Raw genomic sequence first — 72,089 nt, forward strand, 5'->3', positions numbered from 1 at the left:
TGTACTTTTGATCAACCTTTTGCATCTCTTGCTTTCATTTGTCCACAGGACAATATATGGGGACGGTCCCCAAACCTTTATCTTGTGAAGATTCCTTTATGTCTGTGGTATTTCTTCCACAATATATATATAGTGTCTTTCACTTTTGTCTTTGGGATGGTGGGGGAATGGTGTATATCTCTATATTATATATTATATTAAATATTATATATGTATTATAAAACAAAATCTTGGAAGGAGACAAGACGTGATTTTCTCAGAGAGACACTTCTACATCCCGTGAGACACACCCGGGGCCGGAAATAAAGGACAAAGAGTAGATGGCAAAGTAGAACATCATAAAGAATTCAAGAATGTTAGTGCGGTACACATGCAGATCAGGTTAGAGATAATGGAAGTACGAAAAGTCAAAAGTCTCAAAAAATGGATAGCAAAGATTGCATTAGCGCAAACAAATGGAAAATGAAACTCAGTGAAATAGTCGGAAGAAGCAAAAAAAAGAGATTGAATATATTGTTCGGATTTAAACTTTAAGTTGGAGACTTGTAGATCATCTAATTCGTGTTGCCATCAGGGAATAAAAAAGTAATGTTTCTTCCCAATGAAGAGGCGTATCCACGAGAATTAAAACATTCCAAAAACGTTGGCGCGGTACACGTACAGAGCAGGTTAGAGATAATGGAAGTACGAAAAGTCAAAAGTCTCAAAAAAATGATAGTAAGGATCGCATTAGCGCAAACAAATGGAAAATGTTACTCAGTGAAATAACGGAGGAGCGAAAAGAGAAAGTATTGTGTCTGCCATTGTACAGCATACCTGGAGCAGGTTAAAAGGTTTTTTCAGGTTAAAAGCCCAATGGAGTAGAATCCCTTCTGGCAGTAATAGAACTTAAACTGGCAAACTTCCAGATACCAGCGCAGAGTCAACACTCCACCCTTTAAAAAATATTATTTTAATTAACTTGTTGGTCTAAATGGCCTTTTCTTGCCGTCATTGTTCTAATGGTTTAATATACAGTATGTCAGTGTTTTTGATTTAATATACATTGTTAATCCCCGAGTGGACATTGTCTTGTCACATGACCTTTGGGGATCAGGGAGGTTAGAGCTTGGGGTCAACTATTGTACAGCATCCCTGGAGCAATTTTCAGGTTAAGGGCCCAAAGGAATAGGATCCCTTCTGGCAGTAACAGGACTTGAACCCACAACCTGACAGATACCTGCATGGAGCCATCACTCCACCCTTTAATGAATATTATTTTAATCAACTTATTAATATTCTTCTTAGGGTAGGGTCTGTTGGGGGTGGTGGGATTTGGTTACCCTGGTCGCCCCCACCCTAAAAGACTGCCCTGTTGTAAGTCATGTAGTTCTTGTGAATAGGAATCAAGAACATGACATGCTGTAGATATCCACTATGCCGGCCAGGACCTTCTGTGTCAAGCCTCTGACCAGGCTGTACCCAACCATCACCTGCAGGCCACAATCTGACCAAACACAAAATGGAGGAAATTCAAAATGCTTTCTAAAGCCTTAACTTTTAAACTGCCACATACTTGGGGGGTTAATGCATCCCCGGGTGCCAAATACTTTATTGCTGCACTTTTTAAGAAAAAGTGAAATTTTATTGGAACACATTTTTTTCATACAAAGAGCATCGCAATTACTGTGACACTGATCATTTTACACACTGCCAATGAACTGTAAAAACTATAAAATAAACTACTGCAACAATTTATTATTTTATTATTTTATTCAGTACGAGCCAACTGCGCTTGAACTGGCTGCACACAGAGGCCAATGATGTTGGCAGGCCAGAAAGCGCAGCGCTGAATCAGCAAATCACCGCTAGAGGCGCCCAAGCTGCACCGCTGATCACTGCTAGCACACACTGTTTGCAAAGTGGACTATAGCGCTGCTTCTGGTGGTTTAAGGGTTAAAACATGACTCACAAGAGGGAGAAAAACATGGCTTGAAGAGGCCAGTCTTAATCAAAAAATATATATATGTCAGCAAAAAGCGTCCCTATTTTCAGGACTGTGTATTTCAACAATAATGAATCCCAGTGACGGTGGCAGTGAAGCAGTTAGGATTCCCTGCATGGAGTTTGCATGCCAGTGGTCAATGACAGCTGGCTGCTCGGTGGGTTGGCACCCTGCCCAGGATTGGTTCCTGCCCTGTGTTGGCTGGGATTGGCTCCAGCAGACCCCGTGACCTGATCAGCTCTGGTGTTTTCCATGCTGTTCAATTCACCATAATCAATTAATTAACATGCACCGACGTTAAGTAACAGCTTACAGAAAGTAGCCATTTAAGGTCACAGTCAGGACACTAAAGAGACTTGTCTACCGACTGTGAAAGATGCCCAGGGTCCCTGCTCATCTGCGTGAACGTGCATTAGGCCTGCTGCAGGGAGGCATGAGGACTGCTGATGTGGCCAGGACAATAAATTGCCATGTCCGCACTGTGAGACGCCTAAGACAGCGCTACAGGGAGACAGGAAGGACAGCTGATCATCCTCACAGTGGAAGACCACGTGTAACAACACCTGCACAGGATCAGTACATCCGAATATCACACCTGCGTGACAGGTACAGGATGGCCACAACAACTGCCCGAGTCACACCAGGAACACACAATCCCTCCATCGGTGCTCAGACTGTCCGCAATAGGCTGAGAGAGGCTGGACTGAGGGCTTGTAGGCCTGTTGTAAGGCAGGTCCTTACCAGACATCACCAGCAACAACGCCGCCTATGGGCACAAACCCACCTTCGCTGGACCAGACAGGAGTGGCAAAAAGTGCTCTTCACTGATGAGTCACGGTTTTGTCTCACCAGGGGTGATGGATGGATTTGTGTTTATCGTCGAAGGAATTGAGCACGTCTGGGACCTGTTGGATCGCAGGGTGAGGGCTAGGGCCATTCCCCCCAGAAATGTCCAGGAACTTGCAGGTGCCTTGGTGGAAGAGTGGGGTAACATCTCACAGCAAGAACTGACAAATCTGGTCCAGTCCATGAGGAGGAGATGCACTGCAGTACTTCAAGCAGCTGATGGCCACACCACATACTGACTGGTACTTTTGATTTTGAGCCTCCCTTCATTCAGGGACACATTGTGAAACATTTTTAGTTGATGTCTTATGGTGTTGACTCTTTTAGTGTTCATACAAATATTTACACATTAAGTTTACTGAAAGTAAAAACAGTTGAAAGTCAGAGGACGTGTCTTTTTTTGCTGAGTATATTACAAGAAAATGAAATAAAACACACACAGCAAGGGCACAAGGAGAAAACAGGAAGGAAATCCAAATCAAACAGCCCTCTCATTTCCATTGGTTTGCTGCCCCTGCTTTTTCTGCTGTGGGGTGAAAGGAATCCAGCAGCATAAAGTGACTCTGGACGAGATAGCAGGTCCATCAAAGGGCACATTATATTCATATTTGGACATTTTGGGCCAGTTTCGGGTCTACCTTTCTAATATTTGGAATGCTCTTCCTCTGAGCCTTTGTGAGGAAAAATGTATTATTCATTTCAAACTCCTGCTAAAAACACATCTTTTCAATGAGTATTATTCATTTTCTTGTATGTGACTTCTATTGTTTTATTAATGTATTTATTGAATTGTAAAGTGTCCTTGAGTGTATGAAAGGCGCTACATAAAGAAAACTTATTATTATTATTATTATTATTATTATTATTATGTCCAAGGAAACTGAAATGCCAGGTGAAAGCCCACCATAGGAAGACTCCACTCAGATGGAGACTCCACTGGGAACTGAATGCGAATGAGAGTTCCTGCATTTGTGATTCAGCCGACCTCTCATTTGCAGCCCCACACCACACCACTGGACCTTATATGTTGTAAGAGAATGACAAGACAAAGAAAAAGATTTGGGGTCCAACCCGACACCCCATATATATTTGGATCACAACAAAAAATCAAATAAAAGAGGTGAAAACCTCTTTTTAGACAAGAGTTCAGAATGGAACTGGCAAAGATGGCGGAGCTTCCGGTTTTCAGTCCTCTTGGCAGGAAGAGGCGGGTCCAGGTGGACAGACAACAGAAGTGACATCAGTGATATCCTAGCTGTCAATCATCCAGTCTGCAGGGAGAGGAAGACAGAAGGGGATTAAAATACAGCGCCACACAGTGGTGGGGAGGTATAACTACAGTCACTAGAGCTATTCAGTTGTTCCCTATGCACACAAATGTGATAATGTTCATGTTTGAAAAAAAAATATTTGTAGGATTTGTTTTCCTTTCAGTTATTTTACTTAGATTCTACTTTTGTTAATATTTTGAATTATAGACATTTTTCAACATTTATTTACCAGGGGTGCCAGTATTAGTAAACTGGCATAACCTCACAGCAGGCAGTCAGTAGGTCCTAATTCCAATGACACTCATTCCCACAGAACTTTTTTTCTTCACGTGTCTTATTTTGGTCATGACTCTGTGACAAGCTTGATGCTCCTGGATTGGCCATGTTAGTCTGTTGATGACCTTTTTGCGTGGTGATGGCTTGCCCTTTTGTTAAAGGCTGCCCGTGTGGCTCAGATTGCATTTTCTACTCCGAAGAAGGAGCCAATTAGCCAGATAAGTCTGGATGGCCGCCGCTGTCTTATTTTACTGACTCAAAAAAAAAATTATCAGGAGAGTCAAAACGTCAAAAGAAACTACAGGAGGTCAAACCTGAGAGTCACCAGCTCTATCAACGAAAAGAAAACGAGATCAAAATCAAATACACAGGCCTTGGAAATCTCAAACGAAGGTAGGTGATGTTAGGTGCCTTTGCCACAAATACTTCAAAAAGTATACTTTTTGGATATATATTTTTTTTTTTTGCTATTTTGTGTCTTATGATTCTTCTTTGCTGTATCTCGATGTGGTCATCAAACTTCATCAATGTAGTCTCACAAATGAATTGAACGTGAATGCCATTCAGCTCTATTGTCTTCATTCCCTAAAATAGCAGGGAGGCTCATACAGCTGTGAGCCCCCCAGACTAACTGAGATGGCACAGGTGGTATCCGGGGTGAACTTCTCCAGGCTGGTGGTAAGGCTGTCCTCCTGGCATTGCAAGCTTCCATTTGTTAGATTGGCATCATCCCAAGTGACAGGAAAACAGGACATGTCGTCCCTATCTGGAAAGGGAAGAGTGATCGCCTGGATTGGGGCATCTACAGTGGGATAACACTGCTCTCGGTGCCGGGTCAGGTCCTTGCTGGTGTCGTCCTCAATAGAATCCGTCATCACATGCTCACCTCCCAGCGACTGGAGCAGTCTGGTTTTATGCCTATGAAGTCGACCATCAACCGCTGGCACTGAGGGTTCTTAAGGAGCGCCAACACGAATATCGGCAGAGTTTCTTTCCAGTCTTTGTTGATTTTCCTAAAGCATTCGACTCCGTTGATCGAGCTGCCCTGTGGGACATCCTGAGGGTTCGCTGGATCCCCTCGAGGTTGCTGGGTATCATGGCCAGCCTGTTCACTGGTACTGTGAGTACTGTGCAGAGTGGAGGCGGACCCTCTGTGTTTTTCCCAGTTGATTCTGGGGTTCGTCAGTGGTGTGTTCTGCTCCTACTCTGGTCAATGCTTGTATGGACTGGGTGTTGGGTAGGGACGTGGAGTCCAGCAGCTGTGGGGCATCTGTTGGTGAAGAAAGATTCACTGATCTTGACTTTGCTGATGATGCTGTAATCTTCGCAGAGTTAATGGTGGCTCTGATCGGGGGTCTCGAGAGACTGAGTGAGGAGTCTGAGTGTCTGGGTTTGTGAGGGTCCTGATAAAAACCAAGATCCAGGCCTTTAATGACATCTTGAGCACGGCCATCAGCAGTGTGTCTGTCTGCAGAGAGAGTGTCGACCTCATCGAGTGGTTTACTAACATTGGCAGTGACATTCATGTCTCTGGTGACTCTTCCTATGAAGTCAGTAGACGGATTGGGAGAGCATGGGGGGTCATGATGTCGCTGGAAAGGGGTGTGTGGCACTCCTGATATCTCTGCAAAAGGACGAGGGTACAAGTCTTTAGAGTCCTGGTGCTCCCTGTTTGTGAGACATGGACGCTATCCAGTGACCTGAGATGAAGACTGGACTCCTTCATGTGTGTCTCTTCAGAGAGTCCTTGGGTCCCACTGGTTTGACTTTGTTGGTCGCTCATGGAGTCCCGAGTGAGGTACATGACTTGCATTGTGAGGAAGCGTCAGTTATGGCACTATGGCCATGTAGTGTGATTACCCGAGGGTGTTCTGGCTTGCAGGACCTTCATTGTTGAGGATCCGAGTGGCTGGACAAGGCCAAGGGGACACCCACGTAACACCTGGCTGCGGCCGATAGAGGGTCATTACTGGAGGGTGGGACTGGACTGTGTGTTTCATTGTGTGGTTGGTGCAGCAATGTGCTGTACCAGTGCAGGCTCCCCAATCTGTCCTGACCTGACCTGAGGCTCATACTGCCGTATCTTGCCAGCGCTGTTTGTCTTTGGCGTCCTCTACTGTTCTCTCCTCCAACACAGCCATGAAGTTCGACATTTGTGATCCATTCTGAGCACTCGGCTGAGCCAATGATGGCATCTTAGATGTACCAAAAGCACTGTTGTCTCCGTGTGGCTTAGATGCTTCCTGATCTCTGATCGCTTCTTGATCTTCTCTAGCAGAGACACACCAAGAATCTTCCTTTAGGCTACCATTTCAAAAGAGCTAGGAGTTTCTATCCCTCAACCTTAACATTCAGATTAAGCGTATAAAGTGATCGGTAGTATGTGTGATTTAAGCAGTCACATCTTCATCTCTACTTTGATGCTCTTGTTCTTGCAGAGGCCAACAGTGAAGCTCATAGCCTTTAGCACTACAGCTCTTCATGCTGATATGCTCTTTATGATGTTGCCACCCACTGTGTGCATCGATCCAGGGTACTTAAAGCTCTCGACGTGTTGGAGCTGTTTGTCCTTGCGTTGCGGACGCCTCTTGGTTCTTTCATCTCTGTTTCTTTTGTACTAATCGGCACCCACTCACTCTTCTGAGATTCAGCTTTTAAACCGAGCACCAATGAGGGCGTTGTAACCAGCTGCATCACTGTCGGTTTGGGAACTACATAAGGTCCTACACCGGATAGTGCACACTGTAATCTTAATCAGATTGCTAACACAGCATTTATTCACTTAAGAAATATAGCAAAAGTTATATATTTTATAACATTGCAAGATGTTGAGAAATTATCCAACCCTCTATATCCCAACTACAGGGTCATGGGGAGTCTGCCGGAGCCAATCCCAGCCAACATAGGGCGCAATGTAGGAAACAAACCCCGGCAGGGCACCAGACCACCACAAGGTACACACACACCAGGGACAATTTATAATCGCCAATGCACCTAACCAGCATGTCTTTGGACTGTGGGAGGAAACCGGAGTACCCGGAGGAAACCCACGCAGATACGGGGAGAACATGCAAACTCCATGCAGGGTGGACCCGAGAAGTGAACCCAGGTCTCTTAACTGCCGAGGCAGCAGCGCTACCACTGCACCAACATGCTGCCCACTGAAAAATTACCGTAGTTCACACTTTTGTTTTCAGTCGACTAGATTACCGTAACGCACTCCTCTCAGGACCGCCTAAAAAAGACATCAATCGATTACAACGAGTGCAGAATGGAGCTGTCAGAATCTTAACTAGGAAAAGAAAATCCGAGCACATCACCCCAGTCTTAGCGTCACTACACTGGTTACCGGTGCCCTTTAGAATGGACTTTAAAATCCTGCTGATGGTTTACGAAGCCTTCAATAATCTGCTCCATCCTGTATGGGGACAGCAGTCTAAAGGTCTGGAATCCCTACAGATTTTAGTTTTTTCTCCAGCCGTCTGGAGTTTTTGTTTTTGTTTTTTTCTGTCCACCCTGGCCATTGGACCTTACTCTTATTCTATGTTAATTAATGTTGACTTATTTTCTTTTCTTACTGTGTCTTTTATTTTTCTTTTCTTCATTATGTAAAGCACTTTGAGCTACTGTTTGTATGAAAATGTGCTATAGAAATAAATGTTGTTGTTATCTCTGAATACCTCCCACCTTACACTCCAAATCGTAACCTTAGATCTTCAAATGAGGGTCTGCTTAGACTTCAAAGAGCTAAACTTTAAAAAAAGTGGTGAGGCGGGCGGCCTTCTGCTGTTATGCACCTAAAATCTGGAATCCGAGTTTACTGATAGAAATTCAGCAGGTGAATACAGTAATCCCTCGCTATATCGCGCTTGAGGTTTGCCCAGTTGATTTCATACAATGGATGCTATTGGTGGATGGCTGAGAAGCTAACCAATCAGAGCATGCAGTTAAGTTCCTGTGTGCTGAATGGCTCAGCGACGGAGCTCTGAATTCGATTCCACGGCGTTAACCAGGAAGTCTCATCTCACTCATTCAGCACCAACGTGTTTCGCTGTGTAAAGAGTTAACTTTTGTGCTCTTTTGTGTTTATCTTTGTGCGTAGTCAAGCCCTTCATTACGGTTCCAAAACGATCTGCTCCTGCTACTACTTCAGGGGCCGTGCCCAAGTGCCAAAGGAAGATGTTAACGATTGCCGAAAAGGTAAACGTTTTGGATATGTTGAAGGAAGGGAAAAGCTACACCGCTGTAGGACGCCATTAGGGCATCAATGAAGCTACGATTCTTTTTATTTAAAAAGTAGGAAAGGAATATAAGATCTATAGCCGCAGTGTCCTTTTAACCAAAATGAGCAAAATGAGTTGTAAGTGGATGTAATAAGACGGTAGTCTGGATGGAATCTGCTTTAGGGATTTGGATTGAAGAAGAACAACGGCGGTGCTACACAATCACCTGAAGAGACTCCTTTAGAAGAGCTGTGACGCTCTCCTTTGTTGTGCAGTAAAACTAAACTCATTGTTATCGGACAAGTCATCGTGTCATCATTGTTGGTGAGTAACTATAATTAATTTTCTACTTACAGTACTTAGTACATGTACGTACGTTTAGTGTCACTGTACACACATTTTACTGTATAAAATTTTTCTTGCATTGTACGTATTTATTGCTGGTGGCCTGTCTATCGTAATGTCTGTAAAATATGTGATATCAGAGACGCTCGATATCTTTAAAATAATATTTAGGTTTTACTGTATATAAACAGTGTGTTTACTTACATAATTTCAATGAATCTTACCTAATATATAAGATAATACAAAGGGTTTAAGCTGTATAACTGTGCAGGGAATTCTGTATATGCATTTAATTATCATTATTATTCATGGGTGGCTCCAAAATCTGTAAGATTCTAGCAGTTGCATTCTGCACTTGTTGTAATCGATTGCTGTCTTTTTTGGGTGGTCCTAATTTCTCAGCATCTTGCAATGTTATAAGAGATTTAACTTTTGCTTTATCTCTTAAGTGAAAAAATGTCCTAGTAATCTGATTAATATGTGACTTAAAATTTAGGTCAGAGTTAATAATTACCGCTAAATTCTTTACCTCCATTTTTTTTGTAATATCCTCATTATATCCATTTTTTGTCAATGACTAAAATTTGCATTTTCTCCTTATTTAGTTTGAGAAAATTACTACTCATCCACTCAGAAACACAAGTAAGACATTGGGGGTCAGTGAACCAAGAGAGTCAGGGTCATCAGGCGCTATTGATTAATACAGTTATGATTCTACGGGTGCCAGTATGCCCAGCAGGTGTCCGTGAGGGAATCCCAACTCAGGGATGCTGCCATCTAGAGTACTGGATGAGGGGTGCTCATTTCCCAAGACCTTCCTTTGCACTGTCTCCACGGCCGGGTAAGGATCATTATTCAGTCTTGGCCGCAATGCCACTCCATGTGTGCCATCTATTACACTATCTATTTCAAATTATTATTATCTATTTCTTTACCTATTATTTATTTATTTCTAGTTCTTTACCTACCTTAGACTTCTCCTTTTCCTTTTGTGACACTGTATGCTGCCATGCAGTGTATGGATGGTATGGCAATAAAACCACTTGAGTCGACTTGGCATTGTTGATTTCCTGTCTGTACTTTGAGCTAATGCTGTTACTGTTAGTCACAAACAACTAGGCCAGTTCAGCAAAGTCAAACCTGTTGACAGTCTTGACTTTGACGACACATTCCTACATCTTCTCATTCATCAGATGTTTCCTTCATGATGCTGAGAAGATCCGGTGAGAGAATGCAGCCTTGTCTCACACCGATTGTTTGCCTGAACTGAACATCGCTGACCTGAGCTGTGCTCTTAGTGCATTTGTAGAGGGTTTCAATGAGGCCTCCTTAACACTAGAATTACCAGAGCCTACGAAAAAACTTGTGGATCCGTCCCACCTTAAAATGCTTCGCACCTCTCAGTCAGCATCTTTTGTCTTTTAAATTTATCGATAAGCAGCAAGAAGCTTGCGATCACATCCCCCCAACCCCGCACAGTTTTCTCAGCTCAAGTCTCTTTACCTGCGTGTTTAGAAACACTATATCGTTATTTGGAACACATGCATTTCATGTGTGTTCTGTGTCTACAACAATCTATGCACAGTAACTACATCGTTAAAACAGAAACATTTTTCATGTTTTAGTAATAATTGACAAAATGTAGACATGAATATTAAAGAAACACTTTCACAAAAGATACAAGTATAACACAACAAATGCTGCAGATGTTCTATCAGACGGTTGTGGCGAGCGTCCTCTTCTACGCTGTGGTGTACTGGAGAGGCAGCATAAAGAAGAAGGATGCCTCATGTCTGCACAAACTGGTGAGGAAGGCAGGTTCTATTGTAGGCACAGAGCTGGACAGTTTGTCGTCCATGGCAGAGCGACGGGTGCTGAGCAGACTCCTGTCAATCATGAAGAATCCACTGAACAGGATCATCTCCAGACAGAGGAGCAGCTTCAGCGACAGACTGCTGTCACCGTCCTGCGCCACTGACAGACTGAGGAGACCCCACACCATGTGACTCTTCAATTCCACCCGGGGGGGTAAACGTTAACATTATATAAAGTTATTGTCTGTTATACCTGCCGTGCACTCTCCACCTTGCACTGCACTTTTATCACTCTTCAATTAATATTGTTTTTATCAGTATGCTGCTGCTGGAGTATGTGAATTTCCCCTTGGGGATTAATAAAATATCTATCTATCTATCTATCTATCTATCTATCTATCTATCTATCTATCTATTATATAGTGCCTTTCATATCTATCTATCTATCTATCTATCTATCTATCTATCTATCTATCTATCTATCTATCTATTATACAGTGGTTATCTATCTATCGATCTATCTATCTATCTATCTTTTCTTACAGTACCATCTTATCTTTTCTTATCTTAGCTTAGCTTACCTTGGCTCATCTTTCCTTATCTTAACTTGTCTTTTTCCTTATCTACTCCTGCTTCATTTTATCTTATTACTCTTAATCTATAATTGCCTTATCTTGCCATGTCTTGCCTGCCTTTGTTTTATGTTGGCCTGCCTCTTTTTGCCTTGTCTTATATCTTCTTGTTTCTTCTTGTCTCATCTTACCTTTGTCCTGTCTTCTTCTGTATCTTATCTTATTTGACTTTATCCTTATCTTGCTTTACTCTTTCTTTCCTAGTCTTGCCTTAGCTTATATTGCCTTTCCTCTGGGTGTCACGTTGCCTGTGATTGATAGGTCATATAAGGCACAGAATTTCAAAGAGAGGTCCTGAGGGGAGAACTGACCCTTGACCTGCAGTTAAGAAAGTCTGGCAGCTGCCTCTTATGCAAAGGACTTGTGTGCCAAATCATACCATAATGTCTAAGGCCAGTCTGTCCAACACCATCAGCACCTCATACTTCTTTGTCCCATCAGTGTGCGTACATGAAATAATCTCTTGAGACCAACAGACACCCCCACAAATTACTGAAGAGAGATTCTGACTTATTATTACTTTGCATATCATCTAAATACCAAATTAACCAAAGAAACTTGAAGAAGGAACAAAAACTAAAGCAGGGAGCTATGAGAGCTCCACCTTGGACAAAGAGAGTGGAGATGAAAAGAGATTCACACATTAGGCTTCAGTGCCATCCAACGGTCTTCTCTCAAATGTTGAAAACTGCAGCATCACCAACAGCATGTTTACAGATTGAGAAAATGAAACAATAAAGGAAGCCCTTGACATGACGGCCCACATGGATTACCACTCCAAATTAATAGATGGAAATTTAAAGAGCTCTTGTGATTTAATTAGGACGAGCTCACCTGACAAATAATGAATCATATCTGTTAACCAAACAACAGAGGCAATTAGTGGACAACGTGTAGCTCTAGAAGCACTTCCAGTGCATTATGGGATACTTAGCATAAAGTATATGTGTCATTTAATATTTAGCAACAGACTGTTAACATACCATCTGCAGCTGCAGAAAGACGGCCCACGGACATTGAGAGAGGCCCGTGTTGAGGGAGTCTGGTGCTGGAAGCACTGTGTGTTGTGTGGGACGTTGGCATTACAGTTTTTCTCGATTGGTTTGGCTCATTTCTTGAAACCGAGATGACATTCTCAAAATAACATGGACAGATCTCCAAACCACCTTGCAAATGTTCACAACAGAATGGCATTTCTCATTGATTTCATCAAATTGCAAATGCCTTAGTACATGTCTCAAGTGTCTCAGTGCATCTTTGCAAATGGTTAAGTACAAGTAGCCTGCAGTTAGCACATTTTCCAAATAAATAGATCTTGCTGATCTAAACTGATTAGTTGATTCTCAGTCTAATGGTTGTTCTCTCCAAAACATGTCAGCATGATTTCATCGTGTAAGTCATCATATGCACAATAGTCTGTTCAATTGTCAAAATTAGTCAAGAACATAATACCATGAACACCATATATGAATTTCTTGGAACATTTGATAAATTCATGACAGTAATTGACAATCAGGTGAAATTAGAACTTGACCAACGAAGGAGGAGTTTCCCACATCTCAGATGACCAACCAAACAGTTTGTTTAGTTACCTGACAGGTGCTGTCTATTGTTGTGAATGCTGCCAAACGTGTATATATAGAGCTTGGCTAGGGCCAGTACCATTTGAACATGGAGGTACCTCACCAAGTAAATCAAGAAGGGCAACCTCCTGCTCGAGGAAGAAGAAGAGGAGGAGGAGGAGGAAGAAGAAGAAGAAGAAGAGGCGGAGGAGGAGGAGTGAGGATGCGTGGTGGTGGAATAGGGGGAAGAGGCCGAGGAGCACGAAGACACCATGCTGTCCCGGATGAGATTCGGGCCACAATTGTAGACCATGTGGTTAACCATCGCCTGACAATGGCAGAGGCTGGGCGCGAGTGCAGCCTAATGTGCCTCGCTCTACTGTCTCCTCCATCATCCAAACCTTCGCAGGGAAAACAGGTATGTACTCAGTCAATGATGGAGTCATTACAGTATACAGTACTGTGCATACTGTAAAGCAAGACATGTATAAACTCTTCATTCCGTGTGTGTGTGTGTAGGCCTACAGTACTGTAATATATTACCTCAATGTGATGTTGCAATATGATGTTACAGTACAGTAACTCATTCTGTAACAAATACGGCATACATTACGAATTGTCATACAGTGTTGTCCTTTGACTTCTACGTCTAGGATTGGACGACAACCTCACATGGGTGGCAGAAGAAAACTTCTCAATGAACAACAAGAACAAGAGATCTGTAACATGGTGATTGCAAATAATGCTCTCACTTTGAGACAGATCCGTGATGCAATCCTTCAAGACAATGCCATATTCCAAAATGTCAACTCTATCAGCATCTCCACAATAGACCGGGTATTGAAGAAGCATCAGATGACCATGAAGCAGATTTACAGGGTACCATTTGAGAGGAATTCTGACAGAGTGAAAGAGCTGCGGTACCAGTATGTGCATGTAAGTCAGTTATTGGTTGTCTATTATAGTAACATTACAGTAAGCAGTGGTTCCCAATTTGTTTGGTTTTCAGTATCCTCTTTACCTTTAGAATCCAGCTTTATCTGACTACAGCATTTTGCCTAAAAACTGCAACAGTGTTTCTCCCTCTTTGTGTCAAATACTCCCTGCAGTGCCTCTGCATAGGCCTGTACCCCAGGTTTGGAACCACTGGAGTAGTGGCCAGTAGCAGGCTATATTGAACTTGTGGAGGAGAACATAGAACAATCCCATGTAATTTTCTATTTCTGTTGTGTATGACTCCTCTATATGACTGATTTGATTTTTTACTCTATTGTAGAGAATAATGGCATTGGAAGGGAATGAAACATCTCACATCCTTGTATTTGTCGATGAGGCTGGTTTCAACCTGGCCAAGGGCCGCAGCGTGGCCGTAACATCATTGGTCAGCGGGCCACGGTGGATGTCCCAGGCCAGCGAGGGGGCAATTTAACAATGTGTGCTGCCATATCTGAGAATGGTGTGGCCACACACATCCCCAGTTTAGGCCCATATAACACTCAAAAGCTCCTCATTTTCTTGGACCGTCTTTATACACATCTGGTCCCAGAAAATGAGAGAGTCTCGAAGGGCCTCACCTACCACACTATGTGATCGTGTGGGACAATGTAAATTTCCACCGTGGGCGCTCATCAGGGCCTGGTTCACCACCCATCCAAGGATGCTCATGGAGCTACTACCACCATACTCTCCTTTCCTTAATCCCATTGAGGAATTTTTTTCCGCTTGGAGGTGGAAAGTCTATGAACATCAGGCTCAAGACCAGAGATCCCTGCTCCATGCAATGGATGCTGCATGTGAGGACATTACAGGGGATCAGTGTAGGGGATGGTTGAGACATTTGCGCCGTTTCTTCCCTCGCTGCATCGCAAGGGAAAATATCCGCTGCGATGTGGATGAGAATCTATGGCCAAACAGAGAGCAGCGTGGATGGCCAGGAGGATGAGGATGGTGGCCAGGAGAGGGACGGTGGCGACAACAACCAGTGAAAGTTACCTTAGTTGTGAAACTTTATTTACTGTAAGCCCTACTGTAGGCTAGATATAATTTTTCTTGTTTTTTGTTTGTGTTTATATTTCGTACATGTACAGAATACTGTATACATTTTTATGTACTCTAATGTATGGAAGTTACTTTATGTGTGTCAATAAAAATGATTACAATTTCCTTGGAAGTAGGAGTGCAGTGTGTCTGATGTCAAACTTTGGAGGCTGCTCTTACTGTAAAATCCTTTTTTTTTCAGTTTTATACATAATTGTATTCTGTTGGCTAGACCTCTGCCATAGTGACAAAACATCTAGGCATTTTGACTTGCAGTGCTTACACGATGCCAAAGGGACGATGCATTTTGGGGGCACTAACTATTTAAATGGGAAAGGAATTTAGTTTTGACACATGGGTAAACTATTTTGGGAGAGATACGAGCTTTTTGCAGGTGATCCATGGTGTTGTGCTAAACCATCCAGGTTATTTTGGAAAAACGCACTAAGTGAATGCAAATGAGCCAACGCAATTGAGAAAGATCTTTGACATTTTGATGGTACTGACTCTTTATATGGGAAAGGAATCTATTTTGAAGCATGTATGAACAGTTTTGGGAAAGATATGACCTTTTGCTAGTGAGCTGTAATGTTGCGCAGAACTGTAAGACTGTTTGGCCAAATGATCTTATAGTTTTAAGAATGTAATTTCTGTTTCAAGAAATGAGCCAAACCAATCGAGAAAAACTGTAATAAAACGTGTGTGTTTTATAAAGTGCTGGCATTTGTTTGATGGTGTTCGGACTAGTTCTCACAATAGATAGATAGATAGATAGATATGAGAAAAGTACCATATGATAGATAGATAGATAGATAGATAGATAGATAGATAGATAGATAGATAGATAGATAGATAGATTCACAATGACATATAAAGGGCTAAAGTGGTGTGAGACCTTTCAGATTTCAGCACAAAGTCCCAAAATGTCCCCAAAAGTGTTCAGAACGCCCACTGGAGGAGTTACAGGTCATTAAAATCCTTGCCTAGTCACAGAAGGGCAAACAACAGAATCTTTATAACTAAAAGTTTTATTATAAACAAAATGCTCCGTAACAAGAAGCTCAGAGGAGTACAAACAGCACCGAAGGTGATGCCTTTCAAATAATCAAACTTGATAGCAAACGCAGTCTCAATATGAAATCCAAGAGAGTCTTTGGAGAAACAAAGCAAACGCTGTGAAAAACTCCAGAAAAGCAGCTATAAACACAAGAGAACTCACTGACCACCTAGCACTTACAAATGTGCCGCACCTGACTGAAGGCTTTCCTCAGGTTTTATGGAGCTGGGGGTACCCAGATTTTGACTGGTGGGTGGTCCCGTTCCCCAGAGAACCACCCATATAATACATGTTAAAAGAAAGAACAAGCATTGAAACACAGAAACAAATTGTGCACAAAGGTGAAGGTACAACAGACTCACGATTGGACCGCCTCTTTCCTCAGTTGTTGACGCCCCTTTCTCCACCTTTTGATGCTGATTGGTCATTTCATCACATTTACTTTTTGCCATGTTTAAAGTGTGGTCAAAAATGCAACACACATGGATCTGCCGCTAAGCAAAATGCAGTACATCACTTTTGCATTTAGTTATAACATGTGACCTATGGACATGAATGAAAATGCAATGCGTGTTTGTATTGCATTTTAAACTGGTGTGCTGTAGTGAAAAGCAAACAGTCATTTGCTTGATATGTTTTTAGTTGTGACAGGATAAAACCGTGACAAAATCAAATGTCCCACTGGCATGCATATTACATTTTACCGATGTGTCACACAATGCGCCTCTGTGGATTATCCTCATCCCCTATCTGATGTATGTACTTCCACCTTGAGCCAACAGGGGGCACTGCAGCTAAACCCTATCCTCTGTTTCTCCCTCCACAGCTCTGAGAAGGCACCCAGTGAGGCCAACTGACTCTGCCCCTTCCCGTTTCCCAGCTGCATTACAAGGGTGGCGCTCCTTCCCGATGGGACTTTACAAGACCTGAAAACCAAGAGAAATGTCCCTCGGCAGGACGCTACTTTTGTTTGTCTGTTTAGCGCCATTGAGCACGTGTGTGGGACTTGCGTTTACTAAAAGAGGACGACAGGGTTGGCAACCCAATGTTTTCATTCTTCCAGTGACCACAGTAGTCAACACGCTGGATTGCATTCAATTTTGGCACAAATAACCTTCCAGAACTATCTACACAGCTAATATAATGAATTTATAACATTGTGTTTTACCTCCTATAAATACAAATACTGCATTTGGATCAATAACGCACTTTTATTTGATGTTTTAGAGGCTGAGGTGGGCCCGTGGAGTGCGGATCAGTCCCAGGAGCACCAGCTGATGGATATTCGCATAAAGCATTTGGCATGGCTGAATCCTGCCACCCTTCTTTTGTGCCCAGGTGACTGATTTGTCATTTTTGATTTACAGAATTCTAGCCAGGCTGGTGCTCCAACCTTCATTTTTGGTGCCGTCATTCACAACTGAAAATTCTCTGAAGGCACTGTGTATGTTCTGAGTAACATTAAAGTCTTAGGATGATACAATACAATACAATACAATACAATTTATTTTTATATAGCCCAAAATCACACAAGAAGTGTCGCAATGGGCTTTAATAGGCCCTGCCTTTTGACATCCCCCCAGCCTTGACACTCCAAGAAAACAATGAAAAACTCCCAAAAAAAAAAGGGAAAAAATGGAAGAAACCTCGGGAAAGGCAGTTCAAAGAGAGACCCCTTTCCAGATAGGTTGGGTGTGCAGTGGGTGTCAAAAAGAATGGGGGGTCAATACAATACAATACACAGAAGAGAACACAAGGAATCCTCAATACAATATAATAGTAAAATAGAAATATTACAAGAACGGAGCAGAATTCAGATGATATCCCATAATATGATTTGGATTTGTTCAGAGTCCCGGAGACCTCAGCCATCAAGCTGCCTCCCCCTATTGGCCATTCTACAGCTGAAACAGAGCTGTGCCAGCCAATTCGATGAAAGGACCCCTCTACTTGACGATTCCTGCGATCCTCCATTAGGGATGACTTTACCTTAGGCAGGCAAAACAACTTGGCAGGTGGGCCGTGGCACCAAGTGGCACATTTGAGTATCGAGAAGAGAAACAGAATAGGTGAGGGTTAGTAACAAATTCTAACTCTCATGTTACTTATGTTTTACTGCTAATGACTAACAGAGATGCAGTCTGCACAGTTTATCAGCAGCTCTAGTCAGGGTGTCCTAAACTGAAGGCTAGGATTTGAAAGCTGAGACCGAAGGGGCATCTCTTATAGTAGCAGGCAGACCAGTCCACAGTTTAGGGGGGTCCTGCAACTAAAAGTTTGACCTCCCACTGTTATTTTATTAATCCTTGGAATCATAAGCAGACCGGCATTTGAGATCTTAATGTGCACTCTGGTTTGTATCTTCTAGCATTGTTATACCATGGAAGACCCAAAGAGTGTCTGATTTAAAGAGAACATGCCGTAGAGCTGAGCGTAAATGGAGGAAGACTAAACTTACTATCCACCATGAAATATTAAAAGTTAAAATAACAGAATACAATAACACTGTCCGTCTTGAGAGGCTGCTATTTCTCTAAGATTATAAATAACAATGCTAGTAATCCCAGAGTCTTATTTTCTACAATTGATCGCCTACTAAACCAGGTAACTCAAAGGAATGCCTCCTAAGTGCTTCCAGTGAAACCTGTGAGGCTATCGCTGTATTTTTCAATCAAAAAATTAATGATATTAGAAATAACATAGCATATCTCCCCAACACTAAGGATCCTCCTAAACCCCAACATCCTGTTATAAACAAAGTAAACTCTTTCACTAGGATAGATTTACCTGATTTACAAAAAATATTATCTCAGTTAAAACCCTCCACCTGCGTTCTTGACCCGATACCAACAAATTATTTCAAAGATATCGGGCGTGCTAATTGACAATATTCTGGACATAGTAAATTTGTCATTAGATACTGGGGTCTTCCCAGACTGTCTTAAGACTGCTGTAGTTAAACCCCTACTTAAGAAACATAATCTTGACCCCTCGGCTCTTGAAAATTTTAGACCCATCTCTAACCTGCCTTTAAGTAAAGTTCTGGAGAAGGCAGTCATTATGCAGTTAAATGACCACCTCAATAAACCTGCTATTCTTGATAAGTTTCAGTCGGGTTTTAGAACAAATCACAGCACAGAAACTGCACTCGTTAAAGTAGTAAATGACTTGCGAGTGAATGCAGACAGAGGCCATTTATCTGTTCTCATCCTCTTAGATCTGAGTGCTGCATTTGACACCATTGATCACAACATTCTTAGAAATCGCCTTAGTCAATGGGTGGGCCTCTCTGGCAGGGTCTTAAATTGGTTTGAATCCTACCTGACAGGGAGAAAATTCTTTGTTAGTTGTGGGAATTATACTTCAAAGACACCTGATATCCAATATGGTGGTCCACAAGGCTCTATCCTGGGTCCGCTGCTCTTCTCAATCTACATGCTGCCGTTAGGTCAGATTATCTCAGGGCACAACGTGAGCTACCACAGCTATGCTGATGACACACAGCTGTACTTATCAATAGCACCTGATGACCCTGATTCTGTTGATTCACTAACACAATGTCTGACTTGTATCTCAGAATGGATGAATAGTAACTTTCTCAAGTTAAATAAAGAGAAAACTGAAATCTTAGTGATTAGCAATAATGGATACAATGAGGCTATTAGAAATAAACTGGATACATTAGGATTAAAAGTCAAGACGGAGGTAAAAAGCTTAGGGGTGATTGTTGACTGTAATCTGAATTTTAAATCACATATTAATCAGATCACTAGGACAGCATTTTTTCACTTAAGAAACATAAGTAAAGTTAGACCTCTTATATCACTGAAAGATGCTGAGAAATTAGTTCACACGTTTGTTTTCAGTCGACTAGATTACTGTAATGCACTCCTCTCAGGACTACCCAAAAAAGACATCAATCACTTGCAACGAGTGCAGAATGCAGCTGCTAGAATCCTAACTAGGAAAAGAAAATCCGTCCAGTTTTGATGTCACTACACTGGTTACCTGTGTCATTCAGGATTGACTTTAAAATACTACTTATAGTTTATAAAGCCTTAAATAATCTTCTTATATATCGGAATGTCTGACACGTTATATTCCAGCATCTTCAAATGAGGGTCTGCTTAGAATTCCAAGAGCTAAACTTAAAAGAAGTGGTGAGGCGGCCTTCTGCTGTTATGCACCTAAAATCTGGAATAGCCTGCCAATAGGAATTCACCAGGCTGATACAGTAGAGCACTTTAAAACACTGCTGAAAACACATTACTTTAACATGGCCTTTTTATAACTTCAATTTAACTTAATCCTGATACTCTGTATGTTCAATTCATCATAATAACTATTCATGGTGGCTCTAAAATCCGTACTGACCCCTACTCTCTTTTGTGTTTGTTTTTCCGGTTTCTTTGTGGTGGTGGCCTGCACCAACACCATCTACTCAAAGCACCGTGATGTTCCAACAATCCCTAACCCTAACCATCAACATCAAGTGACTCAATGAGAACCCTAACTACAAAGAGGACTGTTTCATTTATGTTAGGTAGAATGCCCAGAGGGGACTGGGTGGTCTCGTGGCCTGGAACCCCTGCAGATTTTATTTTTTCTCTCCAGCCGTCTGGAGATTTTTTTCTGTCCACCCTTGCCATCAGACCTATGTTTTCTATGTTAACTAATGTCGTCTTATTTTAATTTCTTATTTTGTCTTTTATTTTTCTATTCTTCACTATGTAAAGCACTTTGAGCTACTGTTTGTATGAAAATGTGCTATAGAAATAAATGTTGTTGTTGTTGTTGTTGCAAGCCGGACCTCGGCTATTTAAGGCTTTATATGTTAAAAGGAGGGTGGCATGGTGGCGCAGTGGGTAGTGCTGCTGCCTCGCATTTAGGAGACCCTGGGTTCACTTCCTGGGTCTTCCCTGCGTAGAGTTTGCATTTTTCTCCCCATGTCTGCGTGTGTTTCCTCTGGGTACTCCGGTTTCCTCCCACAGTCCAAAGACATGCAGGTTAGGTGCACTAGCGATTCTAAATTGTCCATAGTGTGTACTTGGTGTGTGGGTGTGTGTGTGTGCGCGCCCTGCGGTGGGCTGGTGCCCTGCCCAGGGTTTGTTTCTTGCCTTGCACCCTGTGTTGGCTGGGATTGGGCACCATGACCCTGTAGTTAGGATACAGCGGGATGCTAAAAGGAGGATTTTGAAATCTGCCCTAAACCTAACTGGGAGCCAGTGTAAGGATTTAAGAACTGGAGTTATGTGTTTGTAGTTTTCTTGTTCTTGTAATAATTCTTACAGCAGCGTTTTGGATTAACTGGAGGCTGAATAAAGAACAGTTTGAACAGCCAGTGAACAGCGCATGGCAGTAGTCAATCCTACTAGAAATTAATGGATGAATTAATTTCTCAGGATCCTGCTAATTTAGAAAGCACCTTAATTTCCCAGCATCTTTAAGATGGAAGGAACATGATTTATGATTATTTTTTTATTATTATGATTATGATTATTATTATTATTATTATTATTATTATTATTAACAAGCTCTTCCTCGGTCGTCCAAGACTTCCAAAGAACAACAAGGATGGCACAGCAAGCAGGAGTCCCGGTGTAGCCAACTTTCCAGTAATAAGAATGATAATTTATAGATGAAGAAGACCGCTGGGTGGCCGATAAGGCAAACGCTAAGAAGCTCTGAACAATTTAAGTTAATGGAAAAGTAAACATGTAAAGCAATTAGAGGAGAGGTGAAAATGTAAGCCAGCAAATACAAATGCCACAACGAAGGGCCCTTTTTGTTTCGAAAATGTCAAATTGTGTTGTCAGCTGGCAGCAGTAACAATATGCTACACGGGCCCCGTTTCGTTACGCCGCTTTTTTCCAATTGTTCCAGCGGAGAATGTCATCCGAGTTAATTGCTAGGCATAACCTTAGCCCTCGCTGACAGATTGGTATAAATTATATTACAGAAGTAATTACAGATTCCTCTTGCTATTTATGTGAGGAATAAACTTTGCACATCCTTGGCACGGAGGCCAGTTTCCATTTTGCTGAGCACTAAAGCAGAGTCCTTGACTCAAACAAACTTTAGGAAAAGCTACAGAAGCCGATTTACAAAATAAATCCAGGCAAATATGACCACGCAAGACTCCCAGGCTACATTCGGAAAGTCTTTAATGTTTCTTTTTTCAGATCATCTTCTGCATGACCAGTCGGGGGCCGACTCCGGCTTTTCCATTCATGCTGTGCTCCCCCACAATCCCATAGTTCATACTTTCTTAAATCTGGGGTTGCGGGTTATCACCTTTTGTGTTTCATGAGGTTTTCGACTCAGCATTGTGTTCAATGGGAAAGGGTCTCACGTGTCTCACCAACTGACCACCTTCCCGATCTGATGGTCGTCATGGACTGGGTAAATAAGACCCTAGCCTCTGCTGTAATGGAATAACCAGGCTTAGAATAATTTACGACAGGATGCATTTCATCTTTCTTTAAAAATGGAGGACGGCTGTGCCTTAGTGGACGTAATCATGCAGACCACTGGTTCCAAGGTGCACATTGTAGTAGCCGAGGCCTTGAACTTTACCCTCTTTAGCGTTACACCTGAGTGTTACTCGGGCTGTGAAAACAGTGCTAAAAGCATTAGGCCCGACTATCACTCGGGCAACAGTATAGATGTGTCTTGTGTAAGCGTTAGAACTGAGAATCACTCGGGCTGTAAAAGTGCTGCCGTTCATTGGGTTTTCACTAATTATGAAGTATCTGCACTTTACAGACAATGAAGACTTTGGTGAGAATACCCATCCAGCACCCGAAATGAAGAAAATCTGGCATATACAGTGGTGTGAAAAACTATTTGCCCCCTTCCTGATTTCTTATTCTTTTGCATGTTTGTCACACAAAATGTTTCTGATCATCAAACACATTTAACCATTAGTCAAATATAACACAAGTAAACACAAAATGCAGTTTTAAATGATGGTTTTATTATTTAGGGAGAAAAAAAAATCCAAACCTACATGGCCCTGTGTGAAAAAGTAATTGCCCCCTGAACCTAATAACTGGTTGTTCCACCCTTAGCAGCAATAACTGCAATCAAGCGTTTGTGATAACTTGCAGTGAGTCTTTTACGGCGCTCTGGAGGAATTTTGGCCCACTCATCTTTGCAGAATTGTTGTAATTCAGCTTTATTTGAGGGTTTTCTAGCATGAAGCGCCTTTTTAAGGTCATGCAGGTCATAGCATCTCAATTGAATTCAGGTCAGGACTTTGACTAGGCCACTCCAAAGTCTTCATTTGGTTTTTCTTCAGCCATTCAGAGGTGGATTTTCTGGTGTGTTTTGGGTCATTGTCCTGTTGCAGCACCCAAGATCGCTTCAGCTTGAGTTGATGAACAGATGGCCGGACATTCTCCTTCAGGATTTTTTGGTAGACAGTAGAATTCATGGTTCCATCTATCACAGCAAGCCTTCCAGGTCCTGAAGCAGCAAAACAACCCCAGACCATCACACTACCACCACCATATTTTACTGTTGGTATGATGTCCTTTTTCTGAAATGCTGTGTTCCTTTTCGCCAGATGTAACGGGACATTTGCCTTCCAAAAAGTTCAACTTTTGTCTCATCGGTCCACAAGGTATTTTCCCAAAAGTCTTGGCAATCATTGAGATGTTTCGTAGCAAAATTGAGACGAGCCCTAATGTTCTTTTTGCTTAACAGTGGTTTGCGTCTTGGAAATCTGCCATGCAGGCCGTTTTTGCCCAGTCTCTTTCTTTTGGTGGAGTCATCAACACTGACCTTAATTGAGGCAAGTGAGGCCTGCAGTTCTTTAGACGTTGTCCTGGGGTCTTTTGTGACCTCTCGGATGAGTCGTCTCTGCGCTCTTGGGGTAATTTTGGTTGGCCGGCCACTCCTGGGAAGGTTCACCACTGTTCCATGTTTTTGCCATTTGTGGATAATGGCTCTCACTGTGGTTCGCTGGAGTCCCAAAGCTTTAGAAATGGCTTTATAACCTTTACCAGACTGATAGATCTCAATTACTTCTGTTCTCATTTGTTCCTGAATTTCTTTAGATCTTGGCATGATGTCTAGCTTTTGAGGTGCTTGTGGTCTACTTCTCTGTGTCAGGCAGCTCCTATTGAAGTGATTTCTTGATTGAAACAGGTGTGGCAGTAATCAGGCCTGGGGGTGGCTGCAGAAATTGAACTCAGGGGGCAATTACTTTTTCACACAGAGCCATGTAGGTTTGGATTTTTTTCTCCCTAAATAATAAAAACCATCATTTAAAAACTGCATTTTGTGTTTACTTGTGTTATATTTGACTAATGGTTAAATGTGTTTGATGATCAGAAAAATTTTGTGTGACAAACATGCAAAAGAATAAGAAATCAGGAAGGGGGCAAATAGTTTTTCACACCACTGTATACCAGGCCATTGTAGTAAAATTTAGGACCGTTTACATTCCAGAACCGCGATCTCATTATGGCTTGGTGGAACACGGCGCCGGACACAGACAGGCAGACATGATTTTAAATCACCCAGCACACGTTTATTCACCATCACTATTTACAAGGTGCACACACAATCCCAAAACTCCCCCAAAGTCCAGGCCTCACAATGCCTTTGCCTCTTCAGGTCCGACTCCACTCCTCTCCACCAAGACCTCGTCTTCTGCACTCCCGACTCCAGCCTTCGAATGGAGGGAGGCGGCCACTTTTATACACACCCGGACGTGCTACAGGTGCTTCCCGATTAGCTTCTGCCAGCACTCCCAAGTGTGGCGGAAGTACCAGCTGCGCAGCCGGAAGCGCTCCGGTGTCCCTGGTCTTCTTCCCCCAGCACTAATCAATATAGAAGATTATAGAGATTAATATATAAGAAGGATGTATCCACAAAAGGTAATGTAGTACATCTTCTGGGGATAACATTAGACATCGAAGGAGATCGTGATATGCCATTCATATTAAAACGTTTATAGTTTCCTGTTAGAATAGCTTTTGCAAAGACAATTAACAAATCACAGGGACAAACATTTAAAAAAATTGTTTTGTTTAATAGAGCGAAAGAAATGAAATTTAATCACGGGCAGTTATATGTTGTGTTCATGCATATGTAAAAAATGAAAATATGAAAATAAAAATCTGTTTAAATTGTACATCTGCATCCCCAGGGGTTGGCGAAGCGAAGCAGTGAGCCCCTAGGGGGTGAAGCCCTAGTTATTATTATTATTATTATTATTATTATTATTATTATTATATTCACTAATCCTGGCACCGGAGACGTGTTGGATTTATATTAGCACATGAAAGAAAGAACTTCAGGGTACTCTGTATATAATGTGACAATAATGACTTTATAAACCTGTGAACAAACACTTAGAATAAAATCAAATCGCCCCCTGCAGCCCATTGGGAGACCCACTTGCACTCTTGTTTCTGTCCCACCATAGCAGCCCACTTAACGGCCTCAGCCGCCTCCTGGTCCATCTCCAATCCAGAGCTGACAGCCTGACAGCCAGAGATACGGCGTACAATGGTCACCCGTTCAGAGTGGACGCAATCCAAGCCGCCTGGACGGCCTGTCATCGTAAATAACACGCAAAAGATTTTAAGCAACTGCACAACAATAAATATGAGCAACAATTATTGATTAAACGCTGGTTCGGAATAATGAAACATATAAATCTCTCCTTCTAAAAAGACAAGGCATGAGATCTAATAAAAGAGCTACATGCAAAGTCCCTGAAGGGTGTTAAAAGCGAGCTGATTAGAGCGAAGGCTCCAAGGGAACGGGGAGCGGCGTGCGGCGTGTCCGCGGTGGAATCAGTAATGAGAAGCCAGACGGTGCCATTACTCAGCGCCCAGAGAACGACTTATTGATCTGAACGCGGCGCAGGGAAATGGCGCTCCTCTGTGTTATTGAAAGGCAGCTTAACCAGTTTAGGAATCGCACTGGGGCAGAAGCTTCGTAATGTCCTTTATTTTGATGTCGTTTTTAAATATTCTTCTGCAAATTAACGCTTGATTTAAACTCCAGAACTGGAGAGGCAACAAATTTTAATGCAGCGGCCCTGCCCTGTGAGGAATAATCAATCATTCATCGGAAATGTTTGTGTTTTTTATTTTATTTGCTGCGGACGCCTTTCCATATGATTGAACTCAGGAGGAGCATTAATTATGCAAATGGATGATTTAAAATACAAAGCCAATAAACATTTATTAAAAGAATGAAAGACATAAATCATTAGCTCAGAGATTTCAAGGGGGGAAGACGTGCAGCTCACGTCACCATGAGTTACAAAAGATGGAGTCCTGGGAGCCTAGTGACCGTGAACTGGACCAGGACAGAGCAGCAATGGATGGGCAAACAAATGAAAAGAGAGGCGGAAATGGAGGGCGCTATATAACAGGTGAATAAGAAGGGCAATAGATAGATAGATAGATAGATAGATAGATAGATAGATAGATAGATAGATTGATAGATTGATGTAAAAGGCACTATATGACAGATAGATGGTGTGACAGATAGGGGGTGCTGTCGCCCCCTTGAACCCTCAGACTAGATGCCAGACACCAGATAAAAGTCCAAATATAATTTTTATTCACACTGTACAGTGCACAAAGCACCCTCCTCTCCACAATACACATACACAATACCAATAATCAATAATCCTCCACTCTCCCAGATGCGTTGCCACCCTGCCACCCAACTCAGCTCAGCTACTGGGATCTCCCACAGTCCTTTTATATTCCCTGACCCGGAAGTGTTTCTGATCCCTCAGTCCACGTGACTTCCTATCACTTCCGGGTCAGATCAAAAGTCCTCTTCTTTATCCCGGAAGTACGTCATTTCCCCTGTTGCTGTGACTAAGATGTACTTCCAGGTTATAGGGCACGTAACAGTCCTTGGGCCTCCCTGGAACATACTCTAGGGATACCCCTGTGGTATCCAGCAGGTCTGTGGATGAAAACTCCAAGGTCCATAATTTTCTGCTGGCATTCAGGGCACCTCCATGCTGCAGGGAGGGCTCCACCTGGGGGTATTGGCCAGGATGACTGGCCGGCCACATTCCACAATAAATAGATAGATAGATAGATAGATAGATAGATAGATAGATAGATAGATATGAAAGGCACTATATAATAGATAGATAGATAGATAGATAGATAGATAGATAGATAGATAGATAGATAGACAGATAGATAGATATGAAAGGCACTATATGATAGATAGATAGATAGATAGATAGATAGATAGATAGATAGATATGAGAGTCATATTATAATAGATAGATAGATGTGAAAGGTCCTATATAATAAATAAATAGAGATATAGATAGATAGGTAGAGAGAGAGGTAGATAGAAAGATAAATAGATAGATATCAAATTTCTAGATGATTATAATACTTTCCCTACAAGGAAGTATATCAAACCCTGTGAGGACTAAATTGTTGACATTTGAGGTCGAGTTTTTGGATGATTATAATACTTTGCCTATACTTCATATATGAGAAAAGAAAAAAGAAAAAAAATTAAGAACTCATCTGGAAAGATTTTTTGCTATTGCTGTCCGCAAACTTGGACACAAAATGGCTGCAGAGATGACCGCTTATCCTCTTAGACTAATTGATCCCTTGAGTTGTGACCTTAGAAACAACAACCCCGGAAATGGGGACTTGTGTCGGAGTTACTGAATCCATAGAGAAATCATATTAAGGTTTGGAAATGTAAACATACAAGATCTACAGAAACCACGTGGTCCAAACTCCTACATAGTCACAAAAAGGGGTGAAAAACTTTAAATGTAACTTGTGATGCACTAAAAAATTAATATTTTTTCAGCAAGAACACAAAAAAACACGTAAATTATAAATTTATAAATACACAAAAATTCTTTAAATAAGAAGTACATGACAATAAAGGTTGAAAATATAAAGGGTCAAAGGTAGAGTTAGATATAGGGACATATATTTACACTCCCCGGCCACTTTATTTGGTACACCATCCTAATGCTAGGTTAGACCCCCTTTTACTGTCATAACTCTCCTAATTTGTCATGGCACACATTCAGCAGGGTGCTGGAGACATTCTTTAGGAATTGTGGTCCTTATTGACATGTTAGCATCACACAGCTGCTGCAGATTTGTCTCCCGTTCCACCACATCCCAAAGGTGCTCAATTGGATTGAAATCAGGTGACTGTGGTGGCCGTTGGAGTCCAGTGATCTCCTTGACATGTTAAAAAAACAGTTGGAGATGCTCTGAGCTTTGTGACATGGCACATTATCCTGCTGGAAGTATCCATCAGAGGATGGGGACACTAAGGACATAAAGGGATGGACATGGTCAGCAGCAACACTCAGGTAGACTGTGACATTTAAATGATACTTAGTTGGTACTAAGGGGCCCAAGGTATGCCAAGAAAATATCCCCACATCATCACACGACCAACACCACCAGCCTGAACCACTGATACAAGGCAGGATGGATCCACACTTTCATGTTGTTGACAACAAATTCTGATCCTATCATCCAAATGTCGCAGCAGAAATCGAGACTTGTCAGACCAGGCAACGTTTTTCCAGTCTTCTATAGTCCAGTTTTGGCGAGCTGATGTAAACTGTAGTCTCAGTTGCCTGTTCTTAACTGACGGGAGTGGCACCCGGTCTGGTCTCCTGCTGCTATAGCCCACCTGCTTCAAGGATTGACGTGTTTGGAGCTGGTCTTCTGCAGGTGAGTGAATAACCTGGTCTGCATTTGGTGTATTTTTGGAGGTCGTCTCCCCCTAATGGCTTCTATTTCATGACATTTCGGTTTATGGTTTCTCTTTTCTGGATTGCGGCCTTGGACGTGTTTGCTGCAGGTTGTCTTTATGGCATAGCTTTTTGCCTTTTTTTTGTTCTGCTTTGGCTTCTTTAAAGAAATCTTCATCTATACTAATAAAAGGCAAAGCCCTCACTCACTCACTCACTCACTCACTCACTCACTCACTCACTCACTCACTCACTCACTCACTCACTCACTCACTCACTCACTCATCACTAATTCTCCAACTTCCCGTGTAGGTAGAAGGCTGAAATTTGGCAGGCTCATTCCTTACAGCTTACTTACAAAAGTTGGGCAGGTTTCATTTCGAAATTCTACGCCTAATGGTCATAACTGGAAGGTATTTTTCTCCATTAACTGTAATGGAGTTGAGCTGGAATGCGTGGGGGGAGTTTCGTGTGACATCATCACGCCTCCCGTAATCCGTGAACTGACTGTCAGCGCGTGCGTAGAAAACCAGGAAGACCTCCAAAAGCCTTAAGAAAACATGCATTATATAATTGAGAAGGCAGCGAAACAATAAGAAGCGAGCGAGTGACATATACTACCATATTCATGACTGCTGCTACCTCGGAAAGAAAGCAAGGTGTAAACCTAAACTTTAAATTAAGTTCATAGACAGGCTACCGCTGGCGTTTCACATGCCCACAGGTAATGCGGGATACAAGTTTAATGAGAGGGCGAGGATATAAACGAGAGTTTTGATCACTTTATAACTAAGTTAAAATTGTAGGTGAAGGGCTGTGCTTATGCAAATTCCGAGAGACTGTGTTTGTGGGGATTGACAGTTAAGGCGGGTGGGGAGTCACGTCATCATCTCCCTCCCATTCATCTCATTTGGCTCTGAGCTGAGCTCTGCAGCTAACGCCGTCTTCGAAGCAACTTGTCAGACTGCCACCAAATACTCACAGAAAAATCCACAAGTTAATACACACGCTGTCTCTAGAGTTTCTCCACACTGAATCCTCCAGGCACTACTTACAAAAGGTTACATTGACAATCGTGTTACGTTATTTTTAAAATCTTTCCTTTTCTTAGCACAAGCACAGCTGAGAAGCTTGATGCATGTGCTCCATAACGTTAAAAATAATGCATTTAATCACACTTTGCATTACAAGCAAAGGGAGCTTTTGTCAATGCATGATTTCCTGGTACACGATTACTTTGATCAGCGCATCCCGATTCATTTTACCCTCGCACCACCTTAGTTTGAGAAGAAGTATGAAAAATATGAGGTTAACACAGAAAAACATCACCAATTCAAGCTTTATGAATAATCGATTAAGCCATCAATAATTGTTTTGGTAAAGCCATCCTCCTTCCATTTTATAATTTTTCCGCCACTAGCCGTGATTAAATGAGCGGTAAATAAAGTAAGAGCAAAGCGAGGGTGACTTATTTAGGCAGGCATATATATGACAGCAACACTCATGACAATGTCAATCATGTTACGTTATTATTAAAATGTTTCCTTTTCTTTTCATTACTTCTTTAACACACTACTTCTCCGCTGCGAGCGGGTATTTTGATATATATATATATATATACATATATATCATATAATATATGAATGACCTCCAAAGGCTGAGACTTTTGATATCATGAGCGTGTCTGCAAAACTGTGGTCTCCTGCCCTGCAAAAGTCGAGCAGCCAGCGCGTGCATAGCTGTGCCGGCCTTTGAGGCGCTGACTGCGCTTCTGCCTTAAGTCAAAGTGAGCACTTTTAATTTTTTCATCCTCCCCTGCGCTATAGCCCAGACAAGTGCAAACACGGGACCCCTTTTCTACACCACGGCAAAATAATATTAAGGCGATTCACACTTTCTTTTGCACGTATACGATTATGAGGTTCTCACCCGGATTATGAAGACACGCACACAGTAGAGGACTGACAGTGCCATCACAGCCGATTAATGGCGGGGCGTCTCACCAGTCTACACAAGACCCACGCGACTGTCGTCAAAAGGCGATCATAACGTCAGCGAACACATCTCTCTATACTATATAAAAGAAAAAGGCAACTTTCCTTTCTTTACACCTTTTTCCTTTTATCCCAAACCAAAGCCTTTCTCGCTTAACACTGCAGAGGACACAAAACTAATTTTCTTTAAATGCGGTAAGGCACATTACCAGAGGCACAAATTTGAGCGTTAACATAGAAAATGTAATTTCTATACCACAGCCGTCGTGTAGCGCCTTTCAAAAGGGATCTACTACCGAGAGATGATCCATATATATTTTAGCTGCTGTTAGTTACTTACCTGTTGTGTTACACAGTCTTTAAAATGTAGTTTACCAAACCACTCCAGTAGTGCTCAATGTACCTGTACTTCTTAAAACGTTAATGTTTTACTGTTTAATAACTTATAGACTATATTTTATTATTTCTCCCTTGCACTCAGTGACCAAAGCTATACACACACATATATAAAAGCTATACACACAAGTATATGTATGTGTATATATATGTATGTATGTGTATATATATATATATATATATATATATATATATATATATATACACACACACACATACATACATACATACATACATACATACATACATACACACATATATATAATTTGTGTGTGTGTATGTATGTATGTGTGTATATATGATGTAGATAGGTATATATATATATATATATATGTATATATATATATATATATATATATATATATATATGTGTGTGTATATGTAGATATGTATATAGATATGTAGATATGAAGATATGTATGTGTATATATGTGTATATGTATGTATGTATGTATGTATGTATGTGTGTGTGTGTGTGTGTGTGTGTGTGTGTGTGTGTATATATATATATATATATATGACAGCAACAATCAAGCTGTGAGAAAACAGTAAAAGGAGGCGTGTCAGGCGTTGTGGTACATTTTCTGATGCAGCTAGGCGAAAAAACTTTGTGACGCTGCGCCAAATACACAAAACAATTACTTTGACAATCATGTTATATTATTTTTAAAATGTTTCCTTTTCTTTTCATAACTTCTTTAACACACTACTTCTCCGCTGCCAAGTATATATATATATATATATATATATATATATATATATATATATATATATATATATATATATATATATAGATATATATATATATATATATATATATATATAGATAGAGAGATGAGAACAACACTCATATCAATGACAAAACAATTACATTAACAATCATGTTACGTTATTTTTAAAATTTTTCCTTTTCTTTTTCGTACCTTCTTTAACACACTACTTCTCCGCTGCGAAGCGCTGGGTATTCTGCTAGTTTATAAATATTTCTTGTTGGATTTGTTTTTCTAGTAAGAGGTTTACAGTTTCTTTTTCCTTAAAAGGAATTTTTTTATGCATTTTCAGGGAATTCATTTATCAACTTTTGAAGCCATATCCCCTATTTGGCCTAGGCCAAGGCCAACAGTAGAGTTTGGGGTCAGGCTGTCTGGGGTTTGGCCTCTTTTTTGGCAGGCTAAGGAAGGTGCTAGTCTGGTTTAGGAGCCTTTTTGAAGCCCTTTTCATGCCGCTTTGCCCTTTTGAGTGGAATTAACCCATTGACTGCTGGACCACTTATTACCTGGACTCTGCAGAGCTGCTCTTCTGCACACCAATGTTGTAACGAGTGCTTATTTGAGTTCCTGTTACCTTTCTATTGGCTCAAACCAGTCTGGCCATTCTCCTCTGACCTCTGACAATAACAAGTCCCAGAGTACTGCCGCTAACTAGATATTTCCCCTTTTTTAGACCTCTCTCTGTAAACCCTACCCTAGTGATGGTTGTGCGTAAAAATCCCAGGAGATCAGCAGTTTCTGAAATACTCTGACCAGTCCGTCTGGCACCAACAGCCATGCCATGTTCACAGTCACTTCAGTCACTTTTCTTCCCCTTTCTGATGCTCGGTTTGAACTTCAGTAGGTCTTCTTGATAAGGTCTACAGGTGAAAATGCATTGAATTGCTGCACTGTGATTGGCTGATTAGATATATAGTAAGTAGTTGGACAGGTGTACCTAATAAAGTGGCCGGTGAGGGTATAGTTAGACTGTTTTTGGTTTTGATATCTATTGTTAATCCATCCATTCATCCCCAAAGGGAAATTGTCTTGTCACATGATCTTTGGGGTTAGAGGACAGGGTCAGCCATTGTACAGCACCCCTTCATCAGGTGTCCAACTGAAAAGAAAAGAGCAGGTATAATGCAATGGAATGGAGGGAGGGAAGGAACAAAAGGGAGAAAAGGTGAAAGGAGATGAGAGTAAGCAGCCATTAGAGAAGATGAAGGGGGAAATTAAAAAAAAATTGTCAGCCATTAAGACCTGAAAAAACTTGGGATCTCAGGCTGAAAATGAGCTAAGCTTCTCCTGTTTTTCTTCAAAAAGTGTCTTTGAAGTCCTGTGAAAGAACACAAACTAAGAGATCAGTGTGGCTACAATCCAGGGATGTGAACTGTTCTACAGTAAGCTTTGTGAGATCTTTGATCTTGATGACTCAAACCTGCTCCTGAAACATTGGTTAACCGAAATGTTCTCCCTGAACTCCTCTTAGTGTGAAGGTTACAAGGTCTATTCCTGACTTAACTGAGGGTCCTGTCCATTAAATGAGAAGGGTATCCACACAGTGGGAGGTGTTTGAATACACAACAGGAGGTCTGAAAATTGAAAGTGTATCTAATGAGAAGGACTTAGGAGTTGTAGTGGACTTAACACGATCAACTTCTAGACAGTTTTCAGAAGCCATTAAGAAGGCTATCAGGATATCAGGTTATATAGCGCCTCGACGTGTGGACTACAAGTCACAGGAGGTTCTGCTCAGGTCTTTATAACACACTGATGAGGCCTTATCTGGAGTCCTGTGTGTTGTTTTGGTCTCCAGGCTATAAAAAGGACATAGCAGCACTGGAGAAGGTCCAGAGAAGAGCAACTAGGCGGATTGCAGGGCTACAGGGAATGAGTTATGAGGAACGATTGAAAGAGCTGAGCCTTTATAGAGATGAAGAGGAGACCTGACTGACTATGACTTTAAAATGAGTTAATCAAGAATACTGAGACACAGCTGGAAACTGAAGGATCCTTGTATTTCACACAAAAATTAGGAAGGTAATGGTGGGAAAGCCTTCTCCTGGCAGCTCCGTCTAATGGCACCCAAGGGTCCCAAAAGGGCTGCCTATTGGAACTACAACTCTTGTGCAGCACACAGGGTGTACAGATGGTAGCAACACCAGTTTAGCAGAAGTGCTATAGCTAATAAATCACCAACCAGTCTGACTCATCCCTGTAGGCACTTTGTAGACCCCAGTGAACTCACAAGATGTTTACGGTATGTGTGGAATAACGGAGGGGGTCGCCTGCTTTGATAGCCCTTCATGTCACCAGATGGGCGTCCTCAGTGGCCTTCATCCATTTCAAATCAATCTTTTTGCATTTCTGCGTCTTCTACTTTTCATAGATTAGGCATGCTTTGTCCCCTGGCTATCTTTTCAATTTTATCTCATTTTATATGCTATTATAGCCTGAAAATAGAGAGCCTGACTTTACATGGAAATTTATATAAATGACTGAATTCAGGGTCAAATTCCATGCAAGTTGTGCAGCAGATCAGATGATGTAAAAGGCAAAGACCTTGAAACTTGAATTCCTCTCTTGTTACATTTAATGTCATTTTTTGATCCTACAGCTTCAGTCCTCTTAGAATGTACTCTTATTTATATTCATTCTTCACATCTGCTTTTTTTACCTTTTGTACTCTCAGCCCACAATCCCTTACAAGGCTTTATACTATAAGAGTAAATGATGGCTCATCCTCTGACAAAACTCACATGTCAGCCATGTCTTCTGTGTCTATGGATGGTTTACATTGTATGTCTAATCCGTCTAGGCTGCCTGCTTCTGTTACTTTAATATGGCGATATTCATTTGATTGTGGAAATATTTACTCATTCATTTCATTATTATTATTGGGCTGACACCTTTGTGCAGGGTGACTTACACCATTTGATACACACTTGGCTGCATCTCTTTTTGTTCTATCTGATTCAAAAAAGTGAAGTGACTTGCTCAGGGTCACACAGTATCATCTATCTATCTATCTATCTATCTATCTATCTATCTATCTATCTATCTATCTATCTATCTATCTATCTATCTATCTATCTATCTATCATATAGTGCCTTTCCTATCTATCTATCTATCTATCTATCTATCTATCTATCTATCTATCTATCTATCTATCTATCTATCTATCTATCTATCTATCTATCTATCTATCTATCTATCTATCTATCTATCTATCATCACATAGTGCCTCTATCTATCTATCTATCTATCTATCTATCTATCTATCTATCTATCTATCTATCTATCTATCTATCTATCTATCTATCTATCTATCTATCTATCTATCTATCTATCTATCTATTATATAATGCCTTTCATATCTATCTATCTATCTATCTATCTAATTATATTGTGCCTTTCACATCTATCTATCTATCTATCTATCTATCTATCTATCTATCTATCTATCTTAGTCACTAGCCTCTTCCTCTTTCCTGCTTTCTTGTACTTCCTCATTTCACCCACCAAGTCTTTTTGCCTTCCTTCCTCTGTCCAGATGCCACAACAAGTACCTTCCTTGTTCCCTCCTTTGCCACTTCAGCTGTGGTGTTCCAAACTTATTACAACGTTTTACATAAATCTGAAAAGGTGATTTGATTGAGCAGAACACGTGGATTCTCATAGCGCATGCTTGATTATTTCAGTGTAGGCTTGAAGAAAGTCCCACACAAAGATTTTACCATGCGCTCCGCATGGCTAACATGTATGTATTGAAAAGGATAAGTGGACAGTTAAATAGACCTGTACGCATCTTTGAGAGTAGGAAAAAAAAATTACCGGCCCCTTGACATAACAAGCTGTTAGATGTGGCTTGGCGTCGGAGGAGTGAATGAATTACTAACGGTGGGAAGCAAAGCATTAAATTGGGCTCAGATCTCCTCGGAAAGCGACAGGGAGCCGCTAAGCCAGGCTAATGTTTATGCAGCTTTTTTTTTTTCTTCATGGGGCAGTATAAGTGCACAGGGGTGGTCTCAGTGGTCTCTGCTGCATTACACGGCACATTTCTCTGGGCCCCTTGGGTCGGCTTTCAAAGCACATAGATGGCACGGGTAGAGAGTGAGCCATGTAATGATATGATGAGGAGCTCGAGTCGCGCTCTACGGGTCAGCGTAGGAAGGAGCTGACATTTTAACTGGATTTTGGTGAGAAGGCTCAAGTGGAAGCAGTGGTCTGCCCAAATTGATGAATTGACGTGGAAGCAGAAATGCAAAGACTTCAGGTGGGAGCTTCCTCCGCCCGTAGGCCTAGAGCGGAAATTTTTACAATGGAGAATGTAGTCGAAGCCCCTCTCCTGTCCCACCCAACCACTGTCCTGATAAATCGACCCATGCGATGCTCACATGCAGACAAACTGCAGCTTTAAACCAGTTTATTGGTGTTGTGACCTGGAGGTATTCTTTGCTGGTCTCTAAAAATTATAATAGAGATATCAGGCCATGTTGATGGCTTCTCCATCATCTCCAGCACAGTACAGAGACTTGGGTGTCTCTTATTTTCCACTTGAAGCCCACATTAAGCCTTCAGAAGTTATTCCAAAGTTTTATGGACAGTTTGGTAGCATCAGAATATGCAGCTTTGCTTTTTGCAGATGAGGGGGTCCTGTAGGCTTCATCGAGCTGTGACCTCAGTCATGCATTGGGGTGGTTTGCAGCCAAGTGTGAAGTGGCTGATGACAATCAGTATCTCCTAGTCTGAGGTTATGGTACTCAGCCAAAAAAAAGGGGTGGAGCTGAAGTACTAAGTCAAGTGGAGGACTTTAAGCATCTCAGGGTCGCATTTATGAATCCGAAGTCATGCTTCTCAATCAGAAAATGGTGGAGTGCCCTCTCTGGGATTGGGATGAGTTGATAACTTGAGTGGAGGGGTTTAAGTACCTCAGGGTCTCATTTTAAATCTGAAGTATGGTTCTCAGCCAGAAAATGGTAGGCATGGAGATGAGTTTGGGGATGAGGTTCTATCTGAGGTAGAGGATTTTACGTTTCTCAGGGTGTTGTTCATGAAACTGGGGCCATGGCTCTCAATTAGAAAATGACGGAGTGCCCTCTGCAGGCTGGGGATGAGGTGCTGTGTCAAGTGGAGGGCTTTAAGATTCTCAGAGTCCTGTTCTCCTTTTCTGCTCTCTGCTGAAGTAGCTCTGATGCAGCTAACCATAGGAGGGCTGCTTGCATAAAGAAAGGGATGGGGAAAAACCCTCGGGAGTGTCATCCCTGGAAGAGTCGAAACCACAGGAGAGCCAATGGGGTCAGGCCTATTGGGGAATGGAACTGGTGTAGACCTGAGGCATCAACCACTGCAGGACAGCACTCGGGTCCCAATTTGAGGAAGTCCTTCTATTATATAGTGCCTTCACTGGGAGTGTCGTGAAGGATAGAATAATTAAACATGTACTACGAAGACATTTCAATGTTCTTTAATCGTTTTGAAGACTCGGCGCTAAGCTTACAGATGCCTTAACGTCTATTACAGAGCTGATTGTGTGGCGATCGATTACTTGGGGAAAGAAAAGCACTGAGTGCAGTGACGGCTACGCCAATATATATTGAATATAAAACAGAAAGATAAAATAACAACACAGCTGAAAACGCAGCGACAAATTTCGACAAAAGATAAATGCTTGTGTCATGAGCACGAGGCGGCTATGCAGTGTCCGCAACGGACGTAGCCATCCACCGTGCATAAGATACTTTACTGACATTGGCGGGTGAAGGAGCCACCGATTCTTCCTCTGCCCAGTGCCACCACAAGCCTAGAGCCGCCCCTGAGTACTGCTGCAATAAATTATTTCATCGAAGTGAAACCCATGTTTAATAACGTGCTTTAACTCCTATCATCATGAAAATGATATCACGTATATATCTCAGTATTTTAGTTATTCAGAGAGCTGTAATATCACAAATGTAATGGACTCTGTGTCCAGTTGGAGGTAGAGAGACGGTTTAAGAAGCAAGTAGTGATTCACACACACAGAGCACATACGAGTAGAAGATCAAATACAAAACAAAGCATTTAACGGCTACTTTAATTACGATGTGATTTGAGAAACTGGTTAATTAAACGATTTTAAGATGAAGTTTATGATGTTCTACTTTAATGACAAAATAAACTACGTGATTAAAGTGGAAATGTCGAGGTTGAAGTTGACATTTCATGCTTTTTCCCCACCGTGTGCCTTTTTTCTCTGTACCCTAATAAACTTTCATATGACACTCAGACAGTGGGCTTACAACTCAGCTTTTCACGGCGACTTTGATATGCGACTTCTTTTTTATTCCCGGCACTGTGCGATTTGTGAATGTGAGCTTTCAAGTTTCTCCAACACGCTATGTCACTCGATCAACTTCCTTTTGTTGATTATACCACGGCTTATTTGAACAAATAGTATGTTTTTCATTTGCTTCCACTTGGTATTCGCTGAAATTCTTATATTTCCCCCGTGCTTTTCCCATTGTCTTTTCACAGAAGGCTGCGCTTAAGGGCGATTTATATTGATTTGCATATTCAAATAGGCGTAATTCTGGGAGGATTTGGGGCGTTACATAAAGCGCGTGCCGCGCGTAGTTTTCACGCTGATCGGGATTTATGTAGCGGAAGAACGTGGAAGTTGGAGTACGCACAGATTCCTGCATCTGGATTTTTCTGTGCGTAAGCACATTTCGGCTTTTGTGCTTACGCCATGTTATAGTGCGAGTTCTACGCATGGCGTTATACATGAGGCCCCTAAACAGTCCCTGGTCTGCACACCTTAGAGAGGGCCGCCACTGAAATGTGGAGTTTAAGAAGCTCCTCCAACAGCACAGGAAGATAATCATCACAGCGGAGAAAGAAGACACTCTACTTGACGATAGATAGATAGATAGATAGATAGATAGATAGATAGATAGATAGATAGATAGATAGATAGATAGATAGATAGATAGATAGAGTGGAATATGGCTGGCAGCTTCTCTCGGCCAATACCCCCAAGCCGCCAGATGGAGCCCACCCTGCAATATGAAAGTGCCCCGAGATGCTGGATAACATGGGGACTGCCAGGGGATGCTGCAGGGATGCTCAGGGACTTCTATTTGCCCTATTTGCTCTATTTGAGTCGGACTCTGATTTTTCAGAATCAGATTTTATTGACAGTGATCAGAAGATCGAGCAAGAGAGTGAGAAGCCGGCATCAGCTGATCAAACACCAGCTGATGTCGCGCCAGCCGATGCATCTACGGCAAGGTTCGCGTGGGATAAATACACAGACATTGATCTGTTGAGAGCCGATCTGGCTACTGGACTTCACAAGACGGCATGGCTTGCTGTTGGACACGACAGATCACCAGCTGCTGTACTTCAGGCTGCTCTCTCCTGATGCTGCTTTTCAGCTACCGTCAGACGAGACAAACATGTAGGCAGAGAAATTTTTTGAATCGCGGGCTGCGTTTGCATCGCATTCTCGTTTTTCAAAGTGTAAACCCACAACAAAAGACGAGATGAAGCGTGCTGTGGTATTACAAATAGAGATGGGACAGAACTGGTGATATAACTTCAGGGAGCATTGGTCTAAACGTGCTTTGTCCCATGGTGGCTTTGGACAGGTTATGCAGCATGGTGATAGGTACGTGCTGCTGCAAAGTTTTATTCACTTCTGTAATAAACAAAATCCCATGGGGTGAGCCAGGCTATAATGCCATGCATAAAGTTCATAAAGTTTCAGAAGATGAAAAGAGGGGACAATACGGTTTTCATGCAGGCAGAAATTTGAGGTGTGGTGCTCACATGTGGAAGATTTTGCTGTGAACAGACAACATGCGGTCAAAGGAGCTCTCCATGCAGGTGAAAGACGCCATCCTTAAACTGCGAAAACAGAAAAAACCCATCTGAGAAATTGTTACAATATTACGAGTGGCAAAATCTCCAGTTTGAGAAAGAAAGCAAGCACTGGTGAACTCAGCAACTGTTATACTAAGGTTGTTATAATATTAAGAATTGTGTCACTGTATCTGTTTTAGATCTCTTTAAATGTATTTTTCATTCTTTTTCTGTATAACATGCCATTAAGAGCTGAGCCAGCTTTAGCACAGGGTGTCAACTTTCGGAAGTGCTGGGATAGGCAAAGCATAAAGATAGACAAGAACAGCTGTTGTCAGCCCTAAAAGGCCTAAGTGTTATATGATCTGACTGTCTGCTGCTTAGCCTAAGTTTGTCTACCTTGTTTGGCATTGTACTGGGGGATGTGGTCGTGTGGACACAATAGAAAAGAACGCTGAAACCTTGCCAAGACCTGTGGGAGTGAAAGCGATAGACTCCAACACCACCTCCGTTGTGACAGAAAAAAGCCATTTCTACACGACCAAATCCCCGTGGTTAGAAAAGAAATGTGACTGGTCTTCCCTGTCATTTTAAAGCAACGTAAGCCGCATTAAACAAGCTAAGTATATTCTGTCTTTTCTGTGACTTTGTGTAAGCTATCGCGAAAAGAGGGATATCGCCGTTATAATTTATACTTATTTAACTAAAGGGTTATTAAAACGCCGCAATATAAAAAAACATATTTCCACGGAGCTAACACTCCCATCGGAAACAGCAACGCAAAAAGACCTGGACATCCATGGAAGACAACAGTGGTGGATGATCGCAGAATCATTTGCATGGTGAAGAGAAACCACTTCACAACAGTCAGCCAAGTGAACAACACTCTCCAGGGCTTGGTCGGTGTATTGATATTCAAGTCTACCATAAAGAGAAGACTGCATTAAGTAAATATGGAGAGTGCACTACAAGGTTCAAGCCGCTGATAAGCCTCAAGAACAGAAAGGGTAGGTTGGACTTTGCTGAAGAACATCTAAAAAAGCCAGCACAGTTGTGGAAAAACATTCTTTGGAGAGATGAAACCAAGATCAACCTCTACCAGAATGATGATGGCAAGAAAAAAGTATGGAGAAGGCGTGGAACAGCTCATTATCCAAAGCATAGCACATCATCTGTAAAACACGGTGGAGTCAGGCAGTGTGATGACTTGGGCGTGCATGGCTGGCAGTGGCACTGGGACACGAGTGTTTATTGATGATGTGACACAGGACAGAATCAGCTGAATGAATTCTGAGGTGTTCAGAGACATACTGTCTGCTCAAATCCAGCTAAATGACGTCAAATTGATTGGGCGGCGGGCGTTTCATGATACAGATGGACAATGACCCAAAACATAGAGTCAAAGCAACCCAGGAGTTTATTAAAGCAAAGAAGTAGAAAATTCTTGAATGGCCAAGTCAGTCACCTGATCTTAACCCAACTGAGCAGGCATTTCACTTGTTGAAGACTAAACTTCGGACAGAAAGGCCCACAAACAAACAGCAACTGAAAGTAAAGGCCTGGCAGAGCATTAAAAAGGAGGAAGCCCAGCATCTGGTGATGCCCAGGAGTTCAAGACAAGACTTCAGGCTGGCATTGGTTTTCAACCATGTATTAGAAATGAACATTTTACTTCCAGTTATTTAATTTGTCCAATTACTTTTGAGCCCCTGAAATGAAGGGATTGTGTTAAAAATACTTTAGTTGCCTCCCATTTTTATGCAATCGTTTTGTTCAACCGACTGAATTAAAGCTGAAAGTCTGCACTTCAACTGCATCTGAGTTGTTTCATTTCAAATTCATTGTGGTGATGTACAGAACCAAAATGAGAAAAAAGTTGTCTCTGTCCAAATATTTATGGACCTAACTGTATGTCTGTTAAAAATTGTTGAGATTCTGGAGCCACAAAATCACAAAACAGGTGAGGATTTCAAAAAGACCCACAGAGCATATGGTAGAATTTAAAGTAGCCCACCCAGATACCAAACACTCTAAGGGCAGCCTACATTCGCACTTTACGGGTTGGCTTCGGCTAACTCTTCTATTTTCGGCTTATCCCATTAGAGGTTACCACAGCAGATCATCTTCTTCCATATTTTTCTGTCCTCGTCATCTTGCTCTGTCACCTCCATCACCTGCATGTCCTCTCTCACCACCTCCATAAACCTTCTCTTAGGCCTTCCTCTTCTTCTCTTCCCTTGCAGCTCTATCCTTAGCACCCTTCTCCCAATATACTCCTCATCTCTCCTCTCCACATGTCCACACCAATGTAATCTCGTCTCTCTGACTTTGTCTCCCAACCGTCCCACCTGAGCTGACCCTCTAATGTCCTCATTTCTAATCCTGTCCATCCTCGTCACACCCAATGCAAATCTGAACATCTTTAACTCTTCCACCTCCAGCTCTGTCTCCTGTGCCACCGTCTCCAGCCCATATAACATAGCTGGTCTCACTACCATTCTGTAGACCTTCCCTTTCACTCTTGCTGATATCCATCTGCCACAAATCATTCCTGACACTCTTCTCCACCCACTCCACCCTGCCTGCACTCTCTTCTTCCACACTCTTCATTACTCTGTACTGTTGATCCTAAGAATTTAAACTCATCCACCTTTGCCAACTCTACTCCCTCCATCCTCACCATTCCACTGACCTCCCTCTCATTCACACACATGTATTCTGTCTTGTTCCTACTGACCTTCATTCCTCTCCACCTCTCCAGGGTTTCCTCCACCGGCCCCCTACTCTCACTACAGATCACAATGTCATCAGCAAACATCACAGTCCACGGGGACTCCTGTCTAATCTCGTCTGTCAACCTGTCCATCACCATTACAAATAAGAAAGGGTTCAGAGCCGATCCCTGATGTAATCCCACCTCCGTCACTCCTACCACAGACCTCACCACAATCACACTTTCCTCGTACATATCCTGTACAACTCTTACGTACTTCTCTGTCACTCCTGACTTCCTCATACAATACCACAGCTCCTCTCAAGACACCCTGTCATATGCTTTCTCCTGGTCCACAAAGATGGAACTCCTTCTGGCCTCCTCTATACTTCTTCATCAACATTCTCAGAGCAAACATCACATCTGTGTTGTTCTTAACTGAGCTTCCACTACTCTTTCCCATAACTTCATGCTGTGGCTCATCAATTTTATCCCCCAGTAGTTATTACAGTCCTGCACATTCCCCTTATTCTTAAATATCAGCTCACCAGTCCACTTCTTCTCCACTCCTCATCATCCTCTCACTTTCCAAGATTCCGTTAAACAATCCTGTTAAAAACTCCACTGCTATCTCTCCTAAACACCTCCATGCTTCCTCAGGTATGTCATCTGGACCAACGGCTTTTCCATTTTTCATCCTCTTCATTGCTGTCCTTACTTCCTCCTTGCTAATCCGTTCCACTTCCTGATTCACTATCTCCACATCATCCAACCTCTTCTCTCTCTCGTTCTTTTCATTCATCAGCCTCTCAAAGTACTCTTTCCATCTGTTAACCCAGGACTAAATGTGCTGCAGCTTCAAAAGTTCAAGAGTATATACGAAAGGTCCCAAAATATAATCAAAAGGCCACCACTTAGGGCAAGGATTACCATAAACCCCTGGCTTGAAAGAAGATGGGCTGCAAACAAATATTTCAAAAAAGAGGATTTATTTAGTTTGACTCACTGTGTCTGTAAATTTATTTGCATTGCTCCTTTCATTGAGTGGAAGCCAGAGGATAAAATGCAACACTCATTCATTAAGATGGGCACTCCAGGCCTGACATGCCATGGTATCCTTCAGCTCTTCTGGATGTTCATTACATTTCCATTACTTTTCAGGCCATTTATACAAGGGTGGTCCTCTACCTTGACACTGTCACGCCAGAGTCTGGGCTTCCTCCCTCTTGCAGTAGCTGTGCAGATGAGCCTCATGTACCGAGGGGGCTCCACTCCATTGTTAAATGTCTTTAAAACCAATTCATCTCTTTTTACGCATGTATGGGTGGGTACTCACAGACCAGAAAAGGGGAACAAATAAAATGAAATGAAATTAAACACAACCCTTGGAAACTGCTGTCAAGTGGTAGTCATTTGTCGGGCTTGGTTTGCTCACAATTAAATGAAAGTGATGGGCTCTGTTAGCATATGGAACCCATGTGCATGTGGGTGTGTGTGTGTGTGTGTGTACAAACACTCAGAACTGAGTTGATAGAGACAGTGGGAAAGAATGGAGGGGTGGGGGGTTACTACTGAATACATCTGTGTGCCAGAGTGACACGAGGCAACTAAATCTTAATGAAAGTGACGTTAGCAATGCTGGCCTAGATGAAAGAAGCCATTAATGCCTGGTGCTACATCACAAGATAATTGACCAGAAGCAAAATAACAAAGTTAGAAGAAAGTCGGAGAAGTGCATTATCTAAAAGAGCCTATCAATATTCTGAGAAGTCCAGAGACAGCCTGAAGGCTTTCAACCAATTAGATAGATAGATAGATAGAAAGAGAAAGCTAAAAAGGCACTATATCATAGATAGATAGATACGCTTGAAAAGGCATTAAATCATAAAAAGACAGAAGAACAGTAAAGGCACTATAACTTAGATAGATAGATAGATAGATAGATAGATAGATAGATAGATAGATAGATAGATAGATAGTGTGACAGTTTGGGGCTTTGTCCCAAAACTAAAAGTAAAAGTCCAATAGTTGAATTTATTACAATAATAAAGTACACAAAGCACCCTCCTCTCCACAATATTCATATAAATAGATACAAAACACAATAATCAATAATCCTCCTCTCTCCCAGACACGTTGCCACCCTTCCACCCAGCTCAGCTCGTCGTCTGGACTTTCCCACAATCCTTTATAGTCCCTGACCCGGAAGTGTTTTGCTCCACTCAGTCCATGTGATTGGCAATACTTCCAGGTCAGATAAAAACTCTTCTTTTTCATCCCGGAAGTACGCCATTTCCTCTGTCCCTGTGACCAGGACGTACTTCCGGGTTATAGGGCAAATAGAAGTCTCTGAGCCTCCCTGCAGCGTCCCCTTGCGGCCCCCATGGTATCCAGCAGGGCTGTGAAGGAAAACTCCAATATCCATGATGCCCTGCTGGAATTCAGGGCACCTCCATGCTGCTGGAAGGGCTCCATCTAGCGGCGTGGGGGTATTGGCCGGGATGACCGGCCGGCCATAGTTCACAGTACTCCCCTCCCCAGCGAAGAACCAGGGTTCGAAGCGGCCTGCCCCGTGAGGGACGTCGTCCTCCAGGAGGAGCTATTGGCGAAGTCCAGAAAACTTCCGGGAGAACCTTGGGGGAATATTATATAAAGTATGAGTTGCATAGAGTAAACAACATCTAAAATGGCATCGACGTCAGGTGAGAGAATGAAGCAAATGCGCAAAGCTCAATACTCTGTGCTTGTTATCTATTTATTTACTTATTTATTGTTGAATCAGACCCCGTGCAGCTGCTGGTAAGTAAGGCAGGATCAAGCACAGGCTGAAAGAAATCTCAGTCCAAAAGTTCGTTTTAGAAGATTTAGTGACATTTCAATGCAAACAGCACACGCAAGAATACGTAAAGTAGAATAAAAGTTAAAAAAATTGGAAAAAAATGTCTCTTCTCTAAACTTAGCTTTTTTTTGTCAAAGTTCTGTTGTTTGTATACTTTAAGATGCTTTATTTCGCTTCGGACCACTCTAAACAAACTGCTCTGCAATTGCGTCGCGTTACATATTATTGGGCACGTTAAGGCCCGGTTTAAAACCGCGTTCCCTCCACGCCTTACACACGGCAAGGCAGGTCACTAACGGAAGCTAATCTGTAGTCAGAGAAGCTAGAAATCGTTAGAATATACCAACTCAATTCAGGTTGGGGGATTGTAAGAACCTCCCATAGACTATGCACTGATTTATAGGTAAACTTAAATAACTAGCAAATGGCTCTTATACTCCGACTTACTGAACTCCAATTTTGGTGCAAGTGATCTTGAGATCAAAAACAATAGCCAGGTACCTGCATCAGCTGATTTTATTGCTGAACGCGCTCGTGTCGCCGATGTGCCTATGGTAACGTTCGCCCTCAGGGGGACCACGCAGACAGAGATCCATGGGACGTGTTGAATCTTTGTTTCCCCCACTGTGAGTGGGCTGCCAGGTAATGCATGAATGGATGAAAGGATAAATGGATGTTATGTGAGAGTGCGCTTGGTCAGCATTAATGACGATGGATTGGCACACCCCATCCAAGTCTGACGCTGGCACACCCTATCAGTCGAATGACTCTGGCTGCCCTCTGCCTTTTCCTCAGACTATTTGAGGAAGTGAATTTCAAAACTGAAGGGATGAATGAATGGAGGAAACCAAAGATGGCAAAACCCGAGACTAGAAGACAACATAGTGAGCGAATCGAGAAAGTGCCATCACACACCACGTCGCACTCTCCCACGTAGACACCTCTTCTTCTCTACTGTCACGCTGTCTGCCTCTTTAAATCAAAAAAAAAAATGATCTCTGCTCGCCACATCAACTGCATGCATGGGCTTTAAGCTCTTTTGAGGTAGAAGAAGATCGATAGTGGCAGAAGAAATAAATGTATTTCATGCTTGGGAATGCACACAAATTGTTTTGTATTAGCAAATAAAAAAACCCCAAAGTGAAGGAAGTGAACCTTAAGTGGCTTCCACTCTGAATAAGAAAAATCCATCCATCCATCCATTATCCAACCCGCCATATCCTAACTACAGGGTCACAAGGCAGGAAACAAACCCCAGGCAGGGCACCAGCCCACCGCAGGGCACACACACACACACACTAGGGACAATTTAGAATCGCCAATGCATCTAACCTGCATGTCTTTGGACTGTGGGAGGAAACCCATGCAGACACGGGGAGAACATGCAAACTCCACACAGGGAGGACCCACGAAGCGAACCTGGGTTTCCTAACTGCGAGGCAGCAGCGCTACCCACTGCTCCACAGTGCCACCCCTAAATAAGAAAAATGCAGAATATAAATAAAAGATTTGGGGAAATGAGAGGAAGGAAAGACATATATATATATATATACAGTGGGGGGAAATAAATATTTGATCCCCTGTTGAATTTGTAAGTTTGCTCACTTACAAAGAAATGAACAATGAGTCTCTAATTTTTATGTTAATTTCTTTTTAACCGAGAAAAATGCAAAAATCCAGAAAAGACACATTAAACAAAAGTTCTAAATTGATTTGCATGTCATTGACTGAAATAAGGATTTGACCCCTACAACCCGGCCAGAATTCTGGCTCCCACAGATTGGCAGTGTGCCCATGTGCCAGACAGATGACAATCAATCAATCAATCAATCAATCAATGACAGATACTCCTGATCTCAACTCATGATGTGTATAAAGCACACCTGACCACAGAATCAATCACTGCCAGGAACTGCCCTCCACCCTATAAATTTGTAGGGTCTCCCACGGTTCCTGGTGGTTCACTTCAAACATGCTAGGGAGTTGGTGAGTTTACTTGTGTTTCCTGGATTTATTGGATTTCTTCATTTCTGGGTTACTGTATTGGACTTTTGCTTGCATTGGATTGCCTTCATGTTTTGGGGCAATTCCTTTGCCTCTTGTGCTCCACAGTGCTTTATTGCTATTGAAGAGCATTTTGTGAGAATTATACATATATATATATATTGTGAACGATAGGGGGCGCTCTCGCTCCCTTGAACCCCTGTCCACGACTTCAGACACCAGGTAAAAGTCCTCAAATTGACCTTATTTTTCTTCCACACTGCACAAAGCACACTCTCCACCACAATACTCATATAAATCACAATAATAACAAATAACCAATCCTCCAGCTCCCAGACGCGTTGCCACCCTTCCACCCAGCTCAGCTCATTGTCTGTGAGTTCCCATAGTCCTTTTATACCTCCTGACCCGGAAGTGTTTCTGCCCAATAGTCCACAAGTCCTTATTCCTTCCGGGTCAGGGTAAATAATCCCTTTCTTCAACCCGGAAGTCCGTCGCTCTTCCTGTGACGAACTTCCGGGTCACAGGGCACGAAGAAGCCCTCGGTCCTCCCTGCAGCTCCCTCCTGTGGCCCCCACGGCATCCAGCAGGGCTTTGCATAAAAACTCCAATGTCCATGATGCCCTGCTGGTCTTCTGGGGACCTCCACGCTGCAAGGAGGGCTCCACCTGGTGGCTTGGGGGTATTGGCCGGGATAAATGGCCGGCCATCCATCACAATATATATATATATATATAGTGACAGATAGGGTGCTGTCGTCCCCTTGAACCCTCGAATCAGACGCCAGACACCAGATAAAAGTCCAAAAATAATTTTTATTTCAACTATACAGTGCACAAAGCCCCTTCCACTCCACAATACTCATAAACACAATCAATACTCCAATAATAATCAATAATCCTCCACTCTCCCAGACGTGTTGCCACCCTTCCTGCCGACTCAGCTCGTTTGTCTTTTATAGTCCTTGACCCAGAAGTGTTTCGCTCTCTCTGTCCATGTGACTAGAACGCACTTCCGGGTTGTAGGCAAAACACTCGTTGCTTCTCCCTGAAGCGCCTTCTGTCCGCCCCTGTGTTATCCAGCAGGGCTGTGGAGGAAAACTCCATTGTCCATAATTCCCTGTTGGCATTCGGGGCATCTCCATGCTGTAGTGTGTTAAAGAAGTAATGACAAATTAAAGGAAACATTTTGAAAATAACGTAACATGATTGTCAATATAATTGTTTTGTCACTGTTTTGAGTGTTGCTGTCATATATATATATATATATATATATATACACACATACATACATATGTGTTGCCATACTCACAGTCCACAGTGTTTCGCTCTCTCTTCCATACTATAGGCAAAACACAGTTATCCAGCAGGGCTGTACTATATAATTCCCTGTTGGCATCTGGGGCATCCATGCTGTAGTGTGTTAAAGAAGTAATATAAAGGAAACATTTTATATAACATATTGTCTAATCACTGTTTTGAGTGTTGCTGTCAAGGGCCGGCTGCCGATAGGCAGGAACTCACCTCCCAGGTCCCGCCTAACCGAGGAAACGCCTCGGCGTGGCCTCTCTGGACGCCATGCCGCCCCGGCGCTTCCAGCAATATATATATATATATATATATATATATATATATATATATATATATATACACACACATACATACATATACACACACATTATATATACAGTATATATATATATATCTATATATATATATATATATATATATATATATATATATATATATATATATATACACACATACACACACACATTATATCTATATCTATTTATATATATATATAGCGGCGAAGTACTGCCTTAAAAGTTTTATTAAGAAGAAAATTAATTCATTTTAAATTAATTAAATTAATTTTTTAAACTGAGGGAAAATATACCAATAATTATTTGTTGTTATTTGTTCGGCCCTCCGGTTGTAATATGACCAAGCTGTGCGCTGAGCTTACTCTTGAGCATGTAACGTACAGTTGGCCGTGTGAACAGTAATCTTGTGTCAAATCTCACAGCTTGGATTGTTGCTGTCATAATCGGTTTGAATTTCGTGGTTTGTTTCAATTACGACAGTATTTGTAGGACTTGTTGTGTTGAAGTGACATTCGGCATCTGTCAAGCGTTGTAAGCACACAACCGGTTTCATCAATAACTTCACATCCAGCTTTTGAGAGTTTAAACATTCATAAACATCAAAGTGTCCACTACTGAAATTGTCACCTGTGAATCTAAGATGTTTAAGAGGCATTGGTGGTTGTCGAAAGGTGTAAAATATTTGGCCATTTCGGTACACTTGAAAGCGACAACCGAAAAATTCAGCGGCAGCCATCAACTCACATGCAGAACCACAGGTGAAGGGCTTAAGCATTTCACTCTTCTAGTGCTCCTGTGTAGTCTAATTATCTCCTGTACCGTCATCAGTCCACACCTTGAACCTGTCCCAGTCATAAGACACAATGGATATCAAGAGTGAGCCTGATATGGCCGTGCAATACGTAACACAGAGAATAGAAAAGGCAGGTGCCATCTCCGGGCATGGAAACCACTCAGTAAGTGACAGTTGTTTGATCGATGGTGATCACCTTGATAGACATGTTAATGGGGACCTGAACAATGTAAAGGAAGTCTAAAATACCTACACAATAACTATAATCGTAATAAATGAACAATAAAACAGCGGAGAAGCCGTGGATTAAATAAAAAGGCTGCAGTTATCAGCAGGGAGACGTGAATCCCGTGGCGAAGCAAGGAAGGGAATGAAGAGACTGGAGCGACAGACGGTCTTATATAGGCAGGCAGCCAACAACGTGGGAGGCGTTGGGATGGGGCACCCAACGCCGCCTCACACGGTGACTGAGCTGCAGGCTATGGACGTATATATGTACCTAAGTAGGATTCAGTTAGCGTTGGGAACCCGCGTACCAAATTTCTTGAAGATGGGCCCATAAGTAACAAAGACTGTTGAAAAGTTCAATATGGCGGCCAACAGTGGCATCATACCACCGAAATAAGCACCAAATTTTAGCCTTTTACCTACATGGGAATTTGGGGAATTAGTGACGTTAGAAAGTTCAATATGGCGGCCAACAGTGGTGTCATACCACCGAAATAAGTACGTACATTAGTTTCGGTTAGTGCAGGGAAGCCGCCTTTGTGAAGATGGGGCCATAAATAAGAAAGTTCAACATGGCGGACGTTGTTGACCGTTATGCGTAGAATTTCGAAATTAAACCTGCTTAACTTTTGTAAGTAAGCTGTAAGGAATGAGCCTTCCAAATTTCAGCCTTCTACCTACACAGGAAGTTGGAGAATTAGTGACATTTGGAAAATTCAATATGGCGGCAGACAGTGGCATCATAGTACCGAAATAAGTACGTTTATCGATTTTGGTTAGCGCAGGAAAGCCAACTACCAAATTTCGTGAAGATGGGGTCAGCCTTCTACCTACAGGGGAAGCTGGAAAATTAGTGACGTTGGAAAGTTCAATATGGCAGCTGACAGTGGCATCATACCACCAAAATAAGTACGTACATTGGTTTCGGTTAGCGCAGGGAAGCCGCCTACGAAATTTCGTGAAGATGGGGCCATAAATAAGAAAGTTCAATATGGCGGACGTTGTCGACCGTTATGACCGTTACGCGTAGAATTTCGAAATAAAACGTGCTTAACTTTTGTAAGTAAGTTGTAAGGAATAAGTCTGCCAAATTTCAGCCTTCTACCTACACGGGAAGTTGAAGAATTAGTGATGAGTCAGTGAGTGAGTTAGTCAGTAAGGGCTTTGCCTTTTATTAGTATAGATATAGTTTTTTTTTTTTTTAAGATTTGGTGCTTGCCCTTATTATTAGGTTTTTGACAGTGATATCCCCCTCTAGTGGACATTCTTTGGAAGTGCTTTTAGAACTTATTGGGACCTATTAAAGGACCACTTTGAAAACCCATCAGATCTTAATGGAGAAAACAAATCCTACTGGCTCTCCCTACTGCTATGGACTGATATGGTGATGTGTGAGGAACGAAAGGATGGACATGAAAATGATCAACCAACAGAGAGAGGGCGGAATTCAAAGACACCCCGAAAATCAAAGGGAGAAAAATGATGCAGCAGGCAGGCAGGCGAGTCCAATTGGCTGAAATTTCATTGCAGCAACTCCAAATCGTACTCAGCAGCTTGTATGCCCCCAAGCCTGACAACGTTCTAATGAGACGATGGATGGTGCCCTGGGGGCCATCGCCGTAGCTCTCCACTCTGTGCTGAGCCATCTAAAGCAGCAGCAGAGCGACATCCGGATGCTCTTTGTGGATTACAGCTCAGCTTTGAATACAATCATTCCTGACATTCTCATCACCAAACTGGTCACTCTTGGCCTCCCCCCTCCCACATGTGTCCGGCTCCAGACTGTGAGACTCGGCATCCACCACTCCTCCATTCGCACACTGAACACCAGTACCCCACAAGGCTGTGTGCTGAGCCCCCTTCTGAACTGTCTCTACACCCACGACTGCAGTCTGGCCCACAACAACAACCTCATTGTCAAGTTTGCTGACAACACCACAGTGGTCGGACTCATCTCAAAGGGAGACAAGGCAGCTTACAGAGAGGAGGTCCTGGCTCTGAACACCAGGAAAACCAAGGAGATCATTGTCGACTTCAGGAGGCACAGCAACAACTTAGCACCCCCTTTATATCAACGGCAAGTGTGTGGAGAGGGTCCATATCTTCTGGTTTCTCGGTGTCCTTATCTCCGCTGACATCTCCTGGACAGACAACATCACAGCAGTCATCAAGAAGGCTCAGCAGCGGTTACACTTCTTGAGGGTCCTCAGAAAGCGCAACCTGGACTCCAACCTGCTACTGACCTTCTACCGCTCGTCCATCGAGAACCTGCTGACGTATTGTATCACAGTAGGGTACGGCAGCAGCACCATGGCAGACAGGGAGAGGCTTCAGAGAGTAGTAAAGGCAGCACAGAAGATCATCGGCTGCTCTCTCCCCTCCCCGATGGACATTTAGATAGATAGATAGATAGATAGATAGATAGATAGATAGATAGATAGATAGATAGATAGATAGATAGATAGATAGATAGATAGATAGATAGATAGATAATTTATTAATCCCAAGGGGAAATTCACATAATCCAGCTGCAGTATACTGATACTGAAACAATATTAAATTATAGAGTAATAAAAATGCAAGTAAAAACAGACAATAACTTTGAATAATGTTAACGTTTACCCTCCTGGCTAGAATTGAAGAGTCGCATAGTGTGGAGTCTCCTCAGTCTGTCAGTGGAGCAGGACGGTGACAGCAGTCTGTCGCTAAAGCTGCTCCTCTGCCTGGAGATGATCCTGTTCAGTGGATGCAGTGGATTCTCCATGATTGACAGGAGTCTGCTCAGCGCCCGTCGCTCTGCCACGGATGTCAGACTGTCCAGTTCTGTGCCTACAATAGAGCCTGCCTTCCTCACCAGTTTGTCCAGGCGTGAGGCGTCCTTCATCTTTATGCTGCCTCCCCAGCATACCACTGCGTAGAAGTGGGCACTCGCCACAACCATCTGGTAGAACATCTACAGCATATTATTGCAGATGTTGAAGGAAGCCAACCTTCTAATGAAGTATAGTCAGCTCTGACCATTCTTACACAGAGCATCAGTATCGGCAGTCCAGTCCAATTTATCATCCAGCTGCACTCCCAGGTATTTATAGGTCTGTACCCTCTGCACAGTCACCTCTGATGATCACGGGGTCCATGAGGGGCCTGGACCTCCTAAAATCCACCACCAGCTCCTTGGTTTTCCTGGTGTTCAGGCGTAGGTGGTTTGAGTCGCACCATTTAACAAAGTCCTTGATTAGGTTCCTATACTCCACCTCCTGCCAACTCCTGATGTAGCCCATGATAGCAGTGTCGTCAGCGAACTTTTGCACGTGGCAGGACTCCGAGTTGTACAGGAAGTCCGATGTATGTTGGCTGAACAGGACCGGAGAAAGTCCAGTCCCCTGCGGCGCTCCTGTGTTGCTGACCACAATGTCAGACCTGCAGGTCCCGAGACTCACATACTGAGGTCTGTCTGTAAGATAGTCCACTATCCACAGATGTCACCAGGTATGTATCTACTCCCATCTCTGTCAGCTTGTCCAAAGGAGCAGAGGCTGGATGGTGTTGAAGGCGATAGAGAAGTCCAAAAACATAATTCTTACAGCATCACTGCCTCTGTCCAAGTGGGAGAGGGATCGGTGTAGCATGTAGATGATGGCATCCTCCGCTCCCACCTTCTCCTGGTATGCAAACTGCCGAGGGTCGAGGACGTGGCGGACCTGTGGCCTCAGGTGATGAAGCATCAGCCGATTTACACCTCCCGCTGCCTCAGCAGAGCAAAAAACATCATCATGGACAGCTCCCACCCTGGCTCTGATCTGTTTGACCTGCTGCCCTCAGAGAGGCACACTACAGGTGCACCACAACAAGGACAAACAGACTCAAGAACAGTTTTTTCCCAAAAGCCATAACCATTCTAAACTCACACATGCACTGACTACAAAGTCTAACCCCCAACGCCTGGACTTCCTTCTATCCATCAACTGTGCAATATCCATCCATCCATCCATTATCCAACCCTCTATATCCTAACTACAGGGTCACGGGGGTCTGCTGGAGCCAATCCCAGCCAACTCAGGGCACAAGGCAGGAAACAAACCCCGGGCAGGGTGCCAGCCCACTGCAGCAACTGTGCAATATCCAATATCTAAATGGTACTGATAATAACTGTGCAATATCTGTATAATGTACAATATCATTACCCTCAGGGTCCAACATCCACTACTCACTGCACATGATCATCATTATTGTACAATATTTAAACTGTGTGCAATAACCTAATAGTGCAATAGTTATTATTCTTTCCAGTAATTAAATAATGTGCAATAACCCAATAGTGCAATAGTTATTATTCTTTCCATATGTACAGTATCTCATAAAAGTGAGTACACCGCTCACATTTTTGTAAATATTTTATCTTTTTATGGGGCAACACTTTGATCCAATGTAAAGTAGTCCGTGTACAGCTTGTATTACAGTGTAAATTTGCTGCCCCCTCCAAATAACTCAACACACAGCCATTAATGTCTAAACCGCTGGCAACAAAAGTAAGTACACCCCTAAGTGAAAAATGTCCAAATTGTGCCCAGTTAGCCATTTTCCCTCCCCGGTGTCATGTGACTCGTTAGTGTTACAAAGTCTCAGGTGTGAATGGGCAGCAAGTGTGTTAAATTTGGTGTCATCGCTCTCACACTCTCTGGTCACTGGAAATTCATCATGGCACCTCATGGCAAAAAACTCTCTGAGGATCTGAAAAATAGAATTGTTGCTCTACATAAAGATGGCCGAGGCTATAAGAAGATTGCCAACACCCTGAAACTGAGCTGCAGCACGGTGGCCCAGACCATACAGCGACAGGTTTAACAGGACAGGTTCCACTCAGAACAGGCCTCGCCAGGGTCGACCAAAGAAGTTGAGTGCCACCTGCTCAGCGTCATATCCAGAGGTTGTCTTTTGAAAATAGACGTATGAGTGCTGCCAGCATTGCTGCACAGGTTGAAGGGGTGGGGGGTCAGCCTGGCAGTGCTCAGACCATACGCCCACCGCACACTACATCAAATTGGTCTGCATGGCTGTCGTCCCAGAAGATGATGCACAGGAAAGCCCGCAAACAGTTTACTGAAGACAAGCAGACTAAGGACATGGATTACTGGAACCACGTCCTGTGGTCTGATGAGACCAAGATCAACTTATTTAGTTCAGATGGTGCCAAGCATGTGTGGCGGTAACCAGGTGAGGAGTACAAAGACAAGTGTGTCTTGCCTGGTGGTGGGAGTGTCATGGCTTGGAGCTGCCTCAGTGCTGCCAGCACTGGGGAGCTACAGTTCATTGAGGGAACCATGAATGCCAACATGTACTGTGACATACTAAGCAGGATCCCCTTCCTTTGGATAACGACCCTAATCACAGTTCTAAGACGACCACTACCTTGCTAAAGAAACTGAGGGTAAAGGTGCTGGACTGGCCAAGCATATCTCCAGACCTAAACCCTATTGAGCATCTGTGGGGAAAGTGGAGGAGCGCAAGGTCTCTACCATCCACCAGCTCCGTGAGGAGTGGAAGAGGATTCCAGTGGCAACGTGTAAAGCTTGTGTGAACTCCATGCCCAAGAGTGCTGGAAAATAATGGTGGCCACACAAAATATTGACACATTGGGCACAATTTGGACATTTTTCACTTGGGGTGAAAGGGGTGTACTCACTTTTGTTGCCAGCGATTTAGAACGTTAATGGCTGTGTGTTGAGTTATTTTGAGGGGACAGCAAATTTACAATGTGATACAAGCTGTACACGGACTACTTTACATTGTACCAAAGTGTCATATCTTCAGTGTTGTCCCATGAAACGATAGAATAAAATATTCACAAAAATGTGAGGGGTGTACTCACTTTTGTGAAATACTGTATATAGTGGCACAGAACTTTTTTGCAACTTTTTGCACCATTTGTTTATTTGTTTATGTACTTGTTGTGTTCTACATATACAGTATGTCTGCACTGAAGGAGCTGCTTTTAATCTCATTGTACATGTGTATAGTGACAATAAAAGGCATTCTATTCTATTCTATTCTATTCTCCTCCCAGATCTGGACCAGGGCATCACTGAGCTCTTGGACAGTCTGAGGCGTCGGATGGACTGAAACATAATGTCCCACCTGAAGGTGTTCTATTGGATTGAGGTCAGGCGAGTGGGCGTGGTGGGGGGGTGGTCAATCAATGGTATCAATTACTTCATCCTCTTGCCACAAGGCCGGGCATTGTCATAGCACCAGGAGGAACCAGAATAGAGTCTGACAATGGGTCCAAAGATTTCATCCTGATACCTAATGGTAGTCAAGGTGCCGCTGTCTACCCTGTAGAGGTCTGTGTGTCCCTCTATGGATATGCCTCCCCAGACTGACCATCACTGACCCACCACCAAACCACTCATTCTGAACAATGTTACAGGCAGCTTAACTTTCTCCACAGCTTCTCCAGACCCTTTCACATCTGTCACACATGCTCTCATCTGTAAAAAGCACAGGGCGTCAGTGGTGGACCTGACAATTCTGGTATTCTATGGAAAATGGCAATTGAGCTCCACGGTGCCCACTAGAGGACGTCGGGCCCTCAGGCCATCCTCATGAAGTCTGTTTCTGATTGTCTGGTCAGAGACATTCACACCAGAGGCCTGCCTGCCTATTAGATGTCATTTTGTAGGCTCTGCCAGTGCTCATCCTGGTCCTCCTTGCCCAAAGAAGCAGATACCGTTGGGTCCTGCTGATGGGTTAAGTACCTTCTATGAGGGACCCTGTCCAGCTCTCCTCAAGTAACTGCCTGTTTCCTGGAATCTCCTGCATGCCCTTTAGACTGTGCTGGGAGAAACAGCAAACCTTTTGGCAATGGCACATGGTATTGATGTACCGTCCTGGAGAAGTTGGACTACCTGTGCCAGCTCTGTAGAGTCCAGGTATGGCCTCATGGCACCAGTAGTGACACTGACCATAGACAAATGCAAAACGAGTAACAAAACAGATGAGGAGGGAAAAATGTCAGTGGCCTCCTTCCACCTGTTAACCCATTCATTCCTGTTTTTGGGGTTGCCTCATTGTTGCCCCTCTAGTGCACCAAAGCAGCTAAAACTGATGAAGATGCCCCTCTGCTACTTCAGTGAGCAGATCAACAGCCCACAAGTGCCATTGACTTGATGCTATACTCTCATTAAAAAGGGTTCCTTTCATTATTTGAGCAGTATATAATGCTTTAAATAAAATACTCATCAAGATATACAGTGCCCTTCATCATGTGTGGGACAAAGGTCCATTTTTTTTTGATTTCCCCCTCAGCTCCACAGTTTAAAATAACAAAACAAACCATTCATCAGACTTCAGACTTTCATTTAAGGGGATTATCATACATTTTGGTCAACACTTTTTCAACACAGTTCAACTCAATTGCCCAATTGTTTTGTGATTCCTCAGGTGGGTTTCATGGCTTCATAAGGTACCTCAGCTTGTTTCTACCCTTTGGAGTGTGTAGCTGTGCCAGTGAAACTCAATGAAGCCATCATGAGGCAGAGAAACAAGAATCAAACCATTGAAGACATCAGTAAAGCCTTAGGATGACCAAAATTAACTGTCTGGAATATCATGAAGAAGAAAAGAACACACTGGTGAGCTCAGTGGGACTGGTAGGGCAGAAAAAATAAGCCCCCAAATGCCTGTCTGACAGATCAGAAACAGGGGGGCCGATGTGGACATGTCAGAGACGACTATCAGCAGAAGACTTTATGGACAGAAACACAGAGGAAGGCACACTGCAAGATGAAGACCACAAAAACAGGATGGCCAGATTACAATTTGTGACAAAGGACTTCAAAGAGCCTACAGAATTCTGGGAAAAGGTCTTGGGGGCAGACGAGACAAAGATGAACCTCATCTGAGTGATGGCAAAGAGCAAAGTGTGGAGTCCACAAGGAACTGTCCAAGATCCCAAGCAGACCACCTCATCTGTTAAATATGGCGGTGCTGGGGGTGTTATGGCTTGGGCATATATGGTTGGCACAGGTACTGGCACACTTCTATTCACTGACGATGTGACTGCTCACGGTATAATGAATTCTGAGGTGAACATCTGATCTGCTCGAGTTCCAGTAGATGCCTTCAAACTCAGTGGACAGCGCTTCCTCCTACAACAAGATGATGAGCTAAACAGACTGCTGAAACGACACAGAAACTAAAAAATGGAAAATTCTGGAATAGCCAGTTACCCAATTTCAATCCAACTGAGCAGGCCTTCCATATGCTGAAGAGAAAACTTAAAGGGACAAGGCCCCCAAAACAAGCAGGAGCTGAAGATGGCTGCGTGAGAGGCCTGGCAGAGCATCACCTGAGAAGACCCTCCGCACCTGCTGATGTTGGTGAACCGCAGACTTCAAGCAGTTGTTGCATGTGAGGGATGCCTAAATATGACGACTTTAACTCTTTTAGGGCGGATGTCGACTTTTGTCGACATCCAGGGGTCGAGGGCGACAAATCAGCTGTTAATGGCGACAAAACTCACAGTTACATCACAAGCATCCCCTCTCTGCTTGGAGGAATGTTAGACTCATTGACTCGCCATCTAATCCTTGCGTGTGCGTGAGTTACGAAATGTAAACAAATGTAATCAAAGGCAAGATGGCATCGACATCTCACGAGGGAGCGAAGCGAGCGCAGAAAAGAAAATACTCAGCAGACAAAGTTTTGCGTATTATCACTGAGTCGGACTCTGATTTTTCAGAATATGATTTTGTTGAGAGTGATCAGGAGATCGAGCAGGAGAGTCAGCTGATCGGACACCAGCCGATGCCACCCCAGCTGATCAGTTGCCAGCTTAGCGCATTCGCACAGCTGATGCACCTACAGCAAGGTTCGTGTGGCAGGAATACCCTGACATTGATCCGTGAGAGCCGAACTGGCTACAAGATGGCATGGCTTGCTGTTGGACACGACAGATTACCAGCCGCTGGACTACTTCAGGCTGCTCTCTCCTGATGCCACTTTTCAGCTACTGTCAGACGAGACAAACTGGTAGGCAGAGCAATTTTTTGAATCGCGGGCAGCGCTTGCACCACATTCTCGTTTTTCAAAGTGGAAAGACGAGATGAAGGGCGCGTTGTGGCCTTACAAATAGAGATGGGACTAGACTGGTGATATAACTTCAGGGAGCATTGGTTCAAATGTGCTTTGTCCCCTGGTGGCTTTGGACAGGGTGATGATAGGTACGAGCTTCTGCAAAGTTTTATTCACTTCTGTGATAACCAGAAGCAAATCCCAAGGGGTGAGTCAGGCTATAACCCCATGTATAAATTTCAGCCCCTGCTTGACATTGTGGAACCAACATAGAAACAATTTGATCAGCCTGGCCGTGATTTGTCTGTGCATGAATCTATGATAAAATACAAGGGACACCTTTTTCCTGCCAATTTATGCCAGGCAAGCCCACAAAGTATGGCATAAAGGATTTTGTACTGGCAGAAGCAAACACTGGTTTCTGCCTGAAAGTAATTACGTATACAGGAAAGTATTTCTTTTCAATGAGAGAACTGTCCCTTGATAAGTCAGGTTGTGCTGGAGCTGCTTCAGGGCAGCCATTTTGTCTACATGGACAATTTTTATACATGTGCCCAGAATTGTTCATTGAGCTACAGAGCAGGGTGGAAACCTTTGTGGCAGTGGCATGGCACGATGTCAAACGGTTGACTTGTCCCTCTGCAGTACACCCTAACAATATATGTGAGAAAGTGCAGCGACAGACAAATAAAAAGGAAAAACCAGTGCAAAACGTATTGTAAGCCGTGCAATGTGACAATGCATGCAAATGGCTGCTCTGAGAGAGATCAGACTTTGCTGTGTAACATGTATGTGATATGTATGTGAAATCATATACAGTAGTATGCAGGCTCATACAAAATGCAAGACAGTAACATTTGTCGAAGTAAATATTTTTTGTTGATTTGATATGTATAGGCCGGCACGGTGGTGTGGTGGGTAGCACTGCTGCCTTGCAGTTAGGAGACCCGGGTTCACTTCCCAGGTCCTCCCTGAGTGGAGTTTGCATGTTCTCCCCGTGTCTGAGTGGGTTTCCTCCCACAGTCCATAGACATGCAGGTTAGGTGCATTGGCGATCCTAAATTGTCCCTAGTGTGGACTGGCACCCTGCCCGGGGTTTGTTTCCTGCCTTGCGCCCTGTGTTGGCTGGGATTGGCTCTGGCAGACCCCTGTGACCCTGTAGTTAGGATATACTGGGTTGGATAATGGATTTGATATGTTAAGCAATTGCTTTGTGTTCTTTTTTATAAAGTTAGTTTTTGGAAAAATATTCAGCCCTGGGAGAAAAGAAACAAAAAAAAACCAATTCATCCTAAAAGAGTTAATGGACCTGCCATTGCTGTGCCCTGAAATGGGGGGACCGTATAGAAAAAGTGATGTGTGACAGAAATGTCTGCAAATCCCCTGCATTGTACACTTTAATCACAAGTCTGAATTGTTTGATTTGTAATTTTAAACTGTCGAGCAGAGTGGGAAATCAAATGAAATTGGGTTCTTCTTCCAAAACATTGTGAAGGGCACTGTAATCAATAACAACAAACACTAAAACATAATCCATAACAATATTTTTAAAATCTCCAATAGACAACTAAAAGATTAAATGAAAACATCAACACACTTAAGCCAGGGATGAGTTTATTACATAGCAGTGTGAGATCCAATATCCAGATTCTATTAATTAAAGAAAAAGATCAAAATCCTGAAAATTATAAAAAGAAGAAAAGTCCAAATCCAAATGGGAGCCAACAGACAGAAGAATTCCTGTTGTGGACTGTTGGCTGTTAAAATAACATTGTGGTGGTCCCTCGGCTTTGTCATCAGGTAGATCTGCTCCCTTTGTGTTGGGAAACGGAGACTTGCACGTCGGTGAAGGTGGAGTTTAGAGCCACCATATGCAGCCACAAAGCAGGCCAGACTGGCTTACTCACAACTACTAACAGCAGGCTTCGGCCTGATGAGGCCCAATAAAAGGGAGACTGGTTTTTAAAATTCAGAGAAACTGAGAAGAGATGATTTAAAGATGAAGAATTTTTATTAGATGAGAATATTTATTCAAAAAGGAAAGATATAATAAAAATATTAAAATGAGAAAAAGAGGAGTTGCCTAATAGGAAGGCCTAAGACAAGCAAGTCCCAATTCAAAAGCCAAAATCAGAATCTCAAAAACAAAAGGAATAAATCAAAAAACCAACAAAAAAAAAAATCGGGAGTGGTCTCACCTGGACCACTCAAATATGGGGATGGATGTCTGAGAAGTAAACAGTGATTATATTTTTAGATTTTGTACATTAAAGAACCATCAATACCAAATCAAATTAATAATATACTGAAATATTATTATTAAAGTAAAGGTGAATGAATCTGAGTCAGCAGTTGCATCAATGAAAATTCGACAGCAGTAAAAATAAATTGAAAAGTACTTACCAAATAGTTAAATCCTGTTCACATATAAAAGGTAAAGAAAAACAACAGTGTAATAAAGAATAACTTATTGCTGACTCACTAGCGTGAACTGACAAAATGACCGATAATCGCAAATATAGCTACTTAAAACACTGTTGAGTACACAGTTGAGTAGAAGAAGGGATACTTACCTACACGGAAACGTCTGCGCATCGACAACTGCGCACTGCAGTCGGTTTGGCTGGTTAAAATAATTACAGTTGTCAATAGAGGGTGCCACCGTTATAAGATTTTATAGATTTCTTTTGTCCGTGTTACCAATAGACTAATACCAATTTATCTCATTAGTCACTAGTACTATAAATGTTTTGTTCAAAGAGTGCAAGAATATAGAAAACAGGTATTTCCAGTAAAATGATAATAAGATGAAACTATAATTAAAATAAAATATTTGTTTGGGTGATGAGAACATATTACAGAGATCTGTAAGGCGTCAATTTGCCGTACCTATGCAATGTAGTAGGACCTACTACAGTAAACACCTGGGTCCTCATGCATAAATGTTGCGTATGCCCATTTCCACGCCCACATCACAATGTATAAAAACTAAACTTGGAGTAAACCCACGCACATTTTCACACCAGCTCAATCCATGGCGTACGCAAGTTCTCTGCTTAGTTTTGCAAAATGGCCACCTAGCATCAAAGCAGTGCTACTGTTCCTGATGCAGCTTTATCAAATACACTGAAATTAACTGCAAATCCATTTTTAGTTTAAGGGATCTGATTGTAATTAACCTGTAACCATATAATTGTGCACAGAATGGCCAAACTATTCTAAATACCATCAACTGCTTTAGCGTTGTTACTCTCACTGCACCACTCGGAGTATTTTAACCCACTGTATCTAAGTGTGGAATCACAGCTCTACAGCAGCTGATCAGAAAGCTCTACGGCAAAAGAGCGGAGAGAATTGTCAGAGTACAGCATCCAGCACACGCTGCCTCAGCAAGCGCACAGTCTATTTGAACTTCTCCCATCGGTAAACGCTTCAGAGCCTTTCCTGTCCAGTTCAGAAACAGCTTCAACCCAAGTGCTCTAAACACACTCAATCAGTCCATTAAATGCTCCGGTAGAACTGTTTGTACTTTTAAGTACAATTTATTGTTGTTGTTGTTATTTTACCAGGATTTGCTTCTTGAATCTCATTGTACCATACAATCACAATAAAGGAATTGAACTCAGTTTAATAGAAAAGAGCGCATACTGATGGTGATGAATGGCTTCTAAGCTGATTTAGATTTCCTGGTGCAACTTCTTTTAACTTCATTTAAATAATGCATACTGTTATTAATTAAACGTCTGGACACAGTGGACAGCGCTAGTGATGAGCTAGCTCCCCGTTCAGGGATTGTTCCTGCCTCGCGCTGTATGCTTGCTGAGACTGGCGCGACCCTGGATGGAGAGATGGATGGAATTATTAAACATGTACTGCAAAGATATTTCAATGCTCTTTAAAAGTTTTGAAGAATCGACATTCTGACTTTTATTAAAGAGCTGATTGTGTGACGATTGGTTACTTGGAGAAAGAAAAGAAAGGGCAGGAATTGGCGGTTAGTTGAAAGAGACAGTACTGCTGCAATAAATTATTTTATCGATATTATATATCATCTTGTGGGAGGCTGGAACAATCTCTGGACAGGGCAACAGCTCATCACTACCCCTCCGCCACTGTGGCCTCAAAGTTTTATACATGCTTTAATTCATTTCATCATGAAAATGATATCAAGCATACATCTTAGTATTTAAATTGTTGAGCATCTGTCATATCAGTAATGTAATGAATTCTGTGTCCTGTCGGCGTAAGAGAATGCCTGTTTAATAAGAAGCAAGTAGTGGTACACACATATAGAGTACACAGAATACGAAGCATTTAACGTGCCACTTTAGTTACGAATAGATTTGAGAAACTAGTAAATCAAAAGATATTAAGATGAAGTTTATGACGTTCTACTTTAATGACAAAATAAACCATGTGATTAAAGTGGAAATTTCAAGATTAAAAATGACATTTCGGGCTTTTCTCCCACTGTATCCTAATAAGCTTCCATATGACACTCAGACGGCGGGCTACGACTCGCCTTTTCACGGTGACTTTGACTTTCTTTTTAATTTCGGGCACTGTACGACTTTCTGATCTTGAACTTTCAATCAGCTTCATTTTGTTGTTTATACCACTGCTTAAACCAACAAATAGTACATTTTTCATTACCTCCAGTTGGCATTCACTGAAATTCTGAGCAATGTGGTTTTGCCATTGTCTTTTCACAGAACGCTGTACTTAAGGGAACATTTATATTGATTTGCATATTCAAAGAGGCGTAATTCTGGGAGGAGTCTCGGAGTGGCGGTAGGCGTGTACACGAGCGTTACTTTTCACGTTGGCCGGGATTTATGTAGCGGAAGTGCATGGAAGTTGGTTTACGCACTGTTTTGTGCATCTGAATTTTTTTGTGCGTATGCCATGTCATAGTGCAAATTCTATGCATGGCGTTATGTATGAGGCCCCTGGTGTTCATGCAAACATTGTATTTTTTAAAGACATGATGCAACATGTTTCACTGCTGCTATGCACACATTTTCATAATGAAAATTGAAATTATCTAAAAAAATGTATGCTTTCTGAGAAAATGTAACAAGATAAAAAATGTCCTGAATGATTTGCTATACCATAATACCTATATTGAAAATTTGCCATGATAATTTTATTTTGGTGAACAATTCAGGTAAATTGCCACATTCAGTAAGTGGAAGTGGGTCAAAAATTGCAAAAGACTTTAGTAATGTGTGTAATGCAGGGGTGCCCATACTTTTTCGGTTTACTACTTTTAAAATGACCAGGTCGAAATGATATATATATATTAACTGCTAACTGCTAATATGCAAACCGTATTACAGACCTTCTCTTCCATATATATATATATACCTCACTTCGCAGTGAGAAGTAGTGTGTTAAAGAAGTAATGAAAAGAAAAGGAAACATTTTAATAATACGTAACATGATTGACATTGTCATTGTCATGAGTGTTGCTGTCATATATATATATATATATATATGGATATATATATATATATATATATATATATATATATATATATATATATATTGTGGTCCCTGGCCAGGGCTGGAGCAGGAGGACGAGAGGAGGGCTTGTGCCTCCTCCAGACTGCGAGGGGGCGTCCGTCCTGGTTATGTTGGGGGCCTCGGGTAAAGGGCTTGGAAGCCCAGCCCTATAGGGACCCATGGCCACCGCCAGGCGGCGCCCCAGTGCCTTATTATCCCGGGAGCCCGGCACTTCCGCCACACCAGGAAGTGCCGGGGGACGACAAGGGACACCCGGACGGCTTCCGGGTGCGCAGCCGGCACTTCTGCCACACGGGGGTGTGTCCGCGGGAGATTGCCGGGAAGCAGCTGGAGCCCATCCGGGTTCCTATAAAAGGGGCCGCCTCCCTCCAGTCATTAGTGGAAGTCGGGTGGAAGAGGACGGAGCTGGAGTGAGGACTGGAGGCGGCCAGGAGGAAAAGAGGCACAGGACTGTGTGGCTTGGACTTGGGGGAATCGGTGCTGGAGGCACTGGGGTTGTGAGTGCACTAATTGTAAATATTGTGAAAATAAACGTGTGTTGGGTGGAACTATGTTGTCCATCTGTCTGTGTCCGGGTCCAAGTTCACAATATATACACATATATATATACACACACACATAAACATATATATACATATACACATATATATAGTATATATACATATACATCCACATATATATATACATATATATACATATATATATCAACACAAAACGATGCTTTTATCAAGGCTTCCGTCGGGTCGTCTTTTGAAATGAAATTTTCCTCCAATCAGTCGTAGCAATGCACTTTCTTCCGACTCTTACATTTTTATAGCTCTGATGTGTGGATCAAAGTAATCGGTGTACCAGGAAATCATGCATTGACAGAAGTTCCCCTTTGCTTGTAATGCAAAGTGTGATTAAATGCATTATTTTTTAACGCGTTATGGAGCACATGCATCAAGGTTTCTCAGCTGTGCTTGTGCTAAGAAAAGGAAACATTTTAAAAATAACGTAACACGATTGTCAGTGTAACCTTTTGTAAGTAGTGCCTAGAGAATTCAGAGTATGGAGAAACTCTAGAGACAGCGTGTGTATTACTTTGTGGAAGCGTCACAAAGTTGGTTCCGCAAGACCGTTTAGCTGCGGATTTCAGCTCAGAGCGAAATGAGGTGAATGGGAGGGGAGATGATGACGTGACTCCTCCACCCGCCTTAACTGTCAATCCCCCACAAACACAGTCTCTCGGAATTTGCATAGGCACACCCCTTCACCTACAATTTTAACTTAGTTACAAAGTGATCAAAACTCTCGTTTATATCCTGCGTCCTCTCATTAAACTTGTATCCCGCATTACCTGTGGGCATGTGAAACGCCAGCGGCTGCCTGTCTATGAACTTAATTTAAACTTTGTTTCCGAAGTAGCAGCACTCATGAATATGGTAGTATATGTCACTCGCTCGCTTCTTATTGTTTCGCTGCCTTCTCAATTATATAATGCATGTTTTCTTCAGCTCTTTTTGGAGCTCTTCCTGGTTTTCTACGCACTGCGTTGTCAGTCAGTTCACGTGATTACGTGGGAGGCGTGATGATGTCACACGAAACTCCACTCCCCACGGCCATCGAGCTCAACTCCATTACAGTAAATGGAGAAAAATAGCTTCCAGTTATGACCATTACGCGTAGAATTTCGAAATGAAACCTGCCCAACTTTTGTAAGGAAGCTGTAAGGAATGAGCCTGCCAAATTTCAGCCTTCCACCCACACAGGAACTTGGAGAATTTGTGATGACTCAGTGAGGGCTTTGCCTTTTATTAGTATAGATATATATGCTGAGTATACTTTAAACATAAAATATATGTTGTTGTACCACATAATTGAATAATCTTTATGGCACAAAAACAATTCAATACATTTATGGTCACTACAGTATTTGGATTTAATAACCGTCATGTGGGAAAAGGCTGACTCGCATAAATAAGTAGAGCTGAATAATGCAGTCAAGGAGGTAGCTCTTGGAAGGACTTCTTATGCTTAATGATCGAGTGACTCACCCGAACGATGCTTCAGTGTGTCTGTCTTTGCTTTTGAATTCAGCCGAGTGAAAAATGACGGCTGTCTGATTAACTGCAATTTTAGTTCCCTCTCCTTTCTCTTTCTTAGATCGCTTTTCGGAAGGAAGGCATTTTCGTAGTTTTTATGAACAGTCCAAAGTGCACATTTTCCTTCTCTGGAATAGCAATGATAGATCGACAGATCATACAAACGCACTTCAATTGTGACATTATGAGAAAAAAATCCTCTTCCAATTCCTCATCCAGCCCATACCCTCCCCAAACAATTTTTTTTTAAATCCCTTCTTCGTCGATATAAATTGGAAGGCTAGCTAGATCACAGCCGGAGTTTTACAGTAGCTCGCGCATTTGATCGTACGTGCGGGATGACCAGTGTGTTAGAAAAAAAAGAGATCTTTGACTGGCCGCCCTGTATGTCAATCAAGTGGCAAATGCCATAGGGAGGATATATGTTTTTTTTTTTAATGCAATGCGATGTACCTGCACTACCTTTGCGATTGACGTCTTGGGCACCCCGGGTGTAATGTAATAATTGCATGCAAAATTTCACTTACGTAAAGCAAAAACGCTCTCAAATATGCATGTATTACCATTTGAACGTGAAATGGAAAATTCCGATTATCGCGAAAATCTGTCGTTTTTCGAAAAAATGCAAAGGGACAAAAAAATGCTTTGAATGTGGTGCTTTACCATAATATGATGGGAAATTATCCATTTTTTTATATTTTTGAGGAAATTTTTCAGGTAAAGTACCACTTCCGATTTTGCTGAAAATTGATAGAAATCTACATTTTGCACCTGATACTTGAATGCAAAATTAGATTCACCTAAGTGAAAGCGTACTCAAAGTTAAAGTGTTTACAGACACACACACACACACACACACGCACACAGACACACACACACACACACACATTGGACTCAGGGAGATCTAAAACGTTGAGATTCATCATAAACTCAAAATCTAATTTTAGACGATTCCAATACTTTCCCTATACTTCAAATACGAGAAAGTAAAAAATACGAACATAATACCTTAATGCCTTCCATTGAAAGTCAATGAACAGCTGGCTGAACTCCTTGCCCCTGGGCATAAATGGCCCAAGTTTTAAATTTCAGCCTCTCTTCCTCCAATGTCTGGGGTTCCACTCCTTGTTTCATGTTCCTTTTTACTTTGGTCAATTATTTGCATTCTTCCTTGTTTCGATTTTGCCTTATTACCGTTGCCTTGAGTTTCTCAGGTGGTCCCCCAAGAGATGGGACCACCTGTCAATCACTGCCAGGAATCACTTTCCGCCCTGTACATTCAGAGGGTCTCCCACAGTCCCTGATTGTTCATTGTGAATGTGTTCTGGAGTGGTGAGCTCTTGTGCTGCTTGTGAATTTGACGTGCCTTGTGATTTTTCTGGATTTTTGTGACCGACCTTCTGCTCTGTGTTTTCATTTTGCTATTGGAATCTGCATTGAGACTTGATTTGGAGTGGCAATCCATTTTGAATTTTTTGCTCAACAGAGCTTCATTATGATGGAAATACTCTTTTGTGAATTATAAATCTTTGATTTGTCACACATGTGCGAATGGGAGGCAACTGAAGGACTCGAGTGAGGGAAATTCAATGGCGGACCAGGGGACAGAGGAACGCATTAACACTTTCTGTTTCTCTCCTGCAGAACACTCTCAGGAAATTCCACCTGGGCCCCGACGATGTCACTTATATTGCTGGACCAGACAACATCTTTTCTTGTTCTGGGTCCCAAAGATGTCACTTTCTAGTTTCCTGGGCCCCAACGACGTTATTTCCTGATGACCTCATTTCCTCTGCCTCACTTTAAAAACCCCATTTTTCACTTATACATCAGTTCTGTTTTGAACTCGGTGAAATTTGTTGCTTTGCTTAGCTTGCAACCAACTTTAATATGCAGGATGGCTACCCGAAACCTTTTTGTGACTCTTTTCGTGTTATTATTGTGACACATTTTATAAAGACTCTGCTCAACCTTATTACTTATTAATAATAATAATAATAATAAAAATAATAATAATATTAATTCTTTAAATTTATAAGGTGCTTTTCTCACTACTCAAAGTGTTTCAGTGAGTAGGGAGCCACTTCTGCCACCACTGATGTGTAGCGTCCACCTGGATGATGTGATGGTGACCATTTTTGCACCAGTACACTCACCACACATTAGCAGTTAGGTAGTGAAGTGGTGAGAGGGATAGATAATTAGAGACTAGAGATGATTAGGGGGCCAGAATGAGCAGGTCGTGGTGGGTAATTTATCCAGGACATCAGTGTACACTCGGCTCTTTATGAAGAATATCTAGCGATCTTCTGATGACCACAGAGAGTCAGGGCCTCGATTTCACATTTCATTTGAAGAATGGAACTATTTTTAAAACACAGTGTCCTCATTACTGCATTGGCGGCATTGGGATCCACATCACCTTTTCCTGCAGCAACCCAAGATTTTTGTAGATGGCCTCCCACTCAAGTACTGGCTGGGCTGGGCTGCCAGGGTTTGACTGTGACAACAAGAAATGATGTTGACTGTGGTAGCACTGGGACTTTGTGCTTCAGAACTCTCTTTAGTGCTTTGGACTCCTAGGTCACGACAGCCAGAGGGATGGCTCAGGAGTGAGGACAACCACAAGGAACGTGAGACATTGAAAATCTTAAAAGAGACAGTACTAGAAATGCAGGTAAGGTCAAGGCAAGATCTGGAAGACCAAGAAAACTGACAGATAGAAGAGCAAAGCTAAACCGAAATAGAACTGCAAGGGGCCTGCTGAAAATGGAGAGGTGGTCTGCTGCACTATTGTAAACATGGCCTCAATGGAAGAGCCATCAGACGGAAACCAGGCCTGTGATCTCATCACAAAAAAACAATATCTGCATGAGACAGCGGCATTTTGGAATCAAGTGCTGTGGGCAGATGAAGCTAAAAGCACTGAGAAGAAATGGCCACGCCGGTGTGGTTCCCTATTTACCTGACGAGGTAAGAAGATGATATCGGGGCAGCCAAGCCGGCGCTAAGATAAAAGCCAAGCAGCTTGCGAGAAAATGACGCTATAAACCATTGGTGTCTTCTGTGACCCTTGGAAATGTGAACTCACTGCCAAATGAGATCGACGAACTGGCTGTGCTGGTGAAAAATGTCAGGACCTAAAGAGAATGCAGTTTGTTGTGTTTTAGTGAAACGTGGCTAACAACTAACATCCCGGATGCTAACGTGGAGCCACCCGGGTTTAGCACAGTTAGAGCAGACAGAGACGCAAATACCAGCGGGAAGAAGAAAGGAGGAGGACTCGCTCTCTGTGTGAACACAAGCTGGTGCAACTCAGGACATGTAAACGTCAAAATCTCCACTTGCTGCAGGGACATCGAACTGTTGGCTGTAAGTCTGCGTCCTTATTACTTGCCCAGAGAGTTTGGACACGTCATTGTTGTTATTGTTTACATCCCTCCTCGGGCGGACGTGGAGACAGCGGGTGACATCATCCATTCCGTGGTTGCTAAGTTACAAACACAGCACCCTGAGGTGCTTGTGCTAATCTCTGGAGACTTTAATTATGTGACGATGGACAAAACATTACCTGCCGTCTCCCAATATGTGGACTGTAACACCCGGGGAAATAGGACTATCGACCTACTGTATGCAAACGTTAAAGACGTATACAGCGCCACCCTGCTGCCTGTGCTTGGGAAAGCAGATCATAACTTGGTTCTGCTTCAGCCTCACTACAAACCAAGAGTGAAGGAGATACCTACAACCACACGATCATTCAGGAAGTGGTCCCGTGAGGCACAGCAGGCTCTGAGAGACTAGAACTACGAACTGGGATATCCTGCAGGGGTCACATAGTGAGAACATTAAGGAGGCTGTTGACTGCACTACTGACTACATCAACTTCTGTATGGACATTGTAGTTCCAGTAAGAACAGTACGCTGCTATGCTAACAACAAGCCATGGATTACAAGTGACATCAAGGGCCTTTTGAACCAGAAGAAAAGGGCTTTTAAAGACGGTGATCAGCATGAGCTCAAGTACGTGCAGAAGGAACTCCGAGTCCAGCTCAGGGCGGTGAAGGAGCAGTACAGGAGAAAGCTGGAGCAGAAGTTGCAGAATAACAGCATGAAGGAAGTGTGGGATGGGATGAAGATCATCACTGGCTGCAGCTTGAAGTGGGGTGCCACCCTCGAGAGAGACGTGGAGAGAGCAAACCAAATGAACAACTTCTTTGGAGGAAACTGACTCCATGTCCCAGGATGCCCTGAGGGAATCCAGGGAACTGTTGCATTCCAGGGGAGCCGCCATCTAGCATCCTGGGGGAGGCCCTTCTCCCTTTTTCCCAGTGTAGAACGTCCCGGCCGGACTGAACCACCGGCTGTCCATCACACTGTATAATGTTATATATATATTTTATTGCATTTCATCTTAAAAATGATATCAAGAGCTCCACAAAGATAGCACCTGGAAATCTAAGTCGACTTAGAAGCCAGTCGTCATCATCTGTAAATACGTGCTCTCTTCTATTGAATTGAATTGAATTCCTTTATTGTTATTGTATGATACAAGATTCAATATGCAAATCCTCTATAAACTTATTTTCCTATAAAATGGTAAAATAACAACAACAACAATAATAACAATAGGATAAAAAACAGTGAAAAATATACAATATGAAAGCATAACAATAGGATAAAAAACAGTGAAAAATATACAATATGAAAGCATAAGTGCAATGTTACAATTGTAATGCAAGTTTACAGTGAGGCAATTGCAATTATAAGTACAAACAGTTCTACCAGGAGCATTTAGAGCTCTTGGGATGAAACTATTTCTGAACCGCAAGGTCCGTATGAAGCATTTGTTGAATGGGAGAAGTTCAAATAGACTGTGCGCATGGCTGAGACAGCGTGTGCTTGATGCTGTACTCTGACAATTCTCTCCGCTCTTTACACAACCTGCCATAGAGCTTTCCGATCAGCTGCTGTAGAGCTTTGATTCCACACTTAGACACAGTGGGTTAAAATACTCCGAGTGGTGCACTGAGAGTAACAACGCTAAAGCAGCTGTGGTATTTAGAATAGTTTGGTTATTCCGTGCACCATTATATTGTTACAGGTTATATACTAGTGGAGCAACGGATCAAAAAACTCACGGTTCGGAACGGATCACGGTTTTAAGTCACGGATCAATTTTCGGATCAGCAAAAAAAAAAAAAAAAAGACAAATTTAACTCTCCATTTATTTAGTTAAGTATTTTTTGCTCATTAAAAAACATTCAACTCAAGACTCATTCCACTCAATTATATAAATACAAATTAAGGTGCAATATAGGGCATGATAACAATTTCCTTTAAAGTGGACACAATAAAAAACAACTTTGCTTCTTTGCTTCTTACTTTGAACATTGAGAGAGAAATAAAAACTAGCTTATGTCCACATCATCAAAAAAGAAGAAAGAAAG

This window comes from Polypterus senegalus, chromosome 10 (assembly GCF_016835505.1).
Source record: "Polypterus senegalus isolate Bchr_013 chromosome 10, ASM1683550v1, whole genome shotgun sequence".
Classification (NCBI taxonomy): Eukaryota; Metazoa; Chordata; class Cladistia; order Polypteriformes; family Polypteridae; genus Polypterus; species Polypterus senegalus.